Raw genomic sequence first — 72089 nt, 5'->3', positions numbered from 1 at the left:
GAAGCTGTTGCCTTCCTGCCTTCACCTCAAATTTTCAGCCCCCAGTCAGCTGCCCTGCCTCCCTGGATATCTAAGGAGGTAAGGAGAGGCTCCATCTCACAGACCATCTCACTATGTAGCCCCTGAGCAGGACCACATGCAGAACTTCATGGTCCTAGGCTGCCCTGACCCTACTCTGGAGGCCACAGTGACTCCACCACCCCAATGTTTTCTGATTTTAATCTGTTTTGTTCCTGCTTCTCCACTCCACATTCACAATATGTGGCCTTCTGGTCCAGCCCATCCTGACCTGGGGGGAGAGGATGTCCTGCTCTCCTGTCACATCTCCCCTTAGATGGATGCTCAGGAAATGACTGTGGTATACATCTGTTCTGGATGGGGGACATGGTGAAGGAAGTTCAGGCCCCTGCATTCCAAGAAAGGACAAAGATGCTGAGAAAGGGGAAGGTGACCCTGAGCATCAATCAGGTCCAGCTCTCTGATACTGGTCAGTATACCTACTGTTTCCAGGAAGGCACTTTTTACAATGAAACCAATTTTGATCTTCAGGTAGCAGGTAGGTTCTGTCTGGATCAGAGATTCCCTCTAGACATTCATACTATTGATTTTGACACAGCTCTTTAGGGAATGTAAAATACTTTCCAAACATTGTCTCAATGGAGCCTCACAACCAACTTGTGGGTCAGCATTTCTGTCACCGTGACTCTCAGGGCCCCACTCACTGAGGACCGGGTCTGTTATCTTTCAGCATCTCAGGGTTCTCTGGTACCTTAAGGGGCCTTGGGGGTGTTCAGCCTCTCTGACATTGGTTCAACACTACCAATGATGTTCCCCTAGTGTTACAAGCTCTTCTGCACTTTCATTTCATTGCTGGCAGCAACATTAGACCTGGATTCTCCCTCCTAGGTCACCCTGGCTTGGGTCTGAGTTAGGAATCCACAGTCTAGGTCTAGAAGTGAAAAGATTAAGAAATAGACACTGCCCATACCTTAAGCTATGTTTGGAGGCCTGAGGCCCTGTTTCCTTACCCAGTTCAGTTTATGGTTCAGGTAGAAGGAAATAGGGAGAGAGAGAGAGAGAGAGAGAAAGAGAGATAGACAAATGGATAGACATTTACAGAGACGACAGATTCAGAGACAGAGAGAATCCCAGGTCTGATACTTTCAAGTCACTGACTATTCCAGTTATGTAGGCAATATAAAGAGACTTTTTTGCCCAACTAGAGAGAAACACAGAATGGCTTCTCCCACACTCAGGCCCCTGCCATTTTCACCTGAGTTCTTCTATATTAGGTCAACTGGCTTCCCCCTCCATTTTCAATAGTTGCATCCTTACCCAACAGGCAGGTGTCCATTTTAAATTCTTATTCCCAGTTCAGAACAATCTTCTTGCATCTCTGGGGAGCCATGAGCAACTTCCCTTCCTCTCCTTTCCCAGAAGGGTGTATTGTGATTTTAATGAGGTTTGGATTTGTTCCTGTAAATGACACTCTCGCTGACATCAGTGAAAATGAAAGTATTTAATTACACAATGCAAGGAATAGATTGCTTACAATAACATCCAATACAGCAAATAATACATAAAAGACAAATAATTATTAATACTATTAATAAAAGTAGAAGAGAAAGATAAAGAAAACATCACCAAATCGGAGGAGCACCAACTCGTTTTCTTGGGGCTGGGGGATCCCTGGGATGTCGGCCTATGAGTTTCCGAATGGGAGAGGATTCGAGGCAGGACGTCTCCTCCATGGATGAGATCCCAGAGAGGAGAAGGGGCTTAGAAATATTATACCTTTGAGGACAAAGAAGGCTCAGAGCCATCTAAGTTGAATGGGATCCAATTCCCTTTTGGCTTCAGGTATAGATTGAATCAATATGTTATTTTTTAAGGAAATGCCATTTATGGGGCTGTAACGCTTATTTTTATTAAACATCAGCACTGGGAGAATAGCTAGTCCTCCCAATCCTGTTTTGTCTTCCCCAGGAATGACTAGTTCCTGGGATGTCAGAAATACAGCCAAATCACATAAGGCATACTCCAAATGGTAAGTTCATATACCAGACATTGCCTAGTTCATATACCAGTCATTGCCTCAATCACGGCCTTCATACATATTAAAGAGGCCTTACACTAATAATTTGGTAATTATTAATTAGGAATTAGGAATCATCAATTCAGAGGGAAATCTCAGAGCTGTCAATAGTACAGGAGCCTTTATAATCCCACAAGTTCTGATGAAAATCACAATCATCCCAAAATACAAAATTTTACAGATTTAATAAGATAAGGAACAATGATGACAAAATCTTAGGGCCCCTTTGGTCTCAGCTTTTCAGGACCTTTCTCAACTCTCTCTCTCTCTCTCTCTCTCTTAAATTAAGCAAAGATCAAAAACAATGAAAATGATTCTCCTGTTGGATGGAAGCCCAGGTCCCACTGAACTTCTAAACCACCTGGAGCTCTTCCCACAGGGTGATCAATCAGACCTAGGCTTTTCACTGATAGGCTGGAGGGAACTGCTCTCTGACCTGAACTTCATATGTTATAAATATGAAAAATAAATTTGCTGGAGTGAGAGAAGAATTAAGCTTTTTATTTTCAATCTTGCAAGACACAGGTGCCCCCTAGTGTAAGGCACAGTAAAAGTACAACAATGTTTGTTTTTATAGTTTTGGAAGACTTTTTCCTTTCCCTTCTGAGTTTTCAAACACTCTCATCATTAGGATTACAACCTAAGGGATCGGCCCATCCCATGACATGTCTCTAACATGTTATCCCTCTCTGATCATACAACATGTGTTACCTTAATGAGTCCCAATTATCATAGGGGGCATGCAGTTTACTATACATGAACTTAATTGTGCAAACACAGTTGTGTAAGTCAGAAACCCTAGGTCAACCTAGACCAGTTGGGGTAAGATTCGTTATAATCTTGGACCTTCCAGTTTTATGATTGGCAGGGGTTACTCCCCTTTGAATTGTATTTCTTACAATTTGCTTTCTTTTATGCCCTTTGCCCAAATACCAGTACATCTCCACAGCAAAATCTATATAAGCATCAAATTGCATATCTGTAAAATGAAAATTATAATCCTATCACACCCATATCACTTTAGTAATAGGAATGGAATAATTATTTGTCAGGTGCCTACTGTGTTCCAGGCTCTCTGCTCTGGGCTTTATCAATATTAACTCATTAGAGCCTAATAACAACTACTCAACAACTCTAGGAAGTAATAGTTATTATTAAAAACATTTTACAAATGAGGAAACTGAATCAGACAGAGGTGAAATGCCAAGACCCTGCTTCCTTACCCTCCACACCTTGTGGAGACCAAAAAACCTACATCCCTCACATCAGAAAACTGGGATAGTTATTGACCCCCACAAAATGCACCAGACCTGGACTGATACCCAAGCCTCCTGCACTGAGGATCCTCTGGTGAGGCTAAGGACTTCTCTGTTGGATTCTGCCCACATTCTATGCAATCAGTTCATCCACAAATATTCACTAAGAGCTTCCTGTGTGTCTAAGCCAAAGCTTTTGGGAAGATAAGAAAAGACCATATGGTCCTTGATAATAAGGGGTCTATGGGGGGGAACTGCACATGACTGGGGAAAGCACAAGGCAATACACATCCTAAATTAAATATTAATGATTTGCTGAATAACTATTTAGAGCATATTTGTTTCAATTAATAGGGTGGAAAACCTGACTTTTCATCTAGCATCAGATGATATGTAGCTATGTGACCTTGGAAACATCCACATCTGTCTCAGTTTCCTCAACTGTAAAATGAGGACAATAGTAGCTTTTACCCTGTACAATTGTTGTGAAGGTCAAATGAGATATTTGTAAAATGTATTGTAAAGCTGTTGTTCATTTATTTCACTTTTGTCTGACTCTCCATGGATCACATTTGTTTTTTGAGTTTTGACAAAGATATATTAAGCAATAACAATATTTCAAAACTATATTAAGGTTTGGAGGGTGTTAAAGGAGACTTTGGTATTGGCTTTACAAGTACCAGGGAACCATTGAAGGTTCTTGAGTAGAGAGTTGCAGTCAGACCTAATTTTCGGGGGGGGGAAACTTTGACAGCTGAGAGGAGAATGAACTGGAAGAGGAGAGACTTGATCTATGGAAACCAGTGAGAGACTATAACAACTAGTCCAAGGAAGAGATGATGAGGGTGAAGCTAGGGGCTACCTGAGAGGAGGGCAGAGTTAGGAAATGAGAAATGTTGTGGAGAAGGAAACTTCCAGCATTGACAACTGCCTGTGTCTATGGGATGCAGTGAGAATGACACTGAGGTTGTGACCCTATATGGACAAGAATGTTGGTACTCAACAGTAAAAGGGACATGGGAAGTTTTGCAGAGAAAGAGAAGGATTTTTAGATGCAATAAATGAGATTCCTAATGTCTAAGAGACCAAAGTAACCTGAGGATCAAATGATGGGGAGCCTCTAAACCTAGGCAGAATGACTGGGAAGACAATGACAGTTACTGTTTGAAATACACCACTAGGGTTATTAAGGTGACACTGACCACAATTACTATTACTACTACTACTACTAGTACTACTACTATTACTACTACTACTACTACTCTACTACTACTACTACTATTATTACTACTACTACTAGTTCCACCACTACCAACACTACTATTACTACCACTATTCTACCACTATTACCACAACCACTTCCACTACTATTATTATTACTACTATTATTTCTACTACTATTACTAGCACTACTACCAATTCTACCCCCATTACCACCATGAATACCTCCATTCCTACCTCTACTACTACCACCATCACTACTACTATTGCTACTATTGCTACTATTACTACTACTACTACAACTACTACTACTACAACTACTACTACTACTATCACCACTACCATCACCACTTCTAATTACTACTACTACCACAACTACTATTACCACCATTACCACCATTACTTACTGCTACTGCTACTACTACTATTACAACTACTATAACTACTACAACAGCTACTACCACTAGAGGAAAAAGTGGTAGCTGGAAGCACAGTGGATCTAGCTCTGGGCTTAGAGTCAGTAGAGACCCGAGTTCTTTTACAACTTCTGATTATCTACTGGATTTATCACATAGGCACAGCATTTCACCTCTGTCTGACACAGTTACCTCATTTGTAAAACATTTCTAATAATAACTGTTACTTCCTAGAGTTGTTGAGTAGTTGTTATTAGGCTCTAATGAGTTAATATTGATAAAGCCCAGAGCAGAGAGCCTGACAAATGGCCAAAGTAGGCACCTGACAAATAATTATTTCCTTCCTATTATTAATGTGATATGGGTGTGATAGGATTATAGTTTTCATTTTACAGATATGCAATTTGATGCTTATATAGATTTTGCTGTAGAGATGTTACTGGTATTTGGTCAAAGGGCACAAAAGAAAGCAAATCCCATTAATCCAGGTTCCTGCTTCCCAGACCTTGATTTGGATCCTCTCACATTACCATCACCATTCATCTTCTGTCTCAGAGAGTCTTAAGTTGACATACCTGTCAACAGAATGGTATTTGAAACCTCAGGTGCCATGCAGATATGCCGAAGTACTGGTTTTATAGATATCTAAAGACAACAAAGAGGAATCAAAGTCATGGAATAAAGGCAAAGATTCATTGAATTCTCCAAAATTCCTCTCCTAAGAACTTTAAAATGATGCTGCAAAACAATCTGAATTAGCAGAGCCCACAAAAAAGATAAGAGAGAAGCAATTTACAGCCCAAGACAACTTAGAAAGGTTTGTCTCACTGGGGTCTAAGTGGACCACAATCCTGTGCAAGATTTAAGGGAACTTCAGTCAGCAGCAGTGGTAGCTTCACACTTCTCAACTTACAGATGATAATGGAAAAGGACAAGTGGTCAGGAGTTTACAAGGGACCCATTTCTGGTAAATTCTGAGTTCCATTACTAGTCCAAGGAAAAATACTAGATTATTAGAGAATAGAGTTTCAGGAGAGTAGAAACCTTTTTAATAATTTGACGGCAGAAAAGAGTGTTTATTGCTGCTCATAGAAATGAGTATAGGCTGGGATGGCAATGACTACACTTCTCCTTACAGCATATTACCTTGGAAGCAAGGAAAACTTCCAGATCCCTTGAATTACCTCCTAATATAGTAGCAAGAAAAACCTGAAACTTGAGACAATACCCCCTCACCCTGAGAGCAGAGATCAATTTTAATATAAAGTTAAAATTCAAGAAGAAATTGAAAAGGAAAACCAGGCAACAAAAAAGAACCCAAACATGACAAGTTATTATGTTAATAGGGAAGATCAAAACAGAAACTCATAAGAAGATAATAATATCAAAAGAAGTATATCCAAAGCCTCAAAATAACATTTACTAGAAGAGCTCAAAAAGAGTTTTAGAACTCATATAAGAGAGGGAATGGGAAAAAGAAATGAGGTTGATGTTATAAAATTATGAAAAGGGAGTCAAAAGTGGGATAAAGGAGACACACCAAATACTGAAGAAAATAACACCTTTAAGAAACAGAATTAATCACGTGGTAAAAGACTAACAAGAGTCTTGTGACTCACAAGACTCACTTGTGAGTGGATTCATAAGAGCACTCATGCAGAATTGGTTAAATGGAAAAAGAGGTACAAAAGAGAACTCCTTAAAACAGACAAAGACAGGAATGACTGAAACATCCATCTTTATCTAAGAAAGTTATTGGGGGCCTGAACCAAGGTGGTGGAGAGAATTCAAGCATTTCCTTAAACCCTCCCAGGTTTCCTCAGAAACAACATTAATTCAGTCTCTAGATGGATTCTGGAGGAATAGAACACACAAAATATTTTCTAGCAAAGTCTTTTGGGTGGAGTAGGATGTCCAGGACAGGAAATTGAAAGCTAGTGGTCACAGGCAGCAGGACATGGTAAGGATCAGTCAGACATTCTCAGCTACAGAGATCTGCAACAGAGGCCACTGGAGTCCAGGCTTAGCAGACCAATGGCACAGAAGGCCAGCTAGGAGAGATCTGACACAAGCACCCCAGTAACCCATTCAATCGTGCAATTAGACTGGACAGTTCAAAACAGACAGTAAGTCACTGGTGTTCCAAACCTGGAGAGTCTCAGGCCAGTGAAATTGTTGTTGACTTTCTCACTGTGGGCAGGCCAACCAAGAGAGCAAGGGTTTTCAAAGCAAAGTCTGCAAGTAGGCCCCTCCCCAACACAAGAAATTTGGGACAGCATCCACTAACAAAATTCAGAGAGAATAAGAAAGGTAAGAGAAAAGCTGGGATTATAGAAAGTTACCTTGTAGATAAGGATAGGCAAAATACCATCTCAGATGATGATTGCAGAAAAAAGCACTACATATGAAGCAGCAGCATAGAATATTAACTGATCTTCAGTTCAAAAAGACTTCTCAGAAGAGCTCAAAAAGGATGTTAAAAATTAAGTAGAAAAATTGATCAAAGAAATGCAAGAGAACAAAAATTGACAGAAGATAACAAATCCTTTAAAAATACAACTAGGCATATGCAAAAATAAATGGAAAAGATAACAGATCCTTTAAAAGTATAATTGTCCAGAGGTAAAGGAGATGCAAAACCTAACTGATGAAAATAGACCTGAAGAAGAGACTGAGGCTAGTGGAAGTTAATGACTCTAATCAGGAATCAGTCAAGCAAAATCAAAAAAAAGAAAAGAAAAGAAAAGAAAAGAAAAGAAAAGAAAAGAAAAGAAAAGAAAAGAAAGAAAAGAAAAGAAAAGGAAAGAAAAGAAAAGAAAAGAAAAAAGAAAAGAAAAGAAAAGAAAAGAAAAGAAAAGAAAAGAAAAGAAAAGAAAAGAAAATGTAAAATACCTCATCAGGAAAATAACTGACATGGAAAATAGATCCAGGAGAGATAATTTAAGAGTTATTGGACTACCTGAAAGCAGTGATCAAAAAAAGAGCCTGGACAATATCTTTCAAGAAATCATCAAGGAAAACTGCTTTTTATATCCTACAAACAGAAGGGGAAATGGTCACTGAAAGAATTCACTGATCACCTCCTGAAAGAGGTCCCTACAATAATGTTACTTATGAGAAACAAATTTGAAGTAGAGAGTAAAGGTAAAAGGCTGGAGCAGAATATATTATGTTTCAGCTGAAGAAAAAAAAAGTAGGTATAGCCATCCTTATCTCAGACAAAACAAAAGCAAAAATAGATCTTATGAAAAGAGATAGGAAGGAAACTGCATCTTCCTAAAAGGTACCATAGACAATGAAGCAATTTCAATTATCAACATTATATATATATATATATATATATATATATATATATATATATATATATATATATATATACCTAAACCAAAAAGAGTCAAAATAGAGAAAGAAAATTATAGACCAACTTCCCCAATGAATTTTAAATGCATATTAGTGAAATGATTACAAAAAGTCATCACTAGGACAATACACTATGATCAGGTGGGTTTATACAAGGGTTGATTCAATATTAGAAAAACTATCAGCATAATTAGCCATATCAATAACAAAACTAACAGAAATAATGATTATTTCAATAGATACTGAAAAAACTTGACAAAGTACAGCACCCATTCCTATTGGAGAGAATAGAAATAAATGGAATTTTCCTTAAAATTATAAAAAGTAGCCATCCAAAACCAACAGCAAACATTATTTATAATGGAGATAAGCTACAAACTTTCCAAATCAGATCAGGGGTTGAAATAAAGATGCCCCTTATCATCACTACTATTCAAAATTGTGTTGAAAATATCAGCTTTAGCAATAAGAGAAGAAATCAAAATTGAAGGAATTAGAATAGGTAAAGAAACAAATCTCTCACTCTTTTCAGATGATTTGATGGTGTACTTAGAAAATTCTAGAAAATCAACTAAAAAACTATTTGCAACAATATTGCAAGTTTAGCAAGGTTGTAGGATATAAAAGAAATCCACAAAAATCATTAGGATACATATATATATATATATATGTATAAAACCAATGGAGCACAGCAACAAGAGATAGAAAGAGAAATTTCATTTAAAGTAACCGTAGAGGGTGGGTAGGTGGTGCAGTAGATAGAGCACCAGCCCTGGAGTCAGGAGTACCTGAGTTCAAATCCGATCTCAGACACTTAATTGCTTAGCTGTGTGGCCTTGGGCAAGCCACTTAACCCCATTGCCTTGCAAAAACTAAAAACTAAAAAAATAAAATAAAATAAAAAAATAAAGTAACTGTAAAAGAAAGAAAAAAGATAAAGTAACTGTAGACAACATAAAATACCTAGAAGTCTACCTGTCAAGACAAACTCAGAAACCATATGAAAACAATTACAAATCAATCAAATAAATCTAAATAATTGACCAAATGTCAATTGCTCGTAAGTCAAACATATAATAAAAATGACTATTCTACTTAATTATATTACTTATTCAGTACCATACCAATCAAACTACCAAAAAGTACTTTATTGAGCTAGAAAAAATAGTAACATAATTCATAAGAAGGACTAAAAGGTCAAGAGTAACAGAATTTATGAAAAAAATGCAAAGGAAGGTGGCCAACTTAACATCTTCTCAGGAATGAGTGGATCAGGTTCTTCCCAAAGATAGGACACCAGACAGACCTATCCATCTATCCAGATGAACAGACACCCAATTCCCAACTCATAGAGACCTCAGCTGTCTCTCTTCAACCTCCTTCTAACACAGCTGCATAATCATAAAGCCCAGGAACTTGGACTCCCTCTGAACTTGTAAGTTACCTATGGGCAGTGGGAGAACAGAGGCTAATGTCATGCCTCCCTTAGGGCTACTGATAGCAGGTGTTGCCTTCCTGTCTCCATCCCTAACCCTCCAGAATCCAGTTTCTCTCCCTTTCTAATGATACAAAGTAGTCAGGAGAAAGAACATCTCATCTATAAAGGGATCACAGAAAGTTAAGTGACTTGTTTAGAAGATAGACCCAGCAGAGCAGCAGCTGATCCAAAAGTCAGACTTTTATCTCCTGGGCCCCCCACCAATACACACAAATACTCTTTATCCTCCGCCCATATTATTCTCTGATTTTCTTCTGCTCTGTTCTAGAATGACCATTCTCAGTGTCTGGTCCTGCTCAACCCATTCAAGCCAAGAAGGGCCTTCACTCTCCTGTGAAGTCTCCCCCAACATGGATCCTCGGGTCATGACTGTGAAGTGACTTAACAACCAGACCCTTGTGCACAGGTACCCCAGAAAGAAGTTGGAGGAATCCCAGGGTGCTGAGTTCCAGAGGAGGATGGAGCTGCTGAAATTGCAGGGAAGGTGATCTTGAGGATACAGCAGGTCCAGGTTTCTGACTCTGGTTCATACACTTGCCATATCCAGTCACTTGACTATTATGATGAAGCTTGCATTGAACTATAGGTAGCAGGTAGGTCCTGTCTAGATCATGGGTTTTTTCTGAATCTCAGACTGTAAGAGCTTGAAAAGATTTTAAAGAGCATTGAGTCAGCCCCCATCTCATTTAACAAATGAAGAAAATGGATCACAGAGGGGTGGGAACTTTGCACAAGATCATACTTTGGTGATTTCTGAATTGGGAATCACTCAGTTCTTCTCCACTGTTCCCTTATGTCCTCCATATGCAGAGGGGAAGAGAATATGACAGAGTGGATGACAGAGTAGATGAAGTATTGGGAATGAAGTCAGGAAGAACTGGGTCCTGATGCTTCTTCTGAATCTTATTGTCTGTGTGACTAAGGGCAAGTCACTGAAACTCTCTGTGCCAAATTCATTACAAAAGACCTTTATAACTGCCCACATTGATAAAATCAGAGACCATTTAATGCTTTGATGTACATACATGGGTCCTGATTAGTACAAATTTAATTTATTTTGATTCTTACTATTTAAATTCACAATTATGTAAAATATGGTCTTTGGTTCCCAATGGAAATATGCAGTGCAAATTCAAATAATTCAGTGACTGCAGGAGATTCTTTCATCAAACTTATCTGAACCTCTTTCTATAATGAAATGATAAATTATTGGAGGAATAATTTAATTCAATTACAAAAGCTTTGATTTCTATGTAATTTAATATAATACATATATTTATATATGTATATATATTATATAAATTTATATATCCAGTTCAATCCTACATAATTTAGTTCTATCTAGCAATTCCTATGTACAGTTCTCTATACTTTGGTGGAGAAGATAGAAAGTTTAGATAAGACAGGTCCCTCATGCTCTCCAGTACCTTGTTTTGAAATAAGAAAACAAGAGACATAACTAGAATATACAGTTTGGGGGTAGTCAGGTGGCACAGTGGATAGAATACCAGGCCTGAAGTCAGGAGGACCTGAGTTCAAATCTGGCCTCAGACACATAATAATTGCCTAGCTATATGACCTTGGGCAAGTCACTTAATCCCATCGTCCTAAAAAAAGTTAGAATATGCAATCATATAAGTGCATAAGAGATGCAAAATGAAATGAGAGGTAAAGACTGCTGGGGAAGGTATTTGTGACACAGGAATCAGGGAAGGCTTCCTAGAGGTTGTGGTGATTGAAAGGAACTTTAATGTAGGAAAAGGAGGAAGTTCATTCAGCCTAGCAGCAAGAAAAGTAGGACATTATTAGGGTACAAGGTCTGATACAGTTTGACCAAGCACAGGGCAAATGGAGGAAGAAGGGATCAAGTTAGAGAGATTGGATGGCTCCAGATTGAGGGGGGTTTACTCTAGTATCAAGGCCAAGCTAAGCAGGATGAGCCCCACAGAAAAAAACAAAAAACCTCTGAAGATGTTCCTTGCCTTTTTGGAACAGTCAATTAACATTTATTCAGGATCTGTTGTGAACCTGCTTTTGTGCTGAGCCCTGGGAATACAAAGGGAATAAAAATATAGTTCTTACTTTCAAGGAGCTCACAGTCCAATGGAGAACACAAAAAGCAAACAGCTATGAACAGGCAGGACATTTTGAAGATACAGGATAATTTGGAGAAAATTCCAAGAGAAATCACTAAGATTAAGTAGAACTGATGATTTTAGAGTAAATCATTTTGTATGGGAGAGAAGGCCTTCCAGAGCAGCTGCTGTTAAGTTAAACCTTTGCCACCCATGGTTTTTACGCAAGAGCTCATGACTATTATGGTATTCTTAACCTTACTCCTCCTATGGATGCTGTGTAATTTGTGAGAAAGAGTGAACCAAGCAGTTTTTAAGAAAAAAATTCAGAGACAGAATCTGAGAATTTGAGTTGAAGAAGGCTGCTATTTGTCTTGTTCTTCAGTCATTCAAGAAGAGTTCACTTAAGAAAACAACTTGAAGATGCTGTTACTTCTGTGAATTATAACCTAATTGCCATTTGTATAGATCAATCTGCTAAATTTTTTTATAATTGCTAAAGATCTTTTAAATTGCTTTCAGTGCTTCCATATTTTGATGAACACCTGAATTGTACCAAATTGAGAGAAAGAATTATAGTGTGATAGGTAAATTAACAAAAAAAATTATCAGTTTAAATTAACTCTTGGGAAATTAAATTAACTCTTGGGGAATAAAAGTTTTAATCTTAAGGGAATAAAAACTCTTACCTACCAGGAATATTGTGAGTATTGTACTGATATAGGGCAATGCATAGTATAAAGAAAGATCTATATAAATAATTATTATTCTTTATTAGATATATTTGCTTCATATATGATGACTTTATATAGGTTTTAATTGTAATCAGTATACAATGCCCATGGTGCTAATTCCCCTTATTTTATTAAATTGCCATGTTTGGGTAAACCATCTGTGTAGACAAGGTCATCAGTCTCAGGGTAAAAAAAACTGCTTGTTCAGTTATGCATTTCCTCAAAAATGAAACTGACTTGCCAAGAATATACAACTTTGTGTATAATATGGAAATGATTTCTAATGATTGATCTTTACAGTAGGATGAGTCTAAGGCCAAGACAGGAAGGAAAGAAAAACAAATGAAGGATATTTAGTGAAATCTCCTAAATGTATGTGATTCCTGGTAAACTTCTATTGCTTATTGTAACTCTAAGACAATAAAAATAATTGTATCTTGCCCTAAGATGTGATTAATGAAAGTTGCCATTTGAGGTAAAAGTTCTTGGGACTACAACTAATAGTGTTTTGAGTTTTAAATTCAGGTATAATTGTCTGATAGATCATTAAGTTAGTAATCCACCAAAGAAGAGAAATCCCACAAGCTACTCAGAGGGAATGTTATCCTGAACAGTTACAGGTAGAGGTCTGTATTTGGAAAAAAGTCAAGAAGACTTTAGCATAGCTAAATGGAGAATCCTTTTGGTCCAATTACTTCTTTATGAACAGAAATGTTTCCCACTTGTTTATTCATGAGTCTGGCTATGAAGTCAAATTGTTATTACATGATTGATTGTCAATTGTAACTCTTACCTAAAGTCAAACAGAGCTAAAGGGTGCTTGATCCTGCTATGTGCCTTAAATCTTAGGGTTGAAGGACTAGTATGATGCTTTATCATGTCCCTCCTTTTTTCTTTTATAACAAAGCTCTATAATTAGAACAAATAATCAGTAGATGATATGATCATAATTCAAGCATGTAAGATCTTATAGTTATTAGTCTAAATGTATAATTATAAATAAATTAGTACTTGGGCTTGTCATCTATCTGGTAATAATTTCATAGTCATATGTAAGATTAAGTATCTGGAATAGCTCCTTTCAGAATACCAAAGGACTAATCAGACAAAAGTAAAAAAATCTTGTGAAACAAGATACAAATACAATATTAAGTCATTATCTCATAGACTAGAGATGGAACATATGAGATATTATAATAAAATATGCAAGGTCTAATATATTCAGGCTAGAAATATAGTTCTTAAACAGTTTAGTAAATGGGTAGTCATCCTAATCATCTGCCTGTTACAAGACACACACACACACACACACACACACACACACACGCACGCACATACACCCGCCGTAGAAAATAAGGCTTAAATGTTTCAAAATGATGTTAAGAATAATTGGATAATGATGTATCACTTTTAGAAGTTTTACTAGAGAACCTTCTGCTGGCAACAATAGGATTTGTGTGAGCAGTGAGCAAAGCAATGACATTTGATAATTCTTTAAGACTTGATGGCTAGTGAGCCTCCCAACTACCTTAATGCAGTAGGAAAGTAGATTGTTAAATATTTGCCATTGCTGAGGAAGAGCTGCAGCGGTATCATCTGAGAGGCCAAGTCTTTTTCTTAGTGAGAAAAATTTTTATTGACACACACAAAAAAAGAAACAAACAGAACCAATAGGGATTATTTGATTGAGTAGATTTATTTATTGAGTTTTTATTGACTTTAAAGAAGAAAATAAATGAAAACTCCACCCAAGGAAAGAATTGGGATGAGTTAAAGATGGAAGCTCTGCCCAGGGGAGGAGTTGGAGGTTGGATGGGGAATGTCCAACTCTAGTTCCTGGGCACATCAACAACTGCATCGGTTTGCATCTATAATGACATTTGACTAAGGGTGAAAAGTCATAAAGATAGGTTAGATTGCACTGGTCAAGAGGAAGTCCCTTGCCCATAAAGACCATGGGAGATTTATTAGGGCATGGAGTATAGCTAATCACATGTCATACTTGGAAGGTTTCTAGCTCATACTTGGAGGGTTTTTAGCTACTGTTTCTTACAACACACCAGATGGGAGGAAGATTGGGGAGAGGATTCAACCTGCAAAAGGAATGGAGGTACTACTGCTGTGAACCGCTATCATGGAGGGGGGTGCTTTCAAGCTGCAAACTGCCACATATTCCCCACTTTTGGTTTTTGAGGGGAAAGACATAGGAATTGGAACAATGGCTCAGACTTTGGTGACTCCTGCTGAGGAGGTTTAATGTAGGAGTACATAAAGGAAGGTCAGGTAGTGGCTTAAGGAGCAAAAGGATGTGACAACTTGATCTAGGGAAATGATGTAGAACAGCAATTCCAATTTTGATATGAGACGATCCTTTCACAATAAAAGATTTTTTTATTTTTTTCAGGAGGCAGATTCTTTCAATTTCTATTTTACCCTCTTGTCATGACTATTGGGTAATTTTCCTTGATAATTTCTTGAAAGATAATGCCTAGACCCTGCTGCTGCTTCAGTCCAGTGAGAAGATGACTCTATAACCTAGACTGCATTTGTGCTGGGTTGTGACTAATTGTTGCTTCATCATTTGTCTATCACCATGAATTCTGAGGTAGGTAAAAATGATAAAATAAAATGAATTATATTTTATTTTTTCAACATTCATCCTTTTATGAGTTTTTGAGTTCCACATTTTCCTATTCCTATTCCCATTCCCCCCTTCCCTATGACAGTGAGTAATCTGATATAGGTTGTATATGTATAAATACGTTTTTTCATATTTCCTTATTAAACATGTTGTGAAAGAGGAATTAGACCTAAGGGAATGGGGAAGTCTTGAGAAAGAAAGAAAAAATATTTAAAAAAATTTTTAAAGTGAACACAGTATGCTCTACCCTGCATTCAGACTTAATAGCGGATGCATTTCACAATATTGCCATTAATGTGTACAATATTCTCCTGCATGCATTGATAGAGCTAGCTCAGAGTTTGGGTGGCTGCAAAGGAAAGTGTAGGAGAAAAGAGATAGTTAACTGCCACCAAAATGGCCTATGGATAGACCTTCATTTTGGTGGCAGTTAACTATCTCTTTTCTCCCACCTTCCTTTGCAGCTACCCAAACACTGAGTTAGCTCTATCAATTCATGCATCAGTCTCATAAATCCATTTAATAAATGCTAGTTAACTGACTTTGTAAGCTAAAAATGCAGAGTTGTATCTCTGAATAGGCATTTCAAATGAACCTTGGATCTGCCTTGAATAACTTAGTATGGGTCTAGACCTCTTGGCATGACCCTCTTCAAGCCTTCAGTTCAGAGGTGGCCATTCTCTTTTATGGGTAAGGGGACTTCTGCAGAAATCTCCCTCTGGAGAGATTCAGAACTTGGGAAATCTCTACCCGTCAGGGTAGTACCAAGGGAAAAAAAATGCTTACTTCTTCAGTCTGTTAGTCAATGACATGTTCAGGAGGAATGAAAAGGCAGAAGTGAACAGAGATTCCAACCTCTCTCTGGCTTGCCTGGGCAAGCTGCAACTCATTGTTTCTGATGTGAGAGATAAGGAGAGGAAAGAAAGTCTTTCCTTTCACCCTTTAAAGAAGTCCCAGGGAGGGAAAGGAGGGGCTTTTCTTAGGAGCTGCTCTCTAGTCATGTTGCTCCATCTTATCATTCCTTCATCAATAAAACATAGAAGATTCTTCAGTTGGTGGCCTGCAGGGAAAGTGGAGCTCACCATAAGAAGTAAATGGATTCTTGCTTGTCCATGTTTCTTCTCCTTCCCCTTCCCCTCTTCCTCAGACTAGACACAATGAAATATGTGTGTTATCAGTGAAACAAAATCAATTATTTTGTAAGGATTAATAACACTGATACAGTAAATATAATTCCTTTGAAAATTAAAAAAAAGAACCATTTAAGAAAATTTATTTTTTAAATAGTGGAAATTTTAAAAGTAAATATAATCAATATCTAAAGGATAAGAGAATGAATTTGGAATTTCACTGATCTAGGCCATTCTGAAGGAGGAACTTCCATTAACAATGCTAGTCTATCTCTTCTACTACCTTTAGTATTAGTGAGTACTGAGAGGTAGGGACACAGTCAGAGTGTGTAAAAATAAAAATAAAAAAGGATCAATAAAAACTAAATTAGAAAGAAGATAAAAATCAGTGATATAAATGAATAAAATATTAAGGGAATAGTTTTTTTTGTTGTTTTTTTGCAAGACAATAGGGTTAAGTGACTTGCCCAAAGTCACATAGTTAGGCAATTATTAAATGTCAGAGTTCATATTTGAACTCAGGTCCTTCTGACTCCAGGATCTGTGCTCTATCTGCTGTGCCACCTAGCTGCCCTCCTTCCCACCCCCCCCCCATAATTTAACTTACTCAAACCACAACACTTTCAGATCTTAGGACATCTCTATCTAGATGGGTTTTCAGAACCTCAAACTCCCTATATCCCACAAGGAGTTTATAATTATCCTTCTTAAATCAGTCCCTCCTGATTTAATCATTTTAAAATAAGAGGAACTGTGATTCATTCATTCCCCTATTTTTGAGAACTGTCTGAATCAGCTCACTGTCTCCCTCAGCATCAAAACCACTGCCAATTCTTCATCCTACCTCCAGACAGATTTCCCAGCCTTGCTTTCCCCTCTATTTTCATTGGGACCACCCTGACACCCTGGTTCCTTACTCCCTGCCTGGAATCTTCCATTATTTTCCCTACTTATTTCTCCCCTTCACCTCCCCCCCTTCCATCCATCCATCAGTTGCTAGGCTCATTTGTGCTAAGCAAAATCCTGTTAAAGTCCCTCCAAACATTAAGGGCTTTTTGTTATGGAGCTCACACTGCTTAGCTTAGTCTTCATACTGGGCTAAGTACCTCAATCTAGTATCATCCTAACATTCTAATCTAATCCCTTTTTCCTTCATGCATCAGTCTCATAAAAAAGTACTTTCATAAGTACTTTAGTCAGACTGGACCAGACCTTGTTCCCAAACAATGCCCTATTCTTCCTTCTATCATGCTTTTGCTCATACAGTTCTCTGTGATAGGAATGCCTTTCCACCTTCTTTTCCTTTAAAATCCATTTACATACATACACACACACATACATATGTACATGCATGTATAATTGAAATAAAAGTTTTGGAAAGGAACTAAATTATGTCCCAAATGATCTATCACTCCATTATAGAGGGAGGTCCAGATTAGATTGATGATAGGATCTCCTGAAGTGGTTACATTATTTGAAATTCCACTGTATATTTTCACTGGGTTGGAATTAATGACCATAATTTACATAATTATAAATTCAAAAATAGCATGAATTGAAATGTATTAAATTCTCACTTATCATGACTCAAATTCATCCATACATTAAGAGTCTAGAATTTTGCCAGTGTTCGAAGTTATAAAGATTTTTTTGTAATGAAGATGGCACAGAGTTTCAGTGACTTGCCCAAAGTCACAAAGTGAATAAGAGAAAGAGGCAGCATCTGGACCCAGTTCTTCCTAACTCCAAGCCCAGCTCTCTATCCTTTTTGTAACACTTTTTTTCCTCTCTTCCATTTATTAATTTTTTTAGCAGGTTAAGCAGCATATCTCTCTAGCTCCCCCAAGGGATGAGACCAGGTCTTCTTCCCTTCTCCTCCCTACAGCCTCATTCAGGAGAGGGCTAGACACAGAGAAAGCATCTAGTAAACTTGTCACTAGGCCAATGTGGATAGAAGTTATGCAGAGGACAGTCCAGAAGGCTTCAGACTCGTATACCCCACTCAGTAGATGACTTTTGAGGGGCAAGTGAGGTTTGTGATATTGGACAAATCACTTAACCTCTGAACCCAGTTACCTGCCTGTATCACGAGGGGATTAGACTAGATGACTGCTGAGATCATTTTCAACTGTCATTGCTATGTGTGATGCAATAGTTGGCCCTGGGAAAAATGAAATAGACAATTTCTTAAATGTGCTAATTCCAAAATTTTGACTCATTCCTATGAATATCTAAATTCATGAGATACTATGAAGAATAAATTGAAATGAAGGTGATCATGGGCTGACTACAAATAAACTTTGGCATTGATTCTATGAGTCTGAATTGTGCTTATGTATATCTAACTTCAGTCTATTTTTCAATATAATTATTTTCTAATTTAAGATGTAACCAACCATAAGAAGTATAAACATTGTGGGAAACCACAATAAAGAAACAATCTAAATACCAAATGTCATTTCAGTAGTCATAGAATTAGCTGTGCTCTATAAATAAGAACAAATAGCATTTCATATTGCCCATTGGAATACTTTAACCTGCAGCAGTGCTTTAAATTCTCTGATGATCTTTACGTTTGACTTGGTCATTGGTATTCAATTAGCTTGGATTATTAAAGAAAAATGAAGACAATACACTGATTTGTTGACTGTGGTTTAAATATGGTCTGGTTTTTAACCACTGATTCCTACTGCTTTTCCAGGATATTGGATAATCCAAAATCCTTTGGTTTATAGAATCTCTTGTTTCTTAAAAAAAAAAAAAACTGCTCAGGGGACCCCTTCATGAAGCTTTCTTCACATAACCCCCTTCTTATACCCTCCCCCACAAAGAAATTTACCTTGCATTTAATTTAGCTGTGAATTTATGTACCTATTACTTCTAATCCAAGGTAAGCTCTTTCAGTGTACAACTCTTTCATTTTTGTTTTGCTGGTATTTGACCTGAAAAAAGAAAGTGCTTTATCAATACTTGTCAATTGATTGATTTTTGCCCTGTGTTCTCACTTTCCTTTGCCTATTTTTGACTAGGATTGTGGAGCTGTGATTAGAGAAAATGACTATTAGGCATGTTATCATGGGAACATAAGTATGATAAAGTAGGGATAATAGTGGAATAGTGCTGACTGGAGTTAAATGTGGGGAGGGATGAAGGTAATAGTGGATGCATTTTCATTATAGGTCTTATGTCAGCTTCACAGATATTTTATAAGCTTTAAAAGAGAAAATTTCTCTGAACTTTCAGCATGGAATCCATCTTTATAAATATTGAATGAATTAATGATTTGGGTTTAGTGAATAAGTCTTCATACTAAAGAAATGTTTTATGTAATGTTATATCCTGCCCTCACTTGGACACCTAAACTTAACCCATGAGATTTGCAGAGTTGCAGAACTCAGTAATAGTTTTTTCTCTTTTGATATTTTTAAAAAAGTGTTATTATAATGTACTATATTTGCCTGGAAAAATCAAAGACTCTGAACCATATGTAGGAAACAGATGAGTATGTTTGAAATCTTATCCTGGGAAACCATTCGGATCTCTTTAAAGAAGAGTTGTCAATCTGTGAGAAAATTCACAAGGAAAGTTGCTTGCTCAGAAGTCCCTGCTGGGGGCACTCATCCTTCATAGAAATCACAATGATTTCCAGGAAGCTCTCCAAGAGTGGAGCAGAGACTCCCAGGCACAGAAACCTAGCAATAACCAATCATTAAAGTCTCACTTTATTTATTTGATTGATCAGTTGCTACAACTAAACTGTCACCAATGCTCTCTCCACACTCTTCAGTTAATGATTCCATATGGAGTGAAGGTTGTTGGATAACGATTTCAAGGTGGGATTCAAAAAGGTGGTTTTCTTTTTAATGTCTGAATAAATTTTTTATTATCCTAAAAATGAGTTCATCATTTAGAAATCCGGAGGTGGAAAAGTATTGTCTGATTTCACATTCCTTTCAAAATATGTGTTTGTTTGCTTAGTTTTCCTTCTAGGATAGATCCCTCAGTTTTTCAAACTACAGTGTTTTAGAGTCCATTATCATTTGTATAAAGCTTCAGTGTTACATTGTTTCATATAAAAACACCAGAGGCTTATCAGAGAAGAATAAAATACAGAGGTTCCCAAAGAAATATTTAAAAGTATCTCAACTAAAAAAATAAAGACTGGTTGGGTAAACTAAATCTAGATCCCTCCACTAGATGAGGATGAAATGATAGTCATTTAATAATTAAGCTGAATAGGAAATTTCAAAATACCTAGGTGGCACAGTGGACAGAGAACCGGCCCCTGGAGTCAGGAGTACCTGAGTTCAAAGCCAGCCTCAGATACTTAATTAGCTTTGTGACTTTGGGCAAGCCACTTAACCCCACTGCCTTGCAAAAAAACGTAAAAAAAAGAAAATTAACAACAACAACAATAATAATAATAACAACAACATACTCCGTAGACAGAAAGCTACCTTGCCAGAACAAGTGCTTCAGCTTTTGGAGAGAGTAGTCAAAACTAAAAGTCTTCAAGATATTTCTAACTTATTTCTCAAAACTTAACCGTGGTGTCACGAATCTTGGCCCAACTGTGATTCTAGGCAGGTCTGGGTAACATGTTCTCAGCCTTAGTTTCCTTAGCTATACAATCGCGCCTGTGTGTGTGTGTGTGTGTGTGTGTGTGTGTGTGTGTGTGATCTGCCTCCTAAGACTACGAAGCTCAAATGCGTGAGGGTACACGATGCTAGTTACTACTATTGGCTGCCACTCTGCTTTCTTATTTCAGAGGCTTCTAGCCTTGGAGGCTGGCCCGCGCGCTCAGCGCGTCCCAGAGGTGCGCCGCGGTGGGGTCCTCTCCTCCCTCCTCCCCCCCGGGGGTTACCGAGAGTTCCAGACCTCGTTCCTGCCCCCCGCGTTCCTTCCTGTTCCTGGGGACACTGCCGCTGAGTCCCAGGCGCCCCTTTGCGCCGGGAGGGCCGGGATGCGCCGGGGGGCAGGCCTCAGGCGCCACGTGCATCCCCCAAACTTTAGGCCTCCGCATCCCCCGAGGACCAGCGGCCACATGGGGCGTCCGGACGCTGCGTCCGAGACCCGACATCACCTTGAGTGCATGAGCCGGCCGTGGACCGCTAGGCCCCGGGCTGCCCCGCCGCCTCCCTGAACTGCTTCCTAGGAGGATGGCTAGGTGTGTGGGCCGGGGGGCTGCGGGAGGGTGCTGGGTTGACTGGCTAGTCCAGGCTGCGGGGGCCGCCTCGGGCCTTCCCCCTGGGGGCTGGCCCCGGCCCCACGGCCTCGGGGGCCTCGCCTCGCTCTTCCAAGCCAGAGTTCTCGGCTTCTCGGGCCTCGGGGGCAGGCAGCGGGAAATACGTTGGAGGGGGGAATTCGCAGCTGTTGCGGGGAACGGGCTCATCCCAGGGGCTGCCCCTTGCAAAGCGCCAGGGGGCCGGGGCCCGGGCCGGGGCCGGGGCCGGGGGGGGGGGAGGCCGGCGGCCAGCCAGGCTTGCGGCTGGGCGGTCCGGGGCGCCGGGCCCCGGGCGGGAGGAAGCCGGCCTCCGCAGCGCGGGGGCCGGCCCGCCGCCCGTTAGCGCCGCTTCCCGAGCCAGAACGCCCGAGGGGCGCCCGTGTCCCCCGGGGTCTCCATGGCGATGCTCCCCCGGCTCCCAGCACGCCCGCTTCGGTTGGCATGGAAGCCGCTCCCTCGAGGGCCCGTCGCGCCTTGGATTGGCCCGATCCAACAGACGCGGGCGGCTTGAAAGTAATTAGCGCCCGGCCTCCTGGCGGCCCCGGCACCGAGCTGGAGCTGAGCGCCGCGGCTGGAATCTATTAGCGCTCCCCTCCCCTCCCCCACCCCAGCCCACTCCCCGGGCCCCAATCCCGGAGTGCACTCGTTAATTGGAAGGTCTTTATAGCCAGGCCGGAGCAGCGAGCGCCGCGGGTTCCAAGCTGGTGTGGTCATCGCCCGTCCGGTCTGTGGGAGGAGGGCCGAGGAGCGGTGCCCCCCCCCGGGGGGCCAAGGAAGGGACGTGACCTTCACGTTGTAATGTATTGTTCGCCTTGTGTTCGGGCTGTGGAAGAGGGCTCCCGGGGCTGGGGAGGCACCCAAGAACCGGGGGAGTGAGCTGGAGCTCCGAAAAAACTCAGGTTTAATAGTGGCCCCGAGTACCAGACTGGAGAAGATGTGCTCTGTGCTCGTCTCTCTCAGAACCATCTCTCTGCCAGCTCCCCTCCAGGACTGCAGGAGACGAATTCTGGTGTGCTTGGTTCAGAAACTTGTTTTATCCGTTTAATTAGGAGCCTTAATGCCGCCTTTACTGAAGCTTTACTGGAGGAAGGAGAGCCCTTGTGTGGCCCTTTGCATTGCGGGGTGGGGAGGAGAGTGGAGAGTGGATTATCTGACTTCGCTATCTCTCCCTGCTCACAGTGGCCTGGGGAGACTGAGGCAATGCGTCGCAGCATCTCCAAGGGCAGGATTCCTCTGGCCCCTGCAGCCCGAAGCCAGGAGATCTGTCAGGTGGTTGCCAGAGCCCAGCCGGTTCAGGAACCCCCACAAAGAACTGTGCTAGGGCTGTTAACTGAAAATGGGCAATACAGGAGGACATGTAGCCAGGTAACTAAGGGAACCTTGGGGGAAGCAGCGTTATGAACATCCTTGTTTAGCAAGCATTTTGGTTGAGGCAACTGAACCCTTTGTTGACTTTTTTTTTATAAAAAGAAGTGCTAACTAGTACTGCTGCTAAACTTTTAGTCCCCCACTTTAAATGATCCCTGTGGGATGACTGAGAGCTCTTTGATTGCCATAACCTGCAATGCCTTTGCAATGCCTTTTGGACAAATTCTTGATCAATGTAGTCTCAGAACCCTGTAAACCACAGCAACAAAGTCGGTATGATTTCCTGAAGGGAGCTGTCAGAGTATTGTTACTTACCATAGATATATAACTAACCTGAGGACAGGTGAATGAATAGGAGTTCAAATCCAGAGCCTGACACAGGAGGGTTAAGTTATCTTGGATCTGCAACTCCCTAATTGCAGATATACATTGGTGCAGGGAGTTTCTTCATTAGCAGCTTCCTCCTGCTGACATCAAAGTCTGGACCAAAAAAGTTGGAAGGTCACAAGAACCGACAAAAACCATAACAGTTCAGGCAGAAGTAATATAATGGGAATGGAAGGGAATTAGAATTTTTGTAGCACCTATCAGGCAGTGTACTAAGAGCTTTACAGATAGTATCTCCCTTAATCCTTGAAACAACTCTTAGAGGTAGAGGCTGCTATTAGTCCCATTATTTTTTAAGTTTTGGAAATTGAGAGGTTAAGTGCCTTGCTGAGAGTCACACAGTAAGTGAGCACAGAATTAAACTAGCTCTTCCTGTCTCCCGGCTGAACACCATTCATTGTACCAACCAATTGCCTCCTAGGCTAGTTGTTGCTATAGCTTTACAGCTAATACAAACTGTGAGGTCCAATACCTGGAAAACTTCAAAACAAATAGTTGCTATTCTTCTGTATTCTGATGCTCTAATAATGTACTCCCAGGGCTTTTGCGAGAAAAAGGTCTTTATAAACTTAATTTCAATAGAATAAGAACTGTTATTATGGATGGAAACTAGAGAAGATCTTAGACTATTGGTCTTTCCATGCTATCACATTTCATTCTAGACTGGCACCCCTGCATAAATATCACTTATCTTGAGAACCCCTCCCCACCCCTAGTATCTTTGATTTTTGCTTTTGATCTCTTCTCTCTTAATACATCACACTTGTGGATGGGATTGGTAGGATGGGGCAGTGACTCTCTTGAGGAAAGGAGAGTGACCGGAAGGCTTCTCAGAGTATAGATAGTCCAGTGCTATGGCAACTCCTTGATCAAGGGAAGATTGTTTAGTTAGTATAAGAAAAAGAAAGCACAAATGCAGATCAGATGGAACTAGAAGGCTGATATAGGCTATAATTATAGGCTGGAGTGGATTTGAGATTGCTGGATAGCCACATGATACAGGAGCTTCAACACCTATAATTTATGAGTAAAACCAGTAAATCTGAGTTTGGTATGTGTGATCCTCAAAATTACCCTATTAGGGATCATATTCATTTCATAGGTCAGAAAACAGGCTTGGAAAGTATGGCAATGTTCTCCAAAGTCAGACAAAATCCCTATCCTGGCATTTAAGGCTCCCCTTAAATGCTCTACTACCCCTTTCCTGGTAAATAACATTTCATTTTATTTACTCTTAAATGATTTTATATTCCAACTAAATTGAACCATTGTCTCCTCCCTAAAGAAAACTTGTTTTTTGTTATCTCTATGCCTCTGCTCCATGACTGGAGTGTTCACTGTCTTTAACAAATCAGTATATATCATCAACAAACTGTAAGCTCCTAAATTTTCACAGAATTGGGTTGGTAATGACAATATAGAGGAAAAAGGAATCACACTATTCTCAAAGAGAATGACTTTTGGGGGTGATAGTAGTGCACATATTTAATTAGATATAAAGTAATTCCTAGTTTCTTAATCCATAAAATGAGTTGGAGAAAAAAAATGCCAAACCACTCTAGTATCTTTGCCAAGAAAATTCCAGATGGGGTCATAAAATTGTCAGAAATGACCAAAATGATTGAACAACAAATTCCAAGAATGCAGGTGGCTATTCACTGAGGGGGAAGGGAGGATGGATCAGGAAATCCACTTGAGCTGTATTTTGAAAGAATCTGGGAAGTGTGGGATGAAGTATTTTAGAAACCTGGAAAAGCAATTGTGCAAAGATATCTAATTTGTGTATATAGGAAAAAAAGGTAGCAAGCTTGTTTTACTAGAACATTGTAAAGTATAATATGAAGTAAGAAAATGAGGTGGGATCCAGGATGAGGATTTTGTATTTTGTCTTGGAGGTAAACCATTGAAGATTTTTGATTAGGGATAGGTATAATGTGGTCAGGTATGTATTTTAGGAATTAACTTGGTGTTCTGTGATAGATTTGAAAGATAAAATATTAGAGGGAGACAAATTTGGAAGCTACTGAAGTAGAATGAAGGCATTGAAGGACTGAACTCAGATGGAGTAGAGGAGTTATAATTGGAGTGAAGAGAGTTATGGGAAAGAACTTGTGGAGACAGGATAAATAAGACTTAATTGATGTCATATAGTGGTTGAAGGAGTAAGAAGAATGATGACTTGGAATTACAGGAGAGATCGTTATGCCCCAAATAGGGATTGAGGCAGTTGTAGGAGGGGAAATGGTTTTGGGGGTATGTGGTAATAATGGAATATTTCTCTGTTGGGTATATTATGTTTTGAGATGCCCATGATATACAGGTGGGCATGTCCAAATAACAATTTATAGTAATACGGCATTGTAGTTCAGGAGAGAAATTAAGTCTGACTATTCTTTTCTTGTTATTCTCAACTGCTAGTGCCCTCCCCCAAACTATCTTGTATTTAACTACTTTGTACATATTTCTATTTATATTCACTTTGTATTTTTCAGTACATATTTTTACATGTATTATGTCCATCATTAGAATATAGACATATTGTTGAATAGGGATTGTTTCATTCTTTGTATTCCTGTCAACACTGTCTGACACAAAATGGGTCCTTAATAAATACTTGACTGAATGATAGATTTGGGGGGTCATTTGCATGGAACTGGCTGAGATCACCAAGAAAGAGAATATATGCAGAGAAGAAAATGTAGCTTTGGAAAACAGGACTATTGTAATCTTTTCCCTTTTTCACTATTAACAGACAAATGTAATAGTCCTTTTTTTGGTATTGCAATTCTTTCCTTACAAGCAAACCCCTATAAGCAAGGAACATACCTAGCAAACAGGTTAAAATAGTTAATCTTTGTAAACTGTTAAATTTTTCCTATTTTGATCCTATACTAATCTGCTATGTGGGGCAGCTAAGGGGCACAGTAGATAGAGCACTGGCCTTAGAATCAGAAGGACAGGAGTTCAAATGTAGCCTCAGGTGCTTGAAACTTAGCTTGGGCAAGATCTTGGACAAGTCACTTAACCCTGATTATCTCGAGTTCAGGACCATCTCCAGTCTTCCAGATCCATAGCTTGCCACTGGACCCAGATTTAGCACAGCACCCCCTCACTCAAATCCATTTCATGTGCTTGTCATCACCTCTCTAATATCATGGTCTTCTTTGAGAATGAAGGACAGACATTAATCAACCTGCTATATAATCTTATCTAAACTAGTTATTTCACCAGACCCTCCTATACATCATAAATTCCTTGAGGCTACTTTGTGTTTACAAAGATTCTAACTCCCAATCAAGCTATCACCTTCAGCTAAAGTGCTATAAATTCTTAACCTTAACTTAAAAATTTAAGGTTAATCTATAATTTTTAACTCCTCAGACATGTGCAAAAACGCAACTTTATATCATGGACTCCTTACTCCCTCCTGATGCCACCTTATCCCCTCCCCTAACTCCTCCCTGAACAGGAGGTGGACTCCACTCCCTATAAGAGTTCTGCTGACCTTCTCCAAACTGCTGATCTTAAATGACCTTAGCTAATAAGTTTGACTCTTTACTTGCTATTTACTTACTCTTCTTTTCCCCGCCCCCTTTCTCATACTTTACTGTCTTTGATACTCTCACCACCATCTATACCTGTTTCTTCTTTGCTTAATTTCACTACTTCTAAAAACTTCACTTTACCTTGCTAAAGAAACTCTGAATTTACTTGTAAATTTTTTTCAGTAACCTATGAATTAAAATATATGCCTTTTCTTACCCTTCTGAGTCACAGAGCTTTGTGATTTCTTCACTGATAAAAATCCACATAGATCCTTGTAAGTCCTCTCCCCAAGCAATTCTCATTGTTATATTTATATTAGGATCTACTTGGACTTAGTGGACATGAACTAGAAAAAACAAAAGTGAGATCTAAGAAGACAGGTGGGAAGTGACTGTCAAAAAAACTGTAGGGAAGTCAAGTAGAATCAGGATATAGAAAAGGCTATTGAATTTAGCAGATAAGATTATTAATAACCTTGAAGAGAGTCATTTTTAAAATGTGTCTTATTGTTGACCTCATTGCAGAGAATTGAAAAGTAAATTTTTGAGGACAAGGTATTTGTGTGGAGTCTTACTTAGGAGATTGAAGCTAAGATGATAATGCTAAAAGCAAATATTTATAATGCCAACTATATGCCAGTTACTGTGCGTGCTAGGCACTTTATAAATAACTCATTTAATCCTTACAACTCTGGGAGGTTAGTGCTATTATTATCACAGAGAGAGAAACTAAGACAGATTTGCCCAGGTCATTCGTACAAGGCATAATTTGAATTCAGGTCTTCCTTGTCTCCAGATCCAGCCTTTTATGCACTGTGCCACCTAGCTGCCAAATAGTCAGGGTTCAGATGAGATTAAGAGACATAGTTGTATAATTTCCCTAACCAATTAGGTTGGATTGCCTCTGAATAGTAAGAAAGGGGGGGGAAGAAACTCCCTCCTAAAGCAATGCTATAAATCTATATAGGTAGGTAGGTTAGAGTATTGAAATGGAAAGAAATACAAAGGAAATCAACACATCTTTGTTTCTGGAAAGGACAGGCCAGTAACCAGTTCCCTGTACTCTTGCACCACTGGGCTTCCCTGCTTCCCCTCACCAGTATGTTATACATGTGTTGTCTCTACCATTAGAATGTAAAGATCTTGAAGAAAGAGAATAATTTATTTTTTTCTTTTTGCTGTTTAGTATTTAGTACATTGTAAGCACTTAATTGTTCATACATGCATAAAAGTATTTCCAGCTTTAAAGGCAGTCTGGAAGGGCTTGGTAAAGTATAACCTTTACCAAGTTGGTACATTTACTCTTTAACTGTTGGTGATGTTTCTGATTAGGTAACCCTCATTATTCTATTTTCTTTGTGGCTTCTCTCTTTCCCTTCAATCCAAGTAGAATTTCTTAATCTTTTATTATATATTCCCCATACCCTAAGGAAGAGAGCCATCTGGTAGCTTTCTGTTTTAGAAAAACCTTACCATTTTGTTATTAAAAATAATTGTTCTTCACACTTGACTTCATACTTGACTGATTTACTGGAGAGATGGCTTTTTTGGGAGAGAGAGAAAATTGAAAGAGGGCTTGAGGTCAACCCCTCAAATTCTTCAAAAAATATTAGAGATGGAAGAGACCTTAGGTATTGTCTAATCAAATCAACTTGTGATTTTACAGAAGAGGAAATGGGGGTGAAGGGGTAGGGAAAATGATTTGCCCCAGGATCATAGAAGAATTCTCTATTCTTATTTGAAATTGAAATGATATGAATCCTCAAACTCATAGATTCAGACTATCACCTAAACAGCCTTGTTTAGGATAAAGAGACTACCTTGGCCAACTTTACCATTGTATGGAAGTGGAAACAGACACAATTACTGTAACAGCAGTGACTAGAACCTAATTTTTCTGACTCTCAGGCCAGTTAATAAATATTTTGTCTATGTTCTGTGCAATATTCACTGGGTATACAAAAAGGAACAAAAGATAGTCCTTGGGCTCCAGATCACAATCCTCCAAATGATAAGGATGGGGGAGGCAGAGGAATTCCCAGGAAAACAAGGCCCTGGCTCTTCGGCTATTTTGCCTTCTTAATGTTCCCCCTGTACTGTACCTCTTCTCCCAGGATAGGGCCTTCTGAGAAAATTCAGAAAACAGGATTCTTGAGGAAGAATCTCTCCCACCCTGAAAGAGGGCACCAACTTGTAGGGCTCATGCCTAGGTTGGGTCATTCTCAGATTTCTCATTTCCAAGATGAGGAAAGATACCTACTCCCTTCTTGTTAAAGCAAGTCAATCTAATCTTTATGACCTGAGATATAGCACAGATTTATCTGGTTTCTCAATTATTGAAGAATACTCATCAGCTCATTTTCCCAGAATTTTTATTTGATGTTTTACGTACTGAGCACAGAAGAAGCAAAAAAAAAAAAGGACACTTATCAAGGAGCTTCTGTGATAGTAGAGAGAATCAAGGAGCTTCTATGGTGATAGGGAGAAACAAATGAACCTACAAATATTAGATTAGAAAGGAGGAAAGAGTTGCTCCTTAGAATTCAGAGAGCAACATAAATTTGATTCCAAATAATTTCGGAAGACTGAGAAGAACTGAAAATTGAGGAAATTTCCAAATTCCCTCATTCTGTTTCCTAAGTGTCTCCTCCTTACCAAGTGCTAACCTCTGTGTTGTGCAGTTGATTAAAAACCTTTGTTCTTTGCTAACCCTTTAAATCTCTTTATCTTTCTTGAGTTAATAAGATCATAGACTTGTAAAAAGACTTTAAGGGACTCTTAATTCAACTTCTTTATTTTTAATGATGAGGAAACCAAGGCCAAGAGATTAAATCTCTTTCTCAAGGTTAGAAAACCTGTGACCTTGAGCAAAATATTTAATCTCAGCAATCTGAGTTCTTCGTTATTGTGCCCACTGTTGAGACAATAGCATTTAATATAAAAACATCCTCCTTCTGAAACCCTTGTCTTTAGTATGGCTTTGATTCGGGCAATCACCTGTTTCTCCCCTCCTCATCACTCTTTTCTATTTTTCCCCACTGTCTCTTCTTTCAGCTTCTTAAATGTAGCTCTATCCCAAGGCTCTGACCCTTGTCACCCTCAGTCCTGTGCAATTTCATCTATCTGATTAATCAATCGCTCCAGTTGCTTTCCTGAACTCATTAGTTTAGTAATTATTAAATATTATATGCAAGAAAGGCATGACTTAATTCTTTAGCTGCCTATCTGATTTTCTATTTCTACCAAGATATTCTGCAAACTCTTAACTGGCTAAAAAGAATACTTTTTGTACAACCAATTCCCCAGGCAGTCCCAAACACTCTAATTATTTTTCCTTAATGGAATAACCAATCAGTCATTTGTCCTTAAAACTTGGCATTTTTTCAATCTCTAACCCCCTGTATCTAGTCAGTTTTATTGATTTATTGATCCTATGTGGTGTTATTTTTCCTTTTTTGCTTAATCATCATCTTTCCAGGTTTTATTTCCTTTTTTCTGATACTTACTCTTTTTTTTTCCCTCTGATTTGTCGCATAGCCTATGTCAATAATACCTTCTTCTAGTTCTGACCTTTATTACTATTTTCCCCACTTGGGAAACTTATTCACAGATCTCAGGTTAAAAACCCTTGCTTTTAAGGTAAGGCCCAGGTGAAATGCCATTTCTTTGATTTTCCCCTTCTCTCATCTAGAAGCAACCTTCTCAGCTCTTAAAGTATCCCCTTTTTAAAGTGTTATCAAAAACCTTTGTAGTATAAAGATATTTGTATATTTTTTGCCTAAAGGTATGATGACCTAGTACTGGTATACTCCATGGTATTTAGTATGCTGAAATGTTATATTTTAAAGAAGTAGGGACATAATTGGGGGAAAGCCTAACTTTGCTTTTATTAGAACTCTGTGATTCATCTTCATGAGACTATTTCAAAGTTTAATCATTTAAAAAACCAAACAAACCTTCATGCTGTTCTTTATGACCCTGGGCAAATCATCCTACTTTTTTTCCTGATAACTGGCTAATATTCTACCTTCAAAGTGCTTTGCTTGAGTCTTTGTAGAAGAGTAACCAGAGCACTTGGTACATTATACGTATCATTGACTTGAGCTCTGTGTAGTTCTAGAATATCTTAAGTTGTCTTGTGACCTTCAATTGAAGTCGTCTTTAAGGACTTAAACTTTACCTAGCTAGGTGAAGTCTGGTTAAGTCCTGGATGTCTAATCCTTAAGAATTTACATTTATCCATCTTTCCAAATAGTCAACAACATGACAAGTCTAGTCCTAGTAGAGCACTTGGAATAATGGAGACATTAATCATCATTTGTAAATGACCCTGGAAGTCAGACTTATTTTGATACCACATCTATTTACTAGATTACCATAATACCCAAAGGAAAGATTTTTTTTTTTTTAGTTTTTGCAAGGCAATGGGGTTAAGTGGCTTGCCCAAGGCCGTACAGCTAGGTAATTATTAAGTGTCTGAGGTTGGATTTGAACTCAGGTACTCCTGACTCCAGGTCTGGTGCTTTATCCACTGCACCACCTAGCCACCCCGAAAAGGAAAGATTTTAAACTAGATGCATAAATATGTCAACTAAAAGAGAAAAAGGATAGCCCCAAATGTTATCTTTTGAAGTAGTCTTTAATACTAAATGCATAGTGTAACCATAAAGCACAAAATGTTTTATGTTATAAATGAAATTTCCTTTGGAATAAATCTAGATCAAATTTGTAAAATTACCCATCTTTTGACCTTAACATAGCATTATTGACTGCTCCCTAATGTGAAATCTTAATGTATCTTGCTAATTCCTGCTGCTCATCCTAAATATTCATATTTTATGATTTTCCTCAGATAACTCAAGGCAACTGCATTTTTTTCTCTTTTAGTGAATGAAGGAGAAAAGGTTAGACTTTGCGAAGTACATGATCCTTCATCTGTTTTTTCCTCTTCACTTACGCTATCACCATATTTGTTAAGGGTCTCATCTTTCTCTTGGGTTATTATAATGACTTCTTAACTGACCATAACTGAGACTGTACTTTCACCACCCTTCTCAAAAATCTTTACTTCCTGCTGTCTCTACAAATGCTCCAATCTATCTCTACCTTATCTTTCTTTCATAGTCCCTTTTTGTTTACCCCATCTCCATCCCACCATTATTTCTCTGCACCTCTTTATTCTAACCATACTGAACAGCTAACTCATGTCCATGTCATTATCCAGTTCAGTCTCAGTTATAGATCATACTCTACACTATTTTGCTGTATAATGGTTGGCTCTTTTTCTTTCTGGGAGGCCTATGAAGCTATCTTTGATGCTTCTCTCTTCCCACTGAAATTTCCCATTTAAAATTTTTAGCACACTGTACTTCTTAAAACTACGCTAAGATTTTTGGGGTAGTGTGTGTGTGTGAGTCTATCTCTCATATACAAACACATGTAATATAAAATAGAATCTTAGGTTCTTCTTCCCTTCTCTATTTCCCATTAAATTGTGATTTTTTGAGGACAGATTCTTTTTCCTTTTTTTGTGTCTCTTGTGCCCTTAAATATTTGATGTCTAAATTGGAGTTTGAGCATCAGACTATTATGTGTTTTGATATGAGTTGGACATCACTTTCACAAAGTCCTCTGCTTTATTATATAAGTAGAAAACATTTAATTTCTCTTTTGAAAGTTGTTAGAAGTATAGCACAGTTTGTCTGGTGTTAAATAAGCAACAATCAACATTGTTACCTTGTTACTGTAGATGCCTCCTAGGTGGAAAAGCTATCAGGAGCCATCTAAGCAGAAAGACTAGAAATGACTTTAATTATCAAGAAGATTTTGATTATATCAAATGCTCTTCACTGAAATGTTTACTCTCTCTTCTTGAGGTGAAGCACACCTCTACCTACTCCTTGAACTGATCCTCATAGTATGATCTTAGATCTTCTCAACATTCCAGTTGTCATCTATTTTGGAGGCTCTCCATCATGTAAGTATCTTTTACATGTGTTGAAAAGAACTGGAAAATATTTCAAATGTAATCTGACCCTTAAAGTTTATGGTGGAGCTATCACTTCCCTTCTGGATGACTGTTTATATCTTATCTTATCTTTTATAACTTGATATCTTTATTGCAGTTGTGCACTCAGAAATCTTGTTCACATAAGCTTTAAAATTAGCCACACTTTTTCCCATCTTGTACTTGGGAAGTTAATATTTTGCACTTAAATATAGGACTTGATTTTATCACTGTTAAATTTCTTTTTAATGGATTTGACTATAGAGGTCTTTTTGGTTTTTGACATCTGTTAAATCTAAACTGTTAGTGATTCTCAAGTTTTACGTCATCTTCAAATTTGGTAAACAAATCATTTGTGCCTTCATCCAAATCTGATTAGAATGTTGATTAGAATGTTGAATAGCGCACAGAGCTAAAGATAAAAATTATTCTTTGTATTTGTTTAGTCATTCAGTTTAAAGTCATTAGGCTATATTTCTCCATCTTGTCTACAAAGATAACATGAAAGACCATCAAACATTTTGCTGAAATACATATTGCAGTGTCCTTCTTATCCTCAAGTTTAGTAGCACCCTTGTCAAAAAAGGATTGAGAGGGGGCAGCTAGGTAGGTGGCACAGTGGATAGAGCACCAGCCCTGAAGTCAGGAGGACCTGAGTTCAAATTTGACCTCAGACACTTAATAATTGCCTAGCTGTGTGACCTTGGGCAAGTCACTTAACCCTATTGCCTTAAATTTTAAAAAAAGTGTTGAGAGGTATACAAACTATCATTTATTCAAATATACTAATTTTTGTAATTTTTGGAAGCATGAGAAACTTTGTCTATGACTTAAATAAGTCCTAGAAAATTATCTAATGCACATGGAGGTTGAGTGACTGGCTTAGAGTCTCATGGTTAGCATCTTTCAGAAGGGAGATTTGAATCCTGAACTCTGTCCTCCCTACCATACTTATTTAAAACTTAATATGTCCCAGAATTTTATCATCAATCAAATTGATTATTCTTACTAGCCTGTAGTTTAAAACTTTGAGACATTTCCTTTTGTTGAAAGTTGTCTAAATATTTGCTGTTTGCCAGATCTGGGACACCTCCCTTCCCTGTTGTTTTATTACAATATTTTCATGTCATTTTTATATTTTTAACATATTCCCTCTCTGAGTGAGTTGTGCCTGAAGCTTACGCTTGAAAACCTACATTGAAGGAAAAAAAACAAGTTCCTGAGGTGTAGTGGATTTAACTTTGTTAGGGTTTTTTTTACTCTTTGCAGAGCATTAATGTCATTTTGAGTATTTACTCTAGTATTGCAGATGTTCATCCATTTGCATCTGTTCCAAACATAATCATGTTTCCACTGAAGGTAGAGTTCATATCTATGTCCTTTTATAAGTTTATCACAAGGGTCTCACCCAAATTGCTGAGTCTTGGATTACCAATGAAGCAGATGGGTCATCTATTTTTCCCTCATTATCACCATGGGACTTACCCCCATCTTAATGGTATTCTTTAAATTACTTCTTCTCCATAATTGTTTGCATTATGTACCTTCCTACTCCAACTTATTGTATGGCTCTTAATAGCCTTTTGGATAATCTTTGTTCCTTCCTTTCTTGGTAATTCCTCAGTTCCTCAGACCTGCACTGGAAGTTTCCCTGTTTTTATGCCTCACTTTTGAGCAAAATTATTTGTTATACAAGATTGGTATTTTTTTATTTAATGGGAAACATCTTATTGGAAGGAATTTTCTTAACAATTAAGATAGCCAAAGAAATTTGTGCTCTATTTCCAGTCAATCATGTGATAGTAAAAAAGGTGAACTATTGACTATCATGTGAAATCTAGTGTGTTCCTAATACTTTCAAGAATTCCATTGATGCGTATGAAGATTGTTCTTGTTAAAATTGTTACATAGATTGATGAATGAGTTCTTAATGACATTCTATTATTAGTGGCAAGACTGGTAATGAGGTTATTTTTTCCTCATGTTTCTGAGATACCTTGAATTAATTCCTCAACTACCCTAAAACAGCATCATCTCCAAAATTGATTTCTGCTATCTAATGTACTTAACGTCATCCAACTGCTTTTTTAAAATCTTTTTTCTCAATGTTCTTTCCAAGTTTTCAAAGTATATCCAGAATTGTGATGTTAGACTCTAAATCTAGAGACTTACCATCATCTATGATGGAAAGAATGATTTAAAAATAAACAAAACATCTCAGATCTTTTCTACTTTTTTCTTTCTCCTTTCTAGTTGAAACCTTAGTTTCTCTTGGGATAGCATGAAATTGCTTTTAGTTGAATTTCTTAGCAAACTATTTAAATTTTTTGCTGTGATGCAACATTGCTCATGTAATTTTTCTAACCTTTTCTGTAAATATGTTATAAACAAAGTGTAGGTTCTAAACTGGCTTCTGCAGCATCTTTCTTCTTGGTAAACAGACGAAATGTTTGTTGGTGGACTTTTGACTTTATTATATCAGTCAGTTTGCATCAATGAAACTTATGAAATGAGAATATTGACATCAATGTCTTTTTCTTTTTACTCCTTTTCATTTATTCAGTTACACTTTTATGAGATAATTCCCTTACCTAGTATTTTCTAATTCTTTTTTTGAAAATGTTTATGTAGAGATGTGAGACTAATATAAAATTAAATAATCCTTTTGCTTCTTTTGTCTCATATTCCTTTTCCAACAGATTTTTTTTACCTTGGTCTCCTTTTACATTGAAGATACTGAGCATCAAAGTATATTTTAACTTGATATGGATCTTTGGTTGATTTTGATTTTTGATAGAGTTTATCTAGTGCCCCACTCTATTGAATATGATAGATATTGCAATTTTTTCATAGTAATCTTTTTGCAAGTAATTATAACAAACATTGTGATAATAAAAGACCAAATAAATGCCTCATGAAATGATGTTTCTAGCCTTTAGATGACCATAAATTCACCTCTGCCAATGCAATGCTCTTAATTCTTTTTTTGTGAGAAGAATCTTTGAGCCATCTTTCCATTTAACTGCATGATCCTTTTGTATCTTCGGGGTTTTTTATTTAATATGGATTATTTGTTTAATATAGTTCAGCTTCTGGAGGATCTCATGTTGGATTATTAACAGTTAAGCTAAGTTTATGGCCATCTAAAAACTGTGATGCCTAGCACTCTGTCCCCTTTTCTGTTATACCACTACTCTTTGTTGCACAAATGGAAAGGGGTCTCACATGAAACTTTTTGTGCTTTTCTTTATGTCATATGTTACCATACCCAGCCAATTATTCATAAATTTCTTTGCCTTTTGCCAGGCTTGTGTTTGAAAATTAGACAGTCTTGCTGAGGTATTTTATTTAAGTCAAACTTAAGGCTACTGGATTATGCAAGTAGATGGAGAACTGGACCTGGCCCCTGGGAGATATGAATTAAAACATGACCTGAGACACTTAGTAACTGTATGATGCTTGTCAAGTCACTAAACCATGGTCTAGCTCAGTTTTTCTCTATATAAAATTAGATAACACCTGTGTCTTAGGTTTACTGTGAGGATAAAATGAGATATTTGTAAAATATCTTGCAAACTTTAAAGTATTATGTAAATTTTAGCTACTGCTACTTCCTCTCTCCACCCCTCCATTGACATTTTCATCCATTTCCTCCTTGAAAGTCTAAACAAATTTTTAAAAAGTCAGTACCTTCACATGCTGGTTCTTCAGAATCTTGAAGGGAGGTATCATGCCCCTTAGTCATTTTCCTAAAGGACTAACCTTGTCATCCTTGTCTTCAGTAAATACAGAGGTTCTCAGTTAAATATAAATATTAAATATAAACTTTTCTTTGGCATTTAAAGTTCTACATAAACTTGCCTTATCCTAACTTTCTAGTAGATTTTACTTATTTCCCCCTCTCCAGCCAAACTATCTTTGTGCCATTCCTCCATGAATATTTCATCTCTGTACTTCAGCATTTATTTGCCTGATCCCCAAGCTGAAATGTCCCTCCTCTTCACCTTTACCTCTTGAAATTCTTCTCATTGTTTTTTTGTTCCAAGACTCAGCTCAAGTTCTTCCTTTTACATAAACTCTTTCCTATCTCCTCACCACAAATCATGTTGCCTTGTATTTGTTTGTAGATTCTGATAATTGCCTCTCCTGTTCGATGACAAGCTCCTTGAGGTCAGGGCTATTCTGCTTTTGCCTTTGGTTGCTCAGTGCCCAATATAGTGTCTGATGTGTAGTAGACCCTTAATAAATGTCTCTTGATATAATATCATGTTCCTTTTTACATCTCCTAAGGATTGAATGCTGGGCTTTTTAGTTCAGGTTGCCTGTAAGATGCTCTCTAGCTTATTAATATCCTTCTGAAATGTGATGCCTACAGTTGAAGCCAGTATGTCAAATGTGATATAAAGGCAGAGTATAGTAGGAATATTTCTTCCTTCATCCTGGACATCCTCTTGGTATACTTTAAGCTTGCTTCATTTCCTCCACTCTCACATTGTTCTATTGATTTATTGAGGTTAACAGTGCTCTAAACTTTCTGGATCATTTTCATAGCAACTATTGTATAATCATGCTTCTTATCTTTGAATTCTGTGTCTCATTCATCCTCACTCAAATTTTTTGCACCGTGCCTTCCTTTCATTTATCTTTTAGAATTCCTGAAGAGTAATTGTCTTAATATACTACCCCTTTTATTTAGCCTGTATCTTCAGAATGTTATTCTCTTTTATAATCATTCATGAATCTATCTTCTAAGGCTCAGGTGAAACCTTTGAGATGGAGTTTACTTCGTCTTTCTGTTAGCATTTCTGGTCCTTCTTGCTTACTCTTCATATGATACATTTGTGTGTAGATATCTGAAACTTTTGTTTCTTCTTTGATATTAACCTCTGTGAGTGGTGTAAATTTTTTTCTTATTTGCCATTCTTTCCATGCTGTAACTGTTATTCTTCATTTTATCTAGTTTTTGGAAATAAACATAGGTAGTCTTGTTCCCCTTTCCATACCTTCCGTCCAATTTAAAGCACTCTTGTCTGCTTAATAAATATTATTAATTAATGGGACTGGTTGTAACTTAAAGCTTCTAGCTTCATTACTCCTTGGGGTTAATATACAGCAATTGTCCTATATGTGGTGGCATGCATTCCTTTGTACTTTATACTCAGAACTTATTTTGTGTTCTCTGTTAATTTAATATATATATATGAGTATCTAGTAATTTTTGCTTAGATAAAAGAGTAGCTGCCTAAACGCTGTGTCCTAAAATTATTATAGTTCAACAATTTTAAAGCACCTATTATAATAGTTCAGGGCATTGTGCTACAAGTACAAAGCCAAAAGTGAATCAGATCTTACTCTCAAAAAGCTTTCATTCTTTTGGGACTGATATGCCTAGTGCTAACGAGCTACTATTAGCCCAGCTACAAATTGAGACATTTTGAGTTCAAGATCAATATTCCCTTCATTACAATATAATATTGATTGAATTTTCTTTGTCCTTGACATCATTTAATCAATTGTACTTTAAGTATTCTGTAATTCTACTTGTTTGAGAAATTATGTAGCGAAATGTCAATTTTAGCTTAAATTTAAAAATTCTTCTGCCAACTGATTCTAGCAATGCAGTGAAATGGAATATTGATATGTTGACTGATAAGCTGTAGTAATGATAGACTTGACCAGATGTACCTAAAATTTTGGCCCTCAATGGTGACTGTTTAGTATTTACTTCTGTATTTTACCATTACTTAAGGGTAAGTTTAGATTAGTCTGCCAGGAAGAATAATTCTGATGGTAAAGAGAATAATTTTCACCTTCTTTATTAGATTGTTTAGATTATTTTTAGATCACTCACTTAGGGTTAGAGAGCAAGTCAGAATGGTGTTTGTGAGGAAAATATCACATGGAATTATTTCAATCGTCCTTGAGGAAAGCTGTTTGTTATCTATTAATTTACAGAGTCTCCTGGAAATCTATCCTGTGTTGTCTTCCCCCCCCTCCAATGAAAGGGGTTTGTTTGACCCTATGAAGTACTTTACTGCTGAATTTCTTAGAGAAGGGTGTAGAACAAGGTAGGGAAGAGACCTAGTGTTTTTTTTTCTCCTTTTCTGTTATTACCTCTTTCTAAGTCTCACTTTTCCTGGATTCAGAAGCAGAGAATAAAGTGTGAATCTCTGTATACCCAGGTCCCTAGGTACCATTTTGCTTTTGTATTATATAAGAAGCAAGTATGGAAGTCTTCATTCTCTGAATGAAACTTTCCAGAAATAGTTGTCACTGACTCTCTCCTTCTTTATCCATTTTATCTAGTTTTTGAGGCAGTCTTGCAGCAACAGCCATTGCCTCCTCTCATTTAATTTACAAGGCAACACTCAGAAGTACCATCTTTATGATGTCCCCTACCAAGGTTTATTTCTCATCTTAAAAAAAGGTAACTCTTTTGTTTTGTCTTAGGGAATTGCAACCATCAGGTGCTTCTCTGGATCAGAAAATGTCTTCCCTCCAGCTGGGAAGAAACTAATTTCTAACTGTATGGTCCATGTACCAGCCAAACAAGGCTTTGATATCTATGTAGATGAACCAGAACATGGGGAGACATGTAGCTGTAGCTGCACTGTTAGAGAAGAGATTGCATATGAAGATGTGTATGAAGTGGACACCAGCACCCTGAAATCAGACCTTCACTTCCTGTTGGATTTTAGCACAGGTAATTTGCCTTGTCTCAAGCTCATGGCACCTTGTTTTAATGCTGTCTTTGACATTTAAGTTCTCAGTCTAGTTACATCAAGAACAAAGAAGAAATGATTTCCTTGTCACTTCTAACTGGGGAGGATTGGTAGAGGCTTCCATTTTGTCAATGACTTATCTGACTGAATTTTGAACCCGTGCAGTTTCTCCTATGTTGGTGGATACATCTCTGCAATCACAGTTTGAGGATCATTTAGATATTGGTACAGATGTAATAAATGTGACTGAATATGCTGAAGAAATTCATCAATACCTTAGAGAAGCTGAAGTGAGTTGCACTTCTTTTCTTTTTCTCAGCAACCCCAGATCCTTGATGTTGAAATAATTATCAGTAATTGGTTATGGCCACCAGTAGTCTCCTAGCATTAGTCCTTGGCTGTGTTAGTACTTACGGAATGATGGTATCTCTGAAAATTGTGGATGGGACAAGGAGGGTTTCTCCACTTGGACCTAGAGTTATATACCTTGAAGCCTGAAACTTCAGGAAAGCAATTCACATACAGTGTAATGCCTGGGCATGGAAGCAGGAAGACCTGGGTTCAAATCTTATGGTGGATAGTTACTAGCTATGTGACCATTGACAAGTACTTAATAGTTTTGAGCCATAGTCAACTCTTGAGACTTAATTCCTAAATTATAGATGAATTGGGTACTGTGCTGATGGAGGGAGTTTCCACAACAATGAAATTGGAGATCTTGACACATGCTGAAGAAACAGCCATGTGATCAGGTTCTTTCCTACTTCCTTTTAAATTTTCTAATACATCTTGGAGGAGTAGAAATGGTCCAGATAACACCATTCCATGTGCACCTCCTCTCTTACATTAAACTTAAAACAATAAGGATTTTTTTTTTTTTTTGGATATGTGATAGTGACAGAAGAAGTCTAATTCTTAATCTTTTGCCTTCTTAACCCATTTCAGGTTCTTTGTTTTTATTCTAAACTAAACATCCCACAGCTCCTTCGTTGTGGTCTTTTACCTTCTTTCGTCTAGCATATGATGAATTAATGTCAAAACTTTATCAAAAAACAGATGAAATACAGACCAAAGGTCCACTACATGCGGAAGCAGCCTGATATCACAGAAGGAATGCGAACCATTTTAGTGGATTGGCTGGTGGAGGTTGGGGAAGAATACAAACTTCGAGCTGAAACTCTGTACTTGGCTGTCAATTTCTTGGACAGGTTTCTTTCGTGCATGTCTGTTCTCAGAGGGAAATTGCAGCTTGTAGGAACAGCAGCCATTCTGTTGGCTTCGTAAGTATTTTCTTCCACCTTGAAGTGATAGTGATACTCCTAAAAGTGTTAAAATTCTTTTTGTTGAAGAGATGACTTTTAATTCAATGGGTCATTGAGTCAGTTAGTGATTAAGATATGTTTTCACTTTTTTGGGTTTTTTGCAAGGCAATGGGGTTAATTGACATGCCCAAGGTCACACAGCTAGGCAATCATTATGTGTCTGAGGTCAGATTCAAACTCAGGTCCTCCTGACTCCAGGTCTGGTGCTCTATCCACTGCACCACCTAACTGTTCCTGCTTTCACTTTTGCTGGGGAAAAAAGTTCTCTTTTATGAGATTAGGTGATTTTCCTTTTTTTCAATATCACATTGACTTAATATGTTTCTTACCTAAATGAGGCAGCTTGTTGGTCTCCAATAAAAAATGCACACATTTTGTTAATGCTGAATTTAGTTTTATGATATCTGAGTGTATGGGTCATAGAAACAACTACTTAATGATTTGATTATAATGAGTAATACTTTCAACAAGTGCTTTCTCTGAGCCTTTAAAAGTCAGTGAAAAAATTATTTCTAACAAACATTATAGATATAGCATGAATAATGCTGGCTTCTTACAAGGTTGATATCTTTATGCCATTGAATGGTTATTTACCTTTCAAATTACAATTACTTTTTTTAACATTTAGGTAAGTGCTTTTGAAAAGCAGTATGGCACTGCATAAAGAGCACAGGATTTATAACATGATCTGAAATGGAATTCTAGTTTGGCCTTTAATTTGATCTGCAATATATAGTCATGAAGTACTTAGCCTCTGAATTCATAATTATTCATCTATAAAATGGGAATATGTTTGTATTACCTATTTTTCTATGATTTTTGTGAAGAAAGTGCTTTGTAAACTGTAAAATACTTAAAGAATGTGCTATCTTTTTTCTACATTTTCCCAAAGCAACATCACAGAGACCTATGTCAGATGGAATGCAGGATTTAGCCATAGCAATATGTGTATACATGTATGTATGTGTGTGTATGTGTGTATAATCTTTCTCCAATTTTGTCCACATCATTTTTACTATTTAATTATCAAAAATCTAGTCATTTACCTCTCTGTTTCCTGGAAATGCAGACTTCTTGAGGGCAAGAATTGTTCCATTTTTTGTTTTTGTAGTCCCAGCATATGGGGCAATGCCTTTAGAGATTAGACACATCTTAAGTTGAACTGAAGTTGAAGTGAATTAACCATAATTTTTCTACAACAATAAAATTTTGGGTGGGAGAATTTCATGAAATTGATCATAATAGAATTTAACTGTTGTCAGCCAGAAACTTTGTCCAAGAATTGAAAGCTAATCCCCCAGAGTTGGAAAAAGGGGCTACTTGGCCCACATAAGCTTATCTTTACAATATCAAACTTTATAGTATGAAAATATCCTCACCTCTATCCTGTACCATTCAAGTGGATAAGAAGATAGAGTATAAAGAAACAGATGCTGAAGGGCCAACACTGAATGTTGGTAAACTGATAAAGAGGCTCCCACATGTAGGACCTTTTTAATATAGACCGTTAGAATTTGATTGGTATGGTCAGTTGCTAAATGGTGAGGATTTGTAGAGAACAGAAAGGGTACAGCAGGGGAATAAAAATGGGAGATTTCATTTCTAAAATATTATTTTTGTGAAACTCTTTGCTCTTCGCAGGAAATATGAGGAGATTTATCCCCCAGAGGTTGATGAATTTGTCTACATAACAGATGATACTTACACAAAAAGGCAGCTCTTAAGAATGGAGCACCTGCTCCTCAAAGTGCTGGCTTTTGACTTGACAGTGCCCACTACCAACCAGTTTCTTCTTCAGTACTTACAGAAGCAAGGAGTCTGTCTGAGAACGGAGAACCTGGCCAAGGTATGCTAAGAAACTTCTATATATCAAGAAAGCCAGAAACAGGTTTTTTTTCAGGCATTTCTAAATTTTTGCTCAGAACCTCTAATTTCCTTTTCATAGTAGAGACTAGGGATTTAGATCTCTTTCTAAATAACTTTTCTAAATTGGTTAAATGGTCAGCTAGATGGAGCAATGGTTATTGTGTGAGATCTGGAATCAGAAAGACTTGAATTCAAATCTAATCTCAGACACTACCTGTGAGACCCTGGGTAAATAATCCTGTTTGCCTCAATTCCTCATCTGTAAAAGAAGTTGGAGAAGGAAATGACAAACTACTCTAGTATCTGCCCAATGGGGTCATGAAGAATCAGACATGACTGAAACATCTGCAATAATAATATCATCATTACCTTTTTGTAAAACATTTTTTTTCTGGGAAGAAAATGGGTTATTATAAGCTGGTAAAACTCAAAACAAGTAATATATACAGGATGAACCCAAAGTCTTATGCACTTTTAAACTTTACTAATTAAATTGCATAAAGATTTGGGCTATTTTTTACTTGGAGGAACTTCACTTATTTGGCTAATCTCCAAACTGAAATATCAAGTATGCCTACTATTAAACAAGTGAAAATATCTGTGTGTGGTTCCATTTCATTTGACTAATATCACTCCTATTATAATCTATTTCTAAAAAATGAACTATTGCTAGATGATACACTGGACCATGAGTTGGGAAACTGAGTTTAAATCTCTCCTCAGACATTTGCTACCTGTGAAACTCTGGGAAAATCACTTATCCTCTGTCTACCTCAGTTTTCTCATCTATAAAATGATTCTAATAACCACACCTCGCTTACAGGGTTGGAGCTCAAATGATACAATAATCCTAAAGCATTAGCCCAGAACATGATGCATAGTAAGTTATATGAAAGACTGTTTCCTTACCCTTTATCCCTGCTTTACAATTTAGAGGTAGGCAACAGAATTAGAGTAACTAGCTTTCTGATGCTAGTATTGGAACCACGATGATGAGCATTTATTATTAAGTTTTTGCTATGTGCCAAGAAGGACTGTAGGAGGTTTTAATGATAGCAAAAGAAAAAAAGTAAGTCTGAGGACCTAAGGAATTTATATCCTCTTAGAGGAACCATGGGAAGTGGACCTTTTTTTGGAAGCTTTGTGGAATTTGGATGGCAAATACTTAACGCTTGTACTTGCAGTTTATAATTTTATAATGTTGCTGCAACATCTTCAATGATATCATATGTGTTATGAAGGTGCATAATACTATTACCATCAGGTTTGTGTTCTGGTTGTGGTTTAGATAATTTTGTTTTTTTATTTTTTTATTTATTTTTATGTTTTTATTTTTTTGCAAAGCAATGGGGTTGAGTGGCTTGCCCAAGGCCACACAGCTAGGTAATTAATTATTAAGTGAGGCCACATTTGAACTCAGGTACTCCTGACTCCAGGGCCAGTGCTCTATCCACTGCACCACCTAGCCTCCCCCTAGATTAATTTTATTACTTACTATTCATGTAGTTTTATCTGGGCTGATATATTCTTTCCCCCCACCCCCCACCCTGCCAAAGATTGAAGTAGCTGATAATAGCTTAACTTGATCAATGTTGTTTTCCATATCAGTGTCTTCATCAATGTAGTATCCTCTTTTGATTTCATACAATGAAATATAACCTCTCAAGTGGCTATCAGTTTAACCACTGTTAGGTTGGTATGGAAGATTCTCTGGTGAGTGGACCCATAGCTGAGTATCCCCATGATGAGGTATTACATCTTGGGTTGACCCAACTTGAAGTCATGGGCCTCTAAAAACTTAGTACCAATGTCACAATGAGAAAATTTTTAACAGTTTTCATGGGAATTTGTGCTTAGTATGTTGCAGAATTGAGCCTCCTTGAAGCTGACCCATTTCTGAAATATGTTCCTTCACTTATTGCTGCAGCTGCTTATTGTCTGGCAAACTACACTGTGAATCGTCACTTCTGGGTAAGAAAGAAGGTTTCTAGATAAGGGGTTCTTAACCATTATTGTGTTGTAAACCTCTGGCACTCTTGTAAACCCCTTTGGCACTCTTGGAAAGTTTATGGGGCCCCTTTTAAAATATTTTTAAATGTCGAAAAAATACATAGGCTTATAAACCATATTTTATTTCATTTTTATTTTATTTTTTAAATAAGATTTAATTTAATTTAAGATTTTATTAAAATAAAGATATAATCACCCCCCCCATCTAAGTTCACAGTCACCTTGCTCTGTAAAATGTATCTATGGAGCCCTGGGTGGGGAAGTCTGAGAGCCCCAACTTTATAACCCTGCCATGATGAAAACTCAGACTCTTTAACTGTTTGAATCTTCATGCATGCACACACATGTATAATAATGTGTATATATGAATGTTAGTATACATACATACATATATGTTAGGGATCTTAGACCCAAGTGTCCTCCACTGAAGTGCTCTGTCACAGTAATCAGCCCAAAAAGATGGGGTAGAGAGAGGGCTGGAAGGGAAGAGAAGAAATATAATTTGGAATGCTTTTACTTGCAGTGTATCTATGCTGGTTCACATCTTGCAATCACTTCTTCCCTTTATGGAGTGCCCTTGTTCATAGATGGATAAAGCCTTTGCTAAGTATTTACTATCTTGAGTGTTCATGTGTCACTTACAGTAATTGGTTCTGGCACAGTGCTCAGTGGACTAGCCAGGCTATATCTTGCAAGATTTTCTTTCTCCTTCCTCCATACAGCACTTTTCTCATTCTCCATGAACACACTGGTTCAGTAAAAATTTCTATGAGTTTTTCTTTTTTTTTTGAATATAATAGTTCTTTATTTTATTTTATTTTATTTTTATTTTTCCCCCATGCAACATTTACTTCCAAAACCTTGAGCTCCAAATTTTCCCCCAATTGAGAAAACAAGTTGGTGTAGGTTAAAAATATGTAGCCATGAAACACATTACTACAATTGCCATGTGGTAATAATAAAAACAACCCCCCCCCAACAAAGAAAGACAAACTTCAAAAAAATAAAGTGAGAAGAAAATGTGCTTCAGTTTGTATTCAGACACTATCAGCTCTTTCTTTGGGATGGATAGCATTCTTTATCATAAGTTTTTCAGAGAAATTGCTTCAATTTTTTCCCCTCAGTTGCTAGCTTATTTGTCTCCATCCTATTCACCCCACCCCATTTGCTCTGTTCTCTCTTTTTCTTCTGTCCCTTCTCCAAAGTGTATTGTATCTGTCTACCCTCTCCCACAATCTTTCCCCTATTCTCTTACCTATACCCCACCTCCCATCACCCTGTCCTCTTCTATTTTCCTCTAGGGTGAGATAGATTTTTATTCCCAAGTCACTTCCAATAAGAGTAAGGCTCATTTACTTACCCCCTATGTGAAATTTCCAGACCCTGGATTATCACCTGATTGAGTCAAGCAAGACATGTGAACTCAGTTAAAGCACCTAGCTATCACAAATATTGGTCCACTTATTTTTTGGTTTAAATTCCTGGTCAGAATCAGGGAGAGAATAATGACTCTTCTCTTTCATATCCTTACAAGTCAGGTATTTTTTAAAGTGCTCTGCTTTTAGCAGAGAGAGTCATCTAACAGATTTATATGTAGATAAAGTTTACTATATTCTAGGAAACTTGCCTACTCCATCAACCCAGTCTGTAGTAGAGGCTGGGAGAATGGATTTGCCTTCTCTTCTCAAGTATGAAAATACAAAAATTTGGTTCCACAATAATTTCCTCATTCCTTTATTATCAGTCTTGTAAAATTGTGTTTTGTGTTATTAAATACACAGACATTTAATATTAATAATAAATTCAACCTATCATAGACATCAGAGTTATTTGTAGATTTCTCATCTTACTTTTAAAATTATAAAGCAAGTTTGTCTTTTTTTTTCTCTTTGATTAGCCAGAAACCCTGGCTGCCTTCACTGGATATTCATTAAGTGAAATAGTACCTTGCCTAAGTGAGCTGCACAGAGCATGCATTGATATCCCTCATCGACCTCAACAAGCAATTAGGGAAAAGTATAAGGCCTCAAAGTAAGTTTCTAAAACTTCCTGGTGTCTTGGATCACTTTCAATAAAAGCTGAATATGTGCCACACCAGGATCAGAGTTAAAAGTATAGCACAGTCTCTCTGAAGCCAGAGTATCAATCACATTAAACTTTTTAAACCAAGACAGTTTGGAGAGGGCCCACATAATTCTAAAGCTAGATAGAAAATGGGGTCATCCTTATGTGTCTATGCATAGGAGGATGACCTATGTCAGATTAAATTGTGATTTTGAGGTGAATGGGTTTTATTCTTTTTACCTTGTTTATTTATTTATATTCCTTGTTTTTGCTCCTGTTGGGAAGAGATGTTGAGTAATGATACCAGATTGAGTGAAGTTTATCCATCAAGGGACTCCCTCATTGGTTGAGAGTGAATCAGAGATTAAAGAACGATCTTGGTTTAGACAGCTCAAGTAGGCAATCCCGTTTGGCTAAGTTGTGTTTAAAAGAGAAAGTTTGAGACAATCAGGACCAGAGAGAATTCAGATGGACAGGAAAAGTCTGAGGGAATGTTTTATTATAGAATACCTGGAAGTTTAGAGTAACCAATACAAACATATGTACTTCTAGTTACTTTACCCTATTGTGTTTCAAAATATTTTTGAATCCCTTTCCTTTGTTAATAAGGCCTAGAAAATACCCTCTTATGCTCCAGAATAGAGAAAAAAATAAGAGAAAAGGGGTGGGTTATAGTCACAGTGGTTGCAGAAGAGGGCAGAATAACTAGAGTCCAGTTGTGGTTGATCTCTGAACTCAAACTGAAGTCTGAAGTAGAGGGGTTCTGGAGTAGACTTCACAAATCATGGAAGTTAAGTAAACAAATGGTATATGAGGCAATATCTCTGGGGCTGAAAATAAGGTATGCTGGGCTAAATCTAGAGGAGGAAGCTGACTCAGGTCAGTAAAGCCTAGAGCTTGGGCTTAATTCCCCTTTTTATTTTTTTGGGGGGGAGGGTTGTTGGCAGGGAGGGTAGGGAGGGGACTATTATTAAGTTATTGTAAGCTGACATAAATATGGCTTAAATGTGCCAATGATTTATACATATAGCTTAAACTGTCCAAATGAATTTTGTGATCTTTTGCAATCTTTAGCCCATGATTGATTACAAATTGGCTTTGTGGTCTCATTGCAGGTACCTGCATGTCTCCCTTATGGAACCCCCTGCAATTCTTCCTCTGAAATAAAATTCCATAAATAAAGCACTTAATCTTGAGATCAACAGTGTTGATCTTTGTATTTTTTATAGGGCACTGCAGGTCAGGTCAGCAAGTGTTGCTAAACATAGCTGACACTTTTTAAAGATGTAAATGTATTAGTCACTGAGACTTAAGTATCTTGTAATATAGTCTAATTTTTTAAATAAAAACACTTACCTAATAATATTGTGTCAAGCTTCACTTATTTACTATTTATTATTTATTAGGATTTTGATCATGAGCTTCAACTGAAATAAACCTTTTTGTTTAAATTATGAAATCTTTAAAACATCTTTGGAGTAAGGGATCATCAAATCTGGAGAGTCCATGGTTCTCCATATTGGTGAGATCTGTTTAGGTAACCATTGTCCTTCTTTGAGAGTTGAACAGAAAGGAAAGGAGAGTGACAAATAGTACAGATGGATAGATGAGAGGGAGGTTGTAAACCAAACCCTACAGCTCTTCTGATGAAAGGAATCAGGAGATGAGGAGAGAAATGTTTTTAGTACACTTTTAGGAATCTGGTGGTTAAGCCTAAATGGACTTCAGGTTTGATTTAATCAACTATTTTAAGGAGATTAACAGCAAGAAAATGAAATTAGGACTACCTGCTCTAGAACTGTAGTAATCATAAATAGAAAGGGTCTATTTTACATATGGCATAGAACTTTGGAAAGATCTAATTTGCTATATAGATTGGCAGTTTAGTAGTGCAGTGGATAGCATGTTGGATTTAAAATCAAGAAGCTCTGAGTTCAAATTCTACCTCATACTTGCTAACTTTAAAATTCTAGATAGTTCACTCAGCCTCAATTTCCTCATCTGTAAAATGAGTATGGGGTTATTGTGAAGATTAATGAGAATATGGATAAAGTACTATGTAAATGATAACTATTGTCATGAATAAAATATGACATGCTGCTCAGTCATAAGGGAATCTTTAAATGTTACTTTTTGGTCCTTGTACTTTTAAGCCTAATGACCATTTTCTGGGGAGGGCAGTCTGTACTAGAGAGTTTAATCAGGTTGTTGAGTACTCTTGTGTGGATACTCCTACTCTTTTTTTGTTTGTGTTAAGCATAGAGCATAAAATAGAATAAGCTTAATATGAATTTTTGAACTTAGAATTCTATTCCAAATGTTGATTTAGCTATTCCTTGCTTCTTTCAGTGCACTTTGGACAACTTACCTATAATTTAGGGCTTAGCTTTGACAATTCTCATACATTCAATTATGTGGCAAACACTGAGGTCTTCAAGGAATTGTAGATTTAGAGCTTAGAGGGGCTTAGAAATCATTAAATCCATCTCCCTTACTTTATGGATAAGATCATAGAGGTTACTTGACTTCTTTGAGATCATATATCTAGTTAGTTACCCTAGGCAGGATTTCCAAGTCCAGGACTCTTAGCACTATACCATACACCCTTCTCAAAGTATAACCTGTATATTAAACCAAGCTTCCTCTAGGGGGAAAAAGAAGAACCAATCACAGTGAGTCATTTTTCTAGTTCAAGTTTGCTTATGAAGATAGAGATATGTGAACTTGGGTAAGGATTGGTCAAGAATGTAGTGGCTGAAACTATAAGGGAGTATTATGGTTCCCAGGGTCTGAGACTAAACATCAGGGTTTAGGAGTATCTGTACAGAAAGAAATGCCAGAGGACTCCTAAACCAGCACTGGGAACAGCAACAGATGTGGGCTGGTAGCTCTGACTCTCATTATCCAGTTCTGGGTCATGGTGCCAGGGAAGAGAGGAGTGATCATTATCAGAAGAGAGACGCTAGTTGTAGAAGAAACAAGTTCCAAAAATTTGACTATGTGTCAATTCCATTTTAACATTTAGCCCTGCACATAAACTTGCACTAAACTAATCAGGGCAGGAAACGATGACCGAAGAGTCAAGCAGTTCAATCACTTTTGAAACTGCAGAACTTCCCAGCAGACTTGCAGTAATTGAGCCATCTAAAGAAACTCAAATGCATGGAAACCAAAAGGCATAAATCCTAGGTCAGGAACTTTCAGAACTTATACCAGGAGGGTAGTGAACAAACTTCTCATCATACCACCTTGGAAGCACCAAAAACTTGTAACCCCCAAAATATAGTGTGCAAACAGCAGAACAGAAAAAGAAACAGAGGTCAGGACTCCTAACACCCTACTCCCTCTAGAAGTGACTATCAAAAGTCCAAAGTCGAGAATTAGACTAGAAGAATGAAAAAACAGAAAAGAATCTGATTATAAAGAGCTACTATGGTGACAGGGAAGCTCAAGACACAAACACAAAAGAAAACAATGACTTAACATTTACAAGCAATGCCTTAAAGAAAAATGTAAATTGGGCAAAAATCCAACAATTCTTAGATTTTTAAGAAAAAGATAAAAGAATGAGAAAATTTAAAAAACTGAAAGCACAGAAGGAAAAATGGGGGGAAAGGAAATTTTAATCATGTAAAGAGAATAACTTTTTTATAAAAGTCAAGACTTCTGAAGGACATAACTCCATAAAAATTAGAATTAACCAAATGGAAGCTCCATCATCAAAATATAATCAAAAGATTGAAAAGATAGAAGAAAATGTGAACTATAGGAAAACCAGCAGACCTGAAAAATAGATCAAAAGAAATAGTTTAAGAATCATTGAACTTCCTGAAGGCTCTAAACCAAAGGAAAAAAAAAAGTCAAGCCATTCTTTTTGAGGTTTTGGTTTTTTTTTGCAAAGCAGTGGGGTTAAGTGGCTTGCCCAAGGACATACAGCTAGGTAATTAATAATTGTGTGACTTCATTTGAACTGAGGTCCTGAAACTCCAGGTTCAGTGCTCTATCTACTGTTAACACCTAGCTTACCTATTTTTCTAAATTATTATATTGCAAGATATTTTGAAGAAAAACTGCATAGATAGCTTAGAACCTGAGGGGAAATTAAGTAGAAATTGAAAAAGTCTACCTGTCACTTCCTGAATTATTATAGCCAAATTTCATGTTCAAGGAGATAATACTGTAAATAACCAGAAAGAAAGAATTGAAGTACCTTGGAACCAGAGAATCACACAGGTTTGAGCAACCATCTCTGTCAAGGAATATTAAGACATGTAATATGCTATTCCATAAAACAAAGTATTAAGTATTTTTGTCAAGAATATCATATTTAGCAAAACTGAGAATAATCCTTCAGAGGAAAAATGAATATTTAATGAATTAGAAGACTTTTTTAATGGGGGGCAGCTAGATGGCATATTGGATAGAGCACCAGACCTAGAATGAGAAGGACCCGAGTTCAAATGTGACCTCAGACACTCCCTGTGTGACTTTGGGCAAGTCACTTAACCCCTTTGCCTCAAATAAAATTTCAAAAAAAAAAAAAGACTTTTTAACATTCTTGATGAAAAGACCAATGCTGAATAGAAAATTTTAGATTTAGACTCAGGCAGGACTCAAAAAGCATAAAAGGATAACATGAGAGGAAATCATAAAGGACTAAAGATTTAAACTCATCACATTCTTACATAGAAAAAGGACATATGTGATCCCTCAGAACTTTATTAGAGCGAGAGGGTCTGGGTGTGATTCTTTTGTGTTAAGATTATCTCAAAAGAAGAATAGAAGGATGGGGAGGAGGAATACACTAGGGAAGGGAGGAACAGAGAGGAACAGAACATTACTTCACAAAAATGATAACACAAACATTGTACAATGAATGTAGGTATTGAGACTATGAATCCTCACTCTCATCTGAAGTAGTTCAAGGAGGAAATAAACATAATTGGGTACAGAAATCCACTTTACCCAGCAAGGAAGTAGGAGAAAAGTTAACACAAAGAAAACAGGGAAATAAGAGAGGGTAGATTAAGGGAGATAGTGATCAGAAACAAAATATAAAGGAAGAAACAGACTTTTAAAGAAGCAGTTTAAAAAAGATGAAGTATATGAAAATAGGATGGAAGAAAATAAACATAACAATATGAATGGGAGGAACTTGCCCATGAAACACAAGAGAATAGTAATATATTAGAAATCAAAATCCTATAATATGTTTCCAAAAGACACTTTTAACAAAGACAATAAAGCCCGGGGCCAGCACAATCTACTTTGCTTTAGCTAAAGTTAACAAAAAGGCAAGAGTGACAATCACGATTTCAGATGAAGCAAAAGCAAAAATTGACCTAATTAAAAAAAGATATAATGGATAATGAATTTATATCAATAATAAACATATGTACCAACTGGTGTATAGCATTCAAATTAAAAAAAAGTTAAATGAGTTTCTGAAGGAAATAGTAAACTTATAGTGGGGAAGAACCTCAATTGTAACTTCTTAGATTAAAACTATTAAAAAAAAGATTTAAGAAGAATGCTAATCCTTGGAGGATATTGAATGGGAATAAAAAGGAGTATACCTTCATTCCAACTGAACATGGCACCTTCTCAAAAATTGAACACTCTTTAGGGTAGATGAGTTCAACCTGAGGCTTATGGACCACAGCAGCCTCCAGGGCCAATTCATATAGTCTGTATCACATTTCTTGCTGTGTTCATCAGCAGTATATATTGCATTGTATTCATGAATGGGTATTGAATTCTGCATGTGACACTTGATGGAGTTTTATTGGGTTATATGACCCAGACAAGCTAAAAGATTGGACACTTAAATGCATCTTTTTTTCTGTCCATAATATAATAAAAAAATTACATTAACTAAAAGACTTTGAAACATAAATTACAAATTAATTGGAAACTAAGTAATCTTATCCTAAAGAATCAATAGATAAAAGAACAAATCCTAGAAACTGTAATACAATTAGAGATAATGACAGCATTGAGACAACATACTAACATTTGGAAGATGCAGACCAAGCAGTATTTAAGAAGAAATTATATATTTCCATACACATCAATTAAAGAGTAGACCAATGAATTGGGTGTGCAACAAACTACAAAAACCAAGAAAAAAAAGTTGGAATACTGAATATATCAAAGAAGATAGTAATAAAGAAAAATAAAAACAAAAAAAGTAAACTAATCAAAGTAGGAGATATTTTCTAACCGGTATCAAAACTGTAAAAGATGAATTCATAACCAATGAAGATGAAATGAAGGCAATTATTAGGAGCTATTTTATCCAACCACATGCCAATAAAACTGACAATCTAAATGAAACAGATGAATATTTAACAAAAAAAATTTCCCAGATTAATGAAACAGGAAATACAATGCTTAACTGACCCTTTCATAGAAAAAAAAATTTGAATCAACCTTAAATGAGCTCCTAAAAGGGAAAAAAACCTCAGGACCAGATGGATTTACAGACAAATTCTACCAAACATTTAAAGAACAATTCCAGTGTTAATAAACTGAAAAAAAAGATAACAAAGGGTCCTACCCAATTCCTTCTATGACATAAATATGATCTTACTACCTAAATCAGGAAGAGGTGCAACAGAGAAAGAAAATTTTAGACCAACTTTCCCAATGAATATTGATGCAAAAAATTTAAATAATAGCAAGAAATTTTATAGCAATATCTATCACAAAGACCATACATTATGATCAGACTGGATTTATACGAGGAATGCAGGACTGGTTAAATATTGTAAAAACTATAAGCTTTATTAGATTAATAAATTGTTTAAATTGCATAATTATTTCAATTGATGCAGAAAATGCTTTCAACAGTATCCATTTTCTTAAAAATACTAGAACAGGAATGAATGGAACTTTCCTTTAAATGATAATTAGTATCTATCCAAAACAAAGAACAGGCATTGTCTATAATAGAGACAAGCTAGAAACCTTTCCAATAAGAGCAGAGGTGAAGCAAAGATGTTCATTATTCAATATTGTACTAGAAATGTTAACTTGGACAATAAGACAAGAAAAAGAAAGGAACAATGGTAGGGAATGAGGAAACAAAACCTACTCTTTGCAGATAATGTAAAGATTAACCTAAAGAATTCTAGAAAGTCAACCAAAAATTTAAAACAATTTGCAATTTCATCAAAGATGCTATAAATCTAAAACCCTCAGAAATTATCAACATTTTATTACCCAAAAAATCCAGCAGGAGGAGACAGAGAAATTTCATTTAAAATAGCTATAGAAAGTATAAAATATATGAGAATCTACCTGCCAAAACAAACAGGAACTATATGAATACAATTACAAAACACCCCACACATTAAAAAAATGATCTAAATAAATGGAGAAATATAGAAATTGATGAATCAAGTGTCCAAACAATACAGAAATAAATGAACAGAGTAATCATGTTTAATAAACCCAAAGATCTCAGAGAAGAACTCATTATTTGAATAAAACTGTTGGGAAAACTAGAAAGTAGTTTTTAGAACTAAGCATAGGCCAACATCTCAAACCATATACCAAGATAAGCTCAAAATTAGACAAAAATGGAATAATTAGTGGAGTTGTGAAGAAATTTTCTTAGTTCTATGGATATGAGAAGAGTTCATGTCCAAATGAGATAGAGGGGCTTATGGGAAGTTAAGTGGATAAATTTTGATTTTATAAAATTAAGTTTTCATGCAAACAAAACCAATTTAAAACTAGGGCAAATGCAGGAAACTGGAAAAAACTCCTTCCAGCAAGTTTCTCTGATAAAGATCTCATTCATAAAATATATAGGGAATGGAGTCTATAAGAATATTATCAATTGATAAATGATCAAAGGATATAATCAGTAAGTTTTCAAAGGAAGAAACTGAAACTATCAAGAGTTATACTAAAATTTTCTAAATCCCTAAAAATGAGAGAAATTGAAATTAAAATAAGTATCACATCCCTGAGATTAGTTAAAATGACAAAAAAGGAAAATGATAAATGGCTAGAGAGGATATGGGAAATAGGGTACACTGATGCACTATTGGAGCTGTAACTAGTGATGAGGATGTGTGTCCTTCATTTTTGAAGAAGGCCATGACATAAGGAAGGTGATACTATGAGAAGCACATGAATTGAATTTGAGTGAGGGGGTGCTGTGCTAAGTCACCAGCCTTACTTTCTCCTCCAGAGCCATCTGGGTCCAGTGGCCGGATATGAAATCAGGATGAGTTGAGATGGCCATAGATGTGAGACAATTAGAGTTGAGTGACTTGCCTAGAGTCACATAGTTACTAATGTCAGTTAGGCTTTGGAGTCAGCAGGACAAGAATTCAAATCCAGCCTCAGACAATTGTGAACTAATTCAACATTCTGTAAAGAAATTTGCAGCTATCTCCCAAAGAAAGGTTTTTACAATCTGCTTACTTTTTGCCTCAGTAATATCATTACTAGTGACATATCCCAAAGAGACTAAAGAAAGAGGAAAAGTATATATGGCCCCAAATATTTATAATATCTCTTTGTAGTGGCAAAGAATTGGACCTTAAGGGGATACCCATTATTTAAGGAATGACTGGACAATTTATGATATATAAATGTTATTGAATACTATTGTGCTTTAAGATATGATAAAAGGGATGGTTTGAGAAAAATCTGGGAAGAATTGTATGAATTCTAACAAAACCAGATGAGTAGAACCAGAGGAACAATGTATATAGTAGCCTCAATATTGTAAAGATAACTGATCAACAGATGGATCCACCACAATTCCAGAGATCTCATGATTAAACATGTTACCCAGTTCCAGACAGAGAACTATTGGATCCAGAATACAAATTTTAAAAAATTCTGTATTTCTTTTTCTTTTTGGGGGGGGAACACAGAGAATGTATGTTTTTGTTTTGCATGTCTATACATATACATATATATATATATATATATATATATATATATATATAGTAATAGGTTTTATTTTTATTGTCTCCTTATTGGGTGGGGGAGGGAATAGGAGGAGGGAAAGAATTTGAGATTTTAAAAAATGAAAGTTATGTCATTTACATAAATGAATATATTTTTAAAATTCTAATGGTGTTATTTTATTGCATCATGTTGCCTCATGACAGACATCAAGGAAAAAAAAACAAGTTTATTCATAATGCTTGGCCTGAGCCACCCGGCTATAATATTTGCATTTTAGTCTTGCTTCTACTCCTCTTTACTGGAAACTAATATACCACAAGAGGGGAAGAAAAAACTATACTGTAATGTAATCAAATGTGAAGACCCTATGATGAAATTAAGCTCACTAAGTGTAACGAGATGCAGTCTGGGCACAGTTTCAGTTGCTACCTAGCTTTTTTATTATGTACTTCTCTTACCAGCTTTAAAAACATCTTCCCTACCCTCCCAATATCTCATTCTCACCTAATGGATTCTAAATGGAGTTAGAGGGAATCTTGATATGAATTAGACTTTTCTATAATTTTTTTTACCTCATATTTCTGTGGAATGGGGTAGATTAAATGAGACTGTTACTTCATGGACCATGGAAACATTATACATTTTATTTTCTTCTCCCTAGGCTTACCAGCCTCTTTAACTGGGTCCTCTGCCTAAATAACTTGGCACTGAGGTTTTGCTTGTAGTGATAATAACCAAATTACTCTTGATCACACATCCCTCAGTTAAAAAAAAGTGGACATGAATCCTTAACATGTGTATATTTATTTATATATAAATTATCTGCATGTAACATTGTACTAGTAATTATATACATTACAAAACATTCAGAAAAATAGAAATTGAAATGAGATAATTATGAAATAATTGATCAATTGAATCATTGAGGAATGACTGGAGCTTAGTGAGTTATGGAAGTGACATGATCACATCAGTGCTTCAGGGCTTGACACAGTAGGCACTTAATAAATATTTTATTGATTGATAGGGAGGTTACTTTAGTTACTGTAGAGCATGGATTTACAGAGAAGGAGTAGAGAAGATCAGTTATAATGGAAGATTAGGTGAAAGATAACAAGGGACAGAGCTAGAGTGGCAGCTGTGAATAGAAGAAAGGGATATACATACATACAAATGTATGTGCACATACATAAATACACATAGGTGAAAAGGGCATTTGTGTATTTGTATTTGTGTATATACATATATATATATGTATGAATGAAAAAATAGAGGAAAAAATTATAACATTTGGCAACCAATTGAGGATATGGGGTAAATGTGAGGAACTGAAGATGGTTTTGAACCTGAGAAATTAAAAGATTTGTGGTGTCCTCAGCAAAATACAAAAGTTCTAGAGAGGGATCAGTTTGCAGAAATGCAATCTTCAATGAAGACAGTAACATACTATCCATACCTGCTCATCCTGTTCAGTGATTCGTCCATTCCCATTTTAAGCAAATGAGGTTCTTCTTGGCAGAGTTCTGTATTTGATATTGCCACTAAGTGTTGGGGTAGGGGCCAGGGTATAGAAATTCTGGGGAGAACAGTAGAGATTTTTAAATTAATCATATACCTTTTGGGGTTATACTATGGCCCCTTAGCATATATAACCCCCTCTTTGGAGATCAATGATTTAGAGATCATTCAACTCAAAAAGTCAGAATTGAACCCTTATTTAAGAAGCAAGAAGATCAAGAGAGTAAAATTAGAAGGCAAAAGTTATTCTGAAACTGCAAGTGAACAGCTCCAATAAAGACTAGCTCTATTGTCTAGCATAGTAGAACTCTATAATGAGATCTTTCCATGTATGTAAAGATGAAACTGACTCAATGATATTTTTGTCTTTAACTCCAAGGTAACACAAGTATGCGCCAAATATGGCAAAATAGCAAATGTGTGCCAAATACAAGTGGCATTAGATTTTGTGAACTAATCTGACTGTAGGCAACTTCACCTAATGATACTATATTTATGGAACTTTTAAGTACTGCCTATTTCAAATAACTCAAAACTAATTTTGACAATCCTTGGTCTGGTGAAGATATTTCTTCTAGTATTTTGTTGATTGAGTTTCAGTGCTGATACAAAAACTCACACCTATGTAATTTCCTTTCATTTTTTTTTGTATGTACAGGTACCTTCTTAAATTATAACTGCCTACTGCATAATTTGCTCTTAGTACATATTTGTAGTACCTTATTCACCATTTTATGTGTGTGTATCTTTATTATAAACTACTTGTATAAAGGGACCATACCTTAATTTTTTATTGGCCTCTTCTATATAACCTTCATTTCTTAATGTATAGCCCTCTTTAAGCTGTCCCTTATAGCAAATAGAAAAATAAAAGTCAAGTTAACAAGCATTAAGTATCTACTGTATGCAAGTTGTGCTAAAACATCAGGGATACAAAGAAAATCAAGTCTCTCACAATCTAATGGGAGAAATAACATACAAACAGCTATGTACTAATAAAATATATGCAAGATAAATTGGAGATAATTACAGAGGAAGGGTACTGCCCTTCAGGAGAGCTGGGAAAGAATTCTTGTTGGAAAAAAAAGATATATATATATACACACACACACACACACACACACACACACACACACACACACACATATATATATATATATATATATATATATATATATATATGTTATATGATAGTTGAATGAAGCCAGGAGGCATTTGAGGAGGAAGAGTTAGGGGCATGGAGACAACCCATGCAAAAGTAGCATCAAGTTGACTTCTAGGAATGTTGAGTTCTAGGACTAGCAAGAGGGCCAGGAGCTGAATTGTAGAAAATATGGAGAGGAGTCAGGTGTAAGAAGACCAGAAAAGTAGAATAGAATCCAGGTGTGAACTTCAAATGCCAAATGGAAGATTTTATATTTGATCCTAAAGGTAATAATCACTAAAGTTTATTGAGCAAGAAGGAAGATGACCTGGTCAGGCTAGTACTTTAGGAAGATCACTTTGATAGCTCAATGGAGAATGGAAGAGAATGAAACAGGGAAACCAACTAGCAGTTTATTTTTATAGTCTTGTTGTGAACTGGCAGGCTAAAGAAGGGGATGTATAAAAGATGATATAAAAGTAAAACTGACAGAATTTTACAGAATATTAGTAATCATAGTGAGAAAGAAGAGTCAAAAATGATATCTAGATTTCAAATTTGGGTGACTGTGAGAATGGTGGTACCACTTTCAACAGAAATAAAGAAGTTAAAGAGAAAGGATTTAAGATGAAAAGATGAGTTCAGTTTTTGGCATGCTGAGTTTAGATTTAGATTCTAATTCCTTTGATTTCTTTTTCTTCTCTTATTGCTGAAGCTAACATTTCTAACAATATTGAATAGTAGTGGTGATAATGGACATCCTTATTTCACCCTGATTTTATTGGGAATGCCTCTAGCCTCTCCCCTTTGAATGCTTGTTGATGGTTTCAGATAGATACTGCTTATTTTTCTAAGGAACAATCCATTTATTCCTGAGCTCTCTAGTGTTTTTAGTAGGAACGGGTGCTGTATTTTGTCAAAAGCTTTTTCAGCATCTATTGATATTTATTCATTGGTAATAGCTATTATTTTTATAAATTTGACTCAGGTCTCTATATCTTTGAAAAATGAAAACTTTATCAGAAAAAATATAAAATGATTTCCCTAGTTTCCTGCTTCTTTCTAATTTTGCTGTTTTTGATTGTGGAAACACTTTTAAGTTTCATGTAATTAAATTTATCTATTTAAAGATTGTACTCTTTTTTTGTCATAAACTTCAATTATCTATAGATCTGACAGGTATGTTTTTCTATGCTCTCCTAATTTTCTTATATTACTCTTTATATGTAAATCATGTATCCATATTTGCCTTTGCTTAGAATACAGTGTGAAATGCTGGTTTATGCCTTGCTTCTGCCAAATTATTTTTCATTTTTTAATGACTTTTGTTAAATGGTGAGATTTTCCTTGCTCCCTCTCCCTAAAGCTTGGATCTTTGGGCTTATCAAATATTAGGTTATTATGGTCATTTTCTATTGTGTACCTGATATATTCTACTTTCTTAGCCAGTTTGATAATGTTTTGATGATTACTCCTTTGTATTATAGTTTGAAATCTGTTAGTGCTAGACTACCTTCCTTCACCTTTTGTTCATTGATTCCTTGATATTTTTGTCATTTTGTTCTTCCAGATGAAATTTGTTATTATTTTTTCTGGATCTATATCTATTGTATCTGTTCAACCTGCCCATGAGCATTGATTACAGCTTCAGAGGTTTAGATCTGTCTTTATTTGTATGAAGTGTCTTGTAATTTTGTTCATATAATTCTTGCCTTTGTCTTGGCAAGATAGGTTCCCAAGTATTTTATATTGTCATTATTTTAAATGCAATTTCTCTTCATGTTTTGTTGATAACATATAGAAATGTTGATGATTTATGTAGGTTTATTTTATATTTTGTAGCTATTAAAAGTGTTGTTTTGAGCAGCTAGGTGGCCCAGTGGATAGAGCACTGGCCCTGGAGTCAGGAGTACCTGAGTTCAAATCTGTCTTCAGACACTTAATTACCTGGCTTTTTGGCCTTTCAGGGTCTCATCAGATTATCCCATCACATCCTCTGCACAGAGTAATAGCTTTATTTTCTCATTGCCTATATTATTCCTTTGATTTTTCTTATCTTGTCTTATTGCTATAACTAGTACAATAGTACAGTATTGTACATAGTACAATATTGAATAATATTGGTGATTATGTACATCCTCGATTCATCTCTGATCATATTAGAAAGGTCTCTAGTTTATTCCTATTTTAGATAATGGTTGCTTTTTGTTTTAGATAGATACTATTTATCATTTTAAGAATGGCTCTATTCCTATGCTTTCTAATGTTTTTTAGTAGGAGTGGGCATTATATTTTGTTATAAGCCTTTTCTTCATGTACTGAGATAATCCTATGATTTTTGTTGTTTTTGCTATTATATAATTAATTATGTCAATAGTTTTCCTATTGTTGACCCACCCTACATTCTTGGTATAACTATAACTTGGTCATTATATATGATCTTTGTGACAGATTGTTATAATCTCCTTGCTAATATTGTCTTTAAAATATTTTGTATCATAGTATGTGGGGGGTGGAGCCAAGATGGCGACAAGAACAGATCCTCTCTTAGGCGCTCTCTCTCATAAAACTTATAAGCTAAGGACTCTAAATTTTTGAGAGACAGAACCCACAGAGGGACCCAGTAAGGCATTCCTCCTACTCAAGGTAACCTAGAAAAGAGCAGAAAGGCTCTTCTCCCCAGGGGGAGGGGTGGCCTGCCAGAGGGGTGGCTCATGGGAGTGAAAGAACTCCAGCCTTCCGGAGGCAGCCCCAGGGTACTGGGAGCAGTGGCTCACAGCAGCGGGGGAGTCTCCTCAGCTTCCCCCCCCAACACCGGGCACAAATTGGGGGATGGGGGGCCTCTGCCAGAGTGAGCACCTGAAGCCCAGCCCTCAGGGCACACAGCAAGCCGCCTGGCCAGCCAGCCCAGTTCTAGGAAACAGAAGCAGGCGGAGCAGGTAAGCAGGAGCCCCCAGGGCATGAGCCCAATTGAACCTAGGGAGGGGAGTGAAGAGAGAGACTGCTGAGCTCTGTCCTCTGCCCCTGGAACAGGACTCTGGCTCTGACCACATTCAGATCCTGATCGCAGTCTAGGCCCCCCATAGAACAGCAGAGGCCCCCTCCACCTCAGCCCCGTGGCAGAGGGGGGTGCATATGGTCATTCACAGACCAGGAGGGAGGACAGAACCTCACACTGAGACCCTTGTGGGAGTATCCCAAAATCTCAGAAAGCACCCCAAAACCAAGCTCAGGCTGAGAAAATGAGCAAGCAGAGAAACAAGAGGAACATCATTGAGAAATATGTTGCATATGAGCACAAGAAGGATCAAAATACTCAGTCTGAAGATGAGGAAGCACAAGCTCCTACATCTAAAGACTGCAAGAAAAACAGAAATTGGGCTCAGGCTATGACAGAGCTCAAAAAAGACTTTGAAAATCAAATGAGGGAGTTAGAAGAAAAACTGAGAAAAGAAAGGTGAGAGATGCAGGAAAAACATGAAAATGAAGTCAGCAGCCTAGTCAAGGAAATCCAAAAAATGCTGAAGAAAATAGCATGCTAAAAACCAGCTTAGGTCAAATGGATAAAACAGTTCAAAAAGTTAGGAGAAGAATGCTTTAAAAAGCAGAATTGGCCAGATGGAAAAAGAGATAAGAAAACTCTGAGGAGAACAAATCCTTCAGACAAAGAATAGAACTCAGAGAGATTGATGAACTTATGAGAAACCAGGACTCAATAATTCAAAACCAAAAAAATGAAAAATTAGAAGAAAATGTGAAACATCTCATTGAAAAAATAACTGATATGGAAAACAGACTTAGGAAAGATAATTTTAAAATTATTAGAATACAGGAAAGTCATGATCAGGAAAATAGCCTTGACCTCATTTTCGAAGAATTACTACAGGAAAATTGCCCTGATATTCTAGAAACAGAGGGCAAAATAGAAAAGGAGAGAATCCACTAATCCCCCAGAGAAAGAGATCCCAAAAAAGAAACCCCTAGGAATATTATAGCCAAATTCCAGAAATCCCAAGTCAAAGAGAAAATATTACAAGCAGCCAGAAAGACACAGTTCAAATATTGTGGAGCTGCAGTCAGGATCACACAGGACTTAGCAGCAACTACATTAAAAGCTCATAGGGCTTGGAGTATAATATACGGGAAGGCAAAAGAGCTTAGAATGCAGCCAAGCATCAACTACCCAGCAAGGCTGAATGTCCTCTTCCAGTGTAAAAGATGGACTTTCAATGAACCAGGGGAATTTCAAATGTTCCTGTTGGAATGGCCAGAGCTGAACAGGTTTGATCTTCAGATCAGGACTCAGGTGAAGCATGGAGATTGGAGGAGAGGGGGAAAATATGAGGGACTTAATGATGATGAATTGCATGTATTCCTGCATAGAAAAATGACACTGATAATACTCATATCAACCTTCTTAGTTAATAGAGCTGGTAGAGGGAGCTTTTATAGTTGAAGCACAGGAGAAAGCTGAATTTGAAGATAAAATGTGGTGTAAAAATGGAGTCAATAGAAAAAAGGGAAATGTAATGGGAGAAAGAAAAAGGAGAGGGGGAATAGGCCAAGATATTTCATATAATAAGATTTTTCTTTATTACAATGAGCTATTGCAATGATATGGAAGGGGGGGAAGACAAGGGGGAATGAGGGAATCTTCACTCTCATCAGAGGTGGCTAGGAGAGGAAATAGCATATATACTCAATGGGGTATAGGCATCTGGAGTAAGAAGGGGGGGCAGGGGGAAGGGGGATGATGTGAGTGATGCAGGAGAGGATGGACCATGGGGGAAGAGTGTTCAGATATAACACATTTTCTTTTTTACTTCTTTCAAGGGGCTGGGATTGGAAGGCCTCTCCAGGACCATAGGGCCAGATGGATTCTGGGCCTAAGGGGTGGTATGGGGGCTCAGGGAATCTTGGCCCCAGAGCCTGGGATTTGTCTGCTGCACCACTCAGCTACCCTACAGCAGAGTTAGAGTGAAAGAAGAGAGAAAATATAGTACATGGTAGTGGAGAAATAAGAAAGGAGGGAGTTGCGATCAGCAATGGCAATGGTGGAAAAATATGGGAGTAACTTTCGTGATGGACTTATCATAAAGAATGTGATCCATCCACGACAGAGTTGTTGATGTTGGAACAAAGACTAATGCACATTTTTTATTATTATTATTTTTTTCGGGGGGGGTGCAGGGCAAATGGGGCTGGGTGGCCTGCCTGGGGGCCACATAGCAGGGTAATCGTTAGGTGTCTGAGGCTGGAATTGGACCCAGGTGCTCCTAGCTCAAGGGCCAATGCTCTGTCTGCCACCCAGCCACCCCTACTATTGTTACTATTTTATTTTATTTTGGGTCTTTTTTTTCTTTTTTCTTTTTTTGGTTTTTTGCAGGGCAGTGGGGTTCAGGTGGCTTGCATGTCACACGGCTGGGTGATTGTTGGGTGTATGGGGCCAGATGTGGGCTTGGGTGCTCATGGCTCCAGGGCTTATGCTCTGTCCATTGCGCCACCTGGCCATACCTACAATTATTACTAGTATTTTTTTTAATTTTAATTTTTTTCTCTCCCCTTTATCGCTCAAGCGAGTCTATATTTATGGGGGGAGGGGGTATTTCGTTTACTCTTAAACAAGAATATTTTATTAATGTATAAAAAACATTTGTACAAAATGAGAATAAATATTAAATAAAAGAACAAAACTAAAAAATATTTTGCATCAATATTCATTAGGAAAATTGTTCTATAATTTTCTTTCTCTGTTTTTTCTCTCTCTGATTTAAGTATCAGCATTATATTTATGTCATAGAATGAATTTGTTAGAACTCCTTCACTTATTTTTCTAACAGTTTATATACTATTGGATTAATTGTTCCATAAATGTTAAATAGAATCCACAACTAAATTCATCTGTCCCTGGGATTATTTTCCTTTGATGGCTTACTCAATTTCTTTTTCTAAAATAGGATTATTTAAGTATTCTATTTCTTCTGTTAATCTGTGGAATTTATATTTTTGTAAATATTCATGCATTTTACTTATATTGTCTAGTTTATTGGCATGTAATTAAGCCAAATAATTCCTAATAATTGTTTTAATTTCATCTTCATTGTTGGTATATTCACCCTATTCATTTTTTGATACTGGCAATTTGAATTTTTTTCTTTTTTTAAAAAATCAACAAATGGTTTATCTATTTTTTCCCCCAAATCAGCTCCTAGTTTTATTTATTAGATCATGGCTGTTGTAGTTTTCCTTTAAACTTTATTAATCTATCTCTTCTGATTGTCAGGATTTCAATTTTGGTGTTTAAGAATTTTCAATTTATTCTTTTTCTAGTTTTTTTATTTGCATGTCCAATTTATTACTCTGCTTTTTCTCTTGATTTATGTAAGCATTTAGAAGTATAAATTTCATCATTAGTACTTTTTTGGCTATATCCCACAAGCCCAAGTCTTGTTCAAGTGAAAAAGACAATTCCTTTAGCTATGTAGTTGATTTTTGAACACATGTAGGACTTTACATTTATCGCTATTAAATTTGAACTCATTAGAGAGTCTAACAATTTAGACTGTCGGAATCTTTATGGCTCACAACTCTCTTATTTTAATGTATTAGCTACCTCACTTGGCTTCATTTCATTTCCAAATCTTTTAAACATACCATCTATGAATTTGTTTAAAGCAAAACTTCAAAGTATATCTTTTTATTGTTTTGGATCCAATGTCCAGTGAGGCAAGTGACCATAATAGTCAGTCTTTTAAAGAGGAGGAGGCTGATCCTTGGAATTCAGATATACAGCCCATTGCCAAACCAAAGTAGGGTTTACAGTTTTACCAGCTAGTCAAGATCTGACAGTATTTGTACTCTCCTGGCATAGACTTCAAGAACAAAGTCATCTCTATGCTGTGATAAGACATCTGAGCAGGGTTTTAGTTCATTTTCATCCAGCTTGTGAAGAAAAATTGAGCTGATTTCATCTACTATAAATTTGTGATTCATAACAACTTTACCCACTGATATCCAGTTATTGTTCTACTCTGTTTTATGGAGTCTCATTTTCTTATTCCTTATGTTGATTGTTTCAAATTTTCTTTTCTTTTCAGGGCTTTACCTTTTTGTGTCATGGAACTCTTTGGCAGTCTTGTAAAGCCTATGGATTCCTTCTCAGAATAATGTTTTTAAATGCATCAAATAAAATACATGGAATTACAAAGTGAACCAACTAAGTTGAAATAACAGTTATCAAACCATTTACCAAAAAAAGGTAATAAGCCTTATTCTAAGTACAATCCCAGCCTTTATACTTAAACCAAATAACTTCCATCTGAGAAGAGCTGCTTTGATTTCCTTTGCTTATGAAAATTTTTCAGGAATATCATCACTCTTTCTTTATTATTGACTTAGGAATAAGTATCATTATTCTTTGCTAAGACTCACCTTTACCTGAGCTCTTATTTTCATCCTCTCCTGCCTATTAAATTCTTATTTTTCATGTATCTTTAGTTTTTCCCCCCAGTGACTCCTTCCTATCTATCTTCAACCACAACTGAGTTCCCCCAATCCTGTAAAAGACCCACTTTTTCCTTTCTGTTTCCATTTAGCTTTTTGAAGAAGTGTTTTGTGGCCCAAAGTAACCTTCTTTTAAGCTTTCTTCTCTTAGTCTAGAATGATCTCTCATATCTCTGCCTCTTTAAGTCCAACTCAAATACTTCTTCCTTAGAGAAGTCTTTCCTTAATCTTCCCTCATTTGTTCAAGAAAAGGGGTTTTCTTGTCTTAGACCTCACATAGCATTTTATTTACTACTCTCTTAAGTACTTTCCATGTATTTTTGAATATAATTATTTGTAAACATGGTCCTAATTTAGAAGATTGTGAAATGTTCTAGGTATGATATAATCAACATGTTATTATCAGCAAACAAGACCTTACTATCTCAGAATCTTGCTCTGACTAGTTCCTGGCAGAGGGGGAAGGAGAGCCTACTTTCCTGACTAGATCATGTCATCAGTCATTCAATAAGCAATAATAAGGCATCTACAACTTGTCAGACTCTGTGCTAAGCACTGGGGGATACAAAGAAAGGTTAGAAAAAACAGTCTCTGCTCTCAAGTTCATAATCCAATGGAGGAGACAATATGCAAACACAAATTTACAAACAAGATATGTATAAGAGATATTAGAGCTAATCAATATAAGGAAAACACTAACACTAGGGCTCTGTAATGAATGAGAATTTGTGCATTCCACAATGGTGCTCTTCAAAGTAGACCCTTTCAAAGGCTATATATACTATTTTCAAATAATACTGCTAGTGAAAATTTTTTGACTTCTCCATATTTTTTAAGATTCCCCACAGAGTCAGCTTGGTAAGAACACCATAAACAAATTAATTACTTTGAAGTCACATAATGCACCTCCTTGACTTGGGACAGATTGGACAGATGGATCATATTGTGACTGGCAACCAAGAGCATCCTTCAAATGATATAATGAGCAGCAGACTGATAGACAAAAATTCATTTATATACTGCAAGTGTCACAACTTGGTAACCTGGAGGGAATTTCTAAATGTTAATCAACAGAAATTGACTATAAGTCCAGCATTGACTGCATACCTAGTATTCAAGGGAAAAAATGTTTTGGGATTTTTTTCTGTATACTTAAAAGAACATTTAATAGTCTATGAGGAGACAAAATTTTCTTGGGTTGTAAGTATTTCATTCCCTGATCATGCTGAAAGGAAGTTAGAGTTTTGGATAGTTTCTCTCCATGTGAAAAATGCTGAAAATTCCAAGAAATCTTAGAATTGATTACTTAATAAACCACCAACAGCTTCAAAACTTACTTGTATGCTCTCTGAAGGGAAAAAGATTTGTTTTCTCCTCAGATTTCTTCAGTTATACTGAAAAATTCAAGCTGATTTTCATCACCTTTATGAATAGATGACTGTCAATTTCATGATGAAATTGAACACCCAGGCATAGGAATTTTCCTCCATCATTTAAATCATGATTTCTTAAGACTGGTATGGCCCCAGTCCCAATCCTGAACCTTGCACTGGTCTCTGCTGTGATAAATATTGTTATTTGATCTTTTTGTCTTTTAGAACTAGAGATCATGAACAAATAACACAGAATTTTCATCCTTTTGTGGGGAGCAGATCATCCCTGAGTGTGAGTAAAAACAGAGCTTCTCTGTTGCCCCTTTTACATCCTTCTATAGACTGAGTAACCAGTTCCAGGAATTGTACAGAAAAGGCAGTATTTGGTTGGGGGGCATGTGAGCATTTATAGAATATTTTCTTCACAGCATCCCTATAAGGGGGAAGGCAACATGCATTTATTAAGCACCTACCATGAGCTAAGTGCTTTATAAATATTATCTCATTTGTTCTTCACAATAACCCTGTGTTGTTGTTAGTCAATCATGTCTGACTCTTCATGACTCTATTTGGGACAGTGGAGCTGTTGCTATTTCCTTCTCCAGATCATTTCATGGAGCCAAATGGGGTTAAGTAACTTTCCCAGGGTTACACATCTAGTAAATGTCTGAGGGTGGATTTGAACTCAGATTCTCCTGACTCCAGGTCAAATACTATCTACTGCATCACCTACCAACTTCATAGCCCTGTGAAATGGGTCCTATTTTGACCCTCATTTTATAGTTGAAGAAACTATGGCAAATGATGATTAAGTGACTTGCCTGAAGTCACACAGCAAGTAAATGTGAGTCTCCATGTCTAACACTTGCCACAGCACCATCTAGCTGGTTCTTCCTCAAAGACTTCATGGATGTAGAATGATCTGCTCACTTTGACCTGGAGCTATAATGATAACTTTTATAATTCTTAATAGTCTCTCTTACCCCTTACTTAGGGGTAGAGATTGAGGGCTACAGCATCCCAGAGTCAGACACATTTCACTTCTGAATTCATGTCCCACATTAAGTCTGCTAGGACTCCAAGGTAGGCAGAAGGCCCAAGATCAGACATACAGTCTTTTCTCATCACATATTAGAGGAACTGCCAGATTTATGCTCAGACTCAGGAATAAATGAAACTTTGAACTGTTTAATATGCATGAAGAGAAGCTAGAGGGAACTAACCATGTCATCTCTGAGAGTCTCTGCTGGATCAATGATTGGACTTGAGCATAGGAAAGATGAAATTTAAGTCACTAGAAGATCAGGGTAACATATGGAGTTGGAGAAAGGCATTTCTAGGTTCCCAGAACTTTCTATTTTCTATGAAAACTCTTTTCTCAAAGTTTTTTCCCCTTCTCCTTCATATTGCTTATAATGGCTGTTATGAGCATCAATGTGATCAGAGATAGGATATATGAATATATATTTCCCTGAACTATTTTCTTGAAAAATAATCTAGGGTGGCTAGGTGGTGTAGTGGATAAAGCACCGGCCTTGGAGTCAGGAGTACATGGTTTCAAATCCGGTCTCAGACACTTAATAATTAGCTAGCTGTGTGGCCTTGGGCAAGCCACTTAACCCCATTTGCCTTGCAAAAACCTAAAAAAAATAATAATAATCTAAACTATACAATGTAAAATGTTTGAATCTAATTTCAGACCCTATACCACAGCTAACCTGCAGGTGGGTCCACCAGAGAATGGTCATTCTAGATTCAAAGTCATGGGTCTGCATTCCCTAAAACTATAACTCATGAGCCCCATCCCTCATTTATTTCCCTTTTAAAAAGTCAGAAGAACAATTCATTCAATAAGAAGAACAATGGGACATCCCCTCCCAAATCTAGGGCATATCAGCAGCAAGAGTAGATGCATATAAGAATCAACACCTGGAGGAACTGACATGCAAGGAACATATGACCAATGTGAATGACTTTAGTCAAAGGGAACATGTGCAGCCAGGACTCATTCGTGGAGGGGCAACTCATATCTCCAACACTCCTAGCATGCTGATGTTTTATAGGATGTTCCTACTAATATCTTAGTCTCTGCCTATTGCTGTTCAGCTAGATACACTCAGCAGGTATATGTGGTCTCCTGGTGCTGCGTGGAGCTTGTCTCTGCCTTTAATCACTGAATCAGCTGAAATCCTTAACTAACTTTTCTTTAAGAAAGAGCTGCTATTGCTTTCTTAAACGTAAAGACTACTGTACTCTTTTGGCAAAGACATAAATTTCCTTGGTCTTGTTTTAAAAAGTTCTCTTATGTTCTCCTATCTTGTTAGGATCATGGCTTAGACTACCTTCTCATCAAGAGAATCTCAGATCAGGCAAAAAAACTTTTTAGAATGGACAAAAGAATCCTCTCAGCCACCCAATATCTTCAATAATAATCCTTTCTTTGAACTTTTCTTTTTCTTGGTCCTGGAACTTAAGTTCTATTGTCAGAGATTTTCTTAGCTTATGGTGAACATTCTATATATCTTCCCATGTTAATATTTGAAGATGATGCTTATAACTTGTTCAGTAATGTCCAACTCTTCATGACCCCTATATGGGGTTTTCAAAGCAAAGATATTGGATTGTTTTGACATTTCCTTCTCTAGTGAAGAGATGTTAAGTGATTTGCTCAGGCTTACACAACTGTGTAATGATTGTCTGAGACCAGATTTGATCTCAGATTTTCTTGATTTCTACTTTCCAGACCTAGCACTTTATCTAGTGAACCACCTAGTAGATCATAAACTAGGTAGTCATTATTCATCCAATAACTCAAGATTTCCAACACTAAGCCTCATTTTCTACTGTATGTGAGTGAGTTGTGAAAAGGCAAAGATAGAGCTAAGCTCAGAAAGCTGGTTCATTGTATGTTATACCTGTTTTCTTAGCACTCTTGACTTTAATATGCTGAGAGAGCCAGTCAAAGCCAAAGAAGGACATTGAGACAATCCCTTACTCTCACAATCATGATATTATTGAAAGGTACTGTATTGCAAAATCAACTTCTTTTACCAGTGGAAATGCTGATGATATTTATAATCCTGAGAAATGAAAGTCATGATTATCTAATTTGACATCATCAGTTTCATTCTCTATCTTTGAACAGTGGCTATAAATGGGCTTGGAGCTACAGAAACATGGTTTTTTATTTAAATTATATTTTTATGATGAGCTTAATCATCAACAAATACAAATATACCTTAGGCAAATTTTGTGGGCATTTTTTATGACCACTTCAGAACTCTTATTTTCTTCTGTGTTAATTGTTCCATGATTCTCCCTCTGTCTCTGTCTATCTATTATACTCTCTATGTCTGTCTATTTTCATCTCTATCTACTCAGTCTTTTTGGTACTAATGTAGGCTGACAAAATTATTTCGAGTCATATAATTTCATTTTAGATCACTAACATGCAATTTGGCAACAATCCCCTTTCAACTCTTTGTGTCTGTAGGTGGGACAAAACCACCCAGTGACTTCCCTTCCTCATGAAATCCTACTTTTTGATTTCTTTTATCTCTTCTGCCAGAGAGATGTTTTCTCTGTCTGTAAGTCTCCAATTCTCATGTCTGTTTAAAAACACAGTTTAGCCCCAGCTGTATAGATTCCCAGAGCTCAAAGAAGAATTTCAGCCCATTTTGTTCTTATGTAAAGACACAGATGTGATGCATAATCAGATTTCAGGGAAATGTAGCTTGTTAAGGTTTCAACTCTGGCCAAATGGGAAGGAGGAACTAAAAATGTACCTGCCAAATCAAGACAATACTGTCCAGAGCTTGAAAGGGAGCTAAAAATTCAGACAGTAGACAATTGAATAATCCCAAAAAGGCCTTTTGTTTATTGATATTAGCTTTTCAGTCCTGGGAAAGGGAGATAAACCCATTCTTTGCAAATCAATGTTTCTTTTTTAGATTTCAACATTTTTGTCCTATTTATAAAAGACTAGAGATAAAAATTGCACCTTTATTCTGTCTTCAAATGAAGGCTGTATGAAAACTTATCAGTGATGTTACATTCAAGGTTCATGCTTTGGGAAGGGGGTTTGACAAAGAGACCCCTGACAGTGGTTATGACAATTTGGCCACTATAGCTATTCTTTTGTTGTCTCATTGATCCATGCAGATAACTCTGAGTTCTCAAAAGGGTAAGCTAGCAAAGAGGAAGATCTGGAGCACCCCTGTTTTGTTTTTAACATTTTAATCACTAACTTGACTGAAAGTAGAGAAAGCATGCTCATCCAATTCTTTCTGCTTGCCTCTTCAGTGCCAAGCACATTCTTCTACATTTAGTAGGTACCTAATATACTTGGGTCAGCTAGTTGGTACAATGGATAGGAGCACTGACCTTAGAGTCAGGAGGAAGGGAATGCGAATCCAACCTTGGACACATGCTATGTGTGTGACCTTGGGCAAGTCACTTAACCCTGATAGCCTTGCATCTAGGGCCATCTCCAGTTATTCTGATTCATATCTGGTCACTGCACACAGATGGCTTGTGGAGGAGGAAGAAAGTGAGGCTGGTGACCCAGTGCAGCAACCCATCATTCAAATCCAATTCATGTACTTGTCATGGCATCACCTCCCTGATGTCATGGTCTTCTTTGAGAACAAAGGACAAACATCAATCACTTGTTGATT

General features: G+C 36.9%; 1 protein-coding gene across 4 annotated transcripts; it reads left to right on the top strand.

Moving 5' to 3' along the window:
- Positions 1-21317: 21317 nt before the first annotated feature.
- Positions 21318-48304, top strand: CCNA1 (cyclin A1). 4 transcript variants are annotated; one of them, XM_074217277.1, is made up of 10 exons: positions 21318-21593; positions 22322-22445; positions 22830-23015; positions 39408-39660; positions 39845-39969; positions 40736-40959; positions 42643-42847; positions 44725-44838; positions 46775-46908; positions 48057-48304. In XM_074217277.1, the coding sequence occupies exons 1-10, from the start codon at positions 21586-21588 to the stop codon at positions 48106-48108; spliced, it is 1425 nt and encodes a 474-aa protein (XP_074073378.1). In that variant the 5' UTR covers positions 21318-21585; the 3' UTR covers positions 48109-48304. The 4 variants fall into 4 exon arrangements, with proteins under 4 accessions (XP_074073378.1, XP_074073380.1, XP_074073381.1 ...); XM_074217279.1 differs by having other exon boundaries at positions 21319-21593; positions 22318-22450; XM_074217280.1 differs by lacking the exon at positions 22322-22445 and having other exon boundaries at positions 21319-21593.
- Positions 48305-72089: the final 23785 nt, after the last annotated feature.

Source organism: Macrotis lagotis, chromosome 1, assembly GCF_037893015.1.
Source record: "Macrotis lagotis isolate mMagLag1 chromosome 1, bilby.v1.9.chrom.fasta, whole genome shotgun sequence".
Lineage (NCBI taxonomy): Eukaryota > Metazoa > Chordata > Mammalia > Peramelemorphia > Peramelidae > Macrotis > Macrotis lagotis.
The sequence above is the reverse complement of the archived record's forward strand: the minus strand, read 5'-3'. Positions and strand labels throughout refer to the sequence as shown.

Excerpts from the sequence above, each read along its gene's own strand:
- CCNA1 (XM_074217277.1), top strand. Across the intron at positions 39,970-40,735 it reads AATACCTTAGAGAAGCTGAA|ATGAAATACAGACCAAAGGT; the intron begins GTGAGTTGCACT and ends ATCAAAAAACAG. Across the intron at positions 46,909-48,056 it reads GAAAAGTATAAGGCCTCAAA|GTACCTGCATGTCTCCCTTA; the intron begins GTAAGTTTCTAA and ends GTCTCATTGCAG.